We start from the raw sequence: 72,089 nt of genomic DNA on the forward strand, positions 1-72,089 counted from the left end.
CCATAGCCAGTCTTGGATTGTTTTCTCATTTGGAGGAGGACCAAACTGAGGTTCAGCAGCATGATTTCCATTCACTTTTGCAAACTGGATCATTTTGAACTTGAATTCAACACTGTACAAAATAATATTTTCTGAGCCATTTCTGGGCAGAACTTGGCAAAACAAAAAAACAGTAATAAATGCAAAACAATGAGCACAAAGACAAAAAAGTAGGAAATGCAAGTAAAAAAACTACAAAGACTGTAATAATACACTCCCAGTTTTTAGACCCAAATTTTTTGGAAAAGGTGCATCTTATACATGGGGAAAACACAGTAAACAGTGGATTTCCAATGCTTTTTGCAAGTTTAATCTGCATGATTTGCATTTTCCTAATCACTTTTTCAAAATCAAAAAATGAGCAAAGCAATAAATTGTTCTGATTTATAGTGTTCATTTCTCACGTGTAAATAAATACAATAAAAATTTTACAATTGACTCTCCCCTAACTGCTCCAACACACCTCTGAGTTCAAGCATTGTAGATTAATTACCTCATGAAGAATATCCCAAAAATAGTATAGGAAATGCTTTATTTTGCAAACATCTGGCTTACTTGCCAACAGAGAAAAATGGCTATCAAAGACAGCATCAGTTTAGAATATAAACTTGTTTATAAAATCTTACAGAGAACGATGATGAGCAATTGTGAACGGAATCATTTCATAAGCATAGAAAAGTAGTTGATGCTAAAAGAAACTTGGTGAGATAGCCAAAGAAACAAAGTTATCCATGAGGAATTTAAGGATGAAAATGGACAGAGAGCTATACTCAGAAGAAAAAGGAAAAAATTTGCAAAAAATAATTTTAATAAACTGTGTGCTCCATCAAGGTCAATAGCAACACCATATTTAAATACTAACATTGTAGTCTTAGATGTGCTTATAGAGGAATAAAAATGGCTCTACAGAAAGTAAAAATAAGAATAAGCAGCTGGACAGGACTAAATGCATATAGAAAAGCTCTTCACTAAAGGATGCATAATTCTAAAGGCATTCTAAAGAATGGATATATAAGGATCTAAAAGAGACTAAGGTACAAAATATATAGGGGGAAGATCTTGGAGCTTTAATTATACCAAAAGAAAACAAGTGAGAAACTATTAATAAATATGCCCATTCTCCTATCTATATAAGACTTTTACAAAAGTCATTTTTACATGAATTATTTTGGTGAAAAGGAGTATCGTATTGCACTAGGTGTTCACAATAATTCTAGACTCATTCTCCCAGAACAAGACCAGCTATATTGCCTCATCAGGTTACTACAGGAACCCTTGAAGGGCAATGGAATGATTCTTCTCTAATTCTAGTGAGAGAAACTCCAATTTCCATGAGTTTTCTTTTCACCAATAATTAACAACTCAGCTCCACTTAACCAATTGATATCTACTAGTGTTACAAAGGGATAATTCTTGCAAAGATAGCAAGAACAGGAATAAGTACAACTATTTCACTATCTTCAACATCTTTCTCTTTACCACCTCAGTATCTATGAGAAGGGGCTCAAACTTAAAGCATTTCTACAGAGCATTGGTCCCATCAAGTTCACTTACAAATGTGGCATGTGGAAGAGTCCTCACCTAACTTACCACTTGTTTGGATTTTCTGGGAATTCCTTACTGGTGGTCTGGTTGTCCATGAAACCTATCCTAGATCCTAGATCCGGGACCTCTTATGGATTACCATTCAGACATTGCTAATCTCTTAAGACTCACTTCTTATTACTCATGATTACTTCACTTAAATCAGGAATATGTAAAAATAAAAGCAGGATACAACAAGTAACAGTAGGGACATTCCCTCATCAACTATAGCAGAATAACCCTTGTTGGGCGAGAGGTAAATTGGAAAAATTCTTTCTCTTCTTGGAATACACTTAGGCAGGAACCAAAATCATCTCATTTTGGTTTTTTACTGATTTTTGAATGTACCCCAGTACTCATTATGTAGCCAATGAGTAGTCTATCTCTTCATTATGAGATTAGCATAACAGAACCAGTTATAGAATGTCTAAAGATGCACTCTGTTAGCCAAAGATATTCACAAATGTAATGGAGGAGACTTGAATCCAAAAGAGATTCCCTATAGATGGAAGCTCCTCCAGATATTCCTGCTTGCATGTGATATTGCACTTTTGCATCAAGTCCCACAACATTGCAGAGCCTCCTGGAAGAGACCTGTACTCACTAAAAAGAGTTCAGCCTGCCCACCCACACAGGAAAGACCAATGAATGAAGAATGTCTATTGCCCAGATTTCAACATCCTTTATTTCCATATTCTAAAAAGCTTTTCTAACAGGATATTTATTTGGGACAGACATTACAAATGGACAATTAGTTGGAACCAGAGTTGAACAAGAATAGGGAGGAAGACTTAAGTTATCTTTAAAAATTGTGGCCCTCCTTTATGGACTCCTACTTTCTTATGAAAGCAAAGACCCACCTTTTTAATATCAACTTCCTTCCAATGTTGCTGTATGAGCTTAAGACATAGAATATAACTATCTCCTAAGATTTAAAAATAAATACACAGATGGCACAGGAGGATCTTTACCTGACTCGTTTTCAATCTGGCCTAGTTTTTCCAGATTGAAACAAGAGTTTTATATAGTAACTATTAAAGAGCTACAAAATATTATCAATGATGAATTCTGAAGAACCTGAGGAAAAATGCCACCAAAGAACCTATTGCATTTCCGGCATTGTAGTAAGTTCTGATTACACAAATAAAAGTAAGAAAGAGAGCCTCTGTCCACTAGGGACTTTCATCCATTCAAATGGGGAAAGATATCATCTAAAATATAGTTGGAAGAAGGGAATGCCACACACTGGAGATGTCCATAAAATTGGGATATAGTCCTAGTACAGAGCAAGGTAAAAACAAAGTTAGACTATCAAAGGGTAACACTGGAGGACACTTTACCAAGTACTTTTTTTTACACCATTTATTATTATCAACTCTATTTTACAAATATTATTAACTCTATTTTACAAATGAGGAAATGAAAGATCAAGAATGTCGAGTGACTTTTCCATAATATTAACCCCATTTTACAAATGAGGAAAGGAAGGATCAGAAATGTCAAGTGAATTTTCCATATTCCTATGGTCAAATCACCAATGCAACTTTAGAACTGGGATTTGAACTCAAGTCTCCAGAATACAGTCCTACATTCTATCTACTACACCCCCAAAATTAATTTGATCCAAAAATTCATGGATAAATACAGGGTTTTTCTAAGCAGACATTCATATAAAGTCTATTATGTAGTCTCACACACACAAGGGCACATATCAAAGACATTACAGAGGTTATATTGAATATGTCTGGAAAAGGAGTTAGATTAAGGATGTAGCAATAATGTTCAACAACATATGGACAATCCTAGATGTGCCCTGGAATCAATCCCTAGACTACTAACAAAATATGAAGAAGGAATCCCAGACACTGAGTAAATTCTCTGTGGAGGGTTTATGGGACAAGTAATTGAAAAGAATAAGAAAGTATGGTGGAGTTATAACCTAAGTCAGTGAAAGCAGTGTTCACACTGATGAAATCACAAGACCACCCAAGATTCATAAAAGGTTAGTTTTCAATGGAATGCTCTGTATATATTTACATTTTATCAGCAGCAGTAGATGTTTGTTTATTGAACATAACTACAAGACAATTGACGGAGTGAAGATCAGAACAGAATATGAAATTCTTCCTGGGCCTTTGGGGGGTGGGGGAAGGGACAGGAGGAAGAGATAGCCAGAAAGACAGACAGAGACAGAGAGACAGAGACAGAAAGGGGGGAGGGAGAGGGAAGAGGGGGAGGGAGATGGAAGGGAGAGAAGTAGGAAGAGAAATCTCACAGTCACAGAAAAAGATAACAAAACAACATAAAGGATTTTGAATGGTTTGGACATCTTGCCCAGGGGAAGAGCATAGGCACATAGGTATAAAAAAAGATTACTTGATCTTTAGCTATTAAACAGATTGACTTACAGAGTCTGTAGAATTAATCCACAAACCACATGATAAAAACCCACATGGGTTTTTATAAAAATAAAATAAAAAAATAAGTGCAAAAAAACCCAAGTGGTTTTCAATCAAACGGTCCATTGAGAAGACATGATTACTATCCAAACACCTACTTGCACTAATGGGTGTCCCACTAATAATAGTAATAATCAATATATGCCAATGGATCTTGGGATTGTCAATAGGGAGACTCCATATTAGATCTAAACCCATTCATACTTCTCTCTAATCCTATCAATCAACCAATAATTCAATAAACAAACATTTGCTAAGCACATACAATATTCTAGAAACTATGCTGGATGCTGAGTATAGAAATGTAAAGAAAGAAATAATCCCTCCACTCAAGGAGTTTATATTCAATTGTTGTCTGTTTTTCTCATAATTCCTGAATCTGCATAGACTACTTGAGACCTTCCTCTAAATCTTCTATACTTTCACCCCTTATTCTTGCATTCTTCAAGAATTCTATTTTCTGAATGTCTCTTATTCACAATATCTCACTCATTTCAGGAAACATTCTATAGTGTTCTTATGTGTTTCATGTACCTATTGCTTTCTAGCTTACCCACAATGATTCTTTTGAGATTGTGTTGCTCCATGATTGACATCACTGGGAGAATCAGATAGAGTACTCCTTTTTCATGTCCCTTCCTGGATTATCCACCATGTCATATCCCAGTTAGGTGAAACTTCCACTAATGTCAAGGAGTCCTGAGTTCATATCTGGTGTCAGACTTTTACTAGTTGTGCAACTCTGAGCAAGTCACTTCACCCCTGTCTGCCTCAGTTTCCTTAGCTGTAAAATGGGGTTAATAACCACCTCCCAAGGTTGTTGTAAGGATCAGTTGAGCTATTTGTAAGGACTGGCACTTAATAAATATTCATTCCCTTCCTTTTAATTGTAGATCCTCTGCAAAGAAATCTTTTCTTTCTTTACATTCTCTCTTGGTAAACTCAGCCATTCCCAAGGCTTTGATTATTCTCTCTATGCCTAAAACTCCCAGATTTATATATTCAGCCCTAGCCTCTTTCCTTAACTCTTGGTCTTGATTTCTAATTATCTCTCCTAATTAAACCGGGTGTCTTATAGACTTTGGTGTGCTAAAAGTTTAACGTCTGGCTTTGAGAGGTGGAGGTTCGGAAACTATATACAGAACACTTTTAAGCTTATATTAACATTTTCTTCAATACTTTTAAAAATTTAGCCTGATGGTATCAAATTCAGATAAGCAATGAATCCCTGCAGATAGAAAACCATTTAGAAAATAACAATTAACATTATCTATGATATATTGCATTTTTTATTTATTAAATATTTTCTAATTATAGCTTAATCTGGCTTACCCATTTGCAAAATGATTTGATGGTAGTACATATCTCCAAGTGGGATTGTGAAGATCATATGTGAAAATACTAAAAAGCATTTTGTAAACCTTAAAGTTTTATATAAATGTTAATTGTTATTATTCTTATTATCAAGAACCTCTGGCCAAGGATCAAATATAAATTCTTCTGTTTGACATAGAAAATCTTTCAAAATCTGGATCCAATATACTTTTTCAGATTTAGTATATTTTATACTCCATATATTCTATAACCCAGACAAATTGGCCTCACATATGACATTTCATCTCTCATCACCTGATTTTCCAGAGGTCATTCTCCCATGTTTAGAGTATACTTCTTTTCCTTGATGTCTTTGAATCCCCAACTTCCTTCAAAGTTCTCCTTAAAGGCCATACCCTACTTAAGTCTTTCTTAGTAATAACCAGCTATTAGTGCCATCCTCTACAAATCTGTTATTTATTCATTCATTTTTCAATCATGTCTCTTTAGACCCCATTTGGGGGTTTTTTTGGCAAATATTACAATGATTTGTCATTTCATTCTCCAATTCATTTTAGAGAGAAGGAACCTGAGACAAACAGGGTTGAGTAAGTTGCCCAACATCACACAGCTAGTAAAGTATGTGAAGCTGGATTTAAACTTAAAATGAGTCAGATTGACTCCAGATCCAGAACTCTACCTGCTGCATCACACCTAGATGCTCTTCTCTATGAATTACCCATAGGGGATCTGTGTTTGTGTGTGTGTATGTGTGTGTGTGTGTGTGTGTGTGTGTGTGTGTGACCTTATAGAATGCATGTTGTACCCTCTCCCCCCACCTAAGAATGTAAGCACCCTGTGGACATAGACTATTTCCTTTTATTTTTTCTTTATATCCTTAGCAAAGTACTAAACCCATAGTAACTAATAGATATTGTTGATTGGTTGATTGATTGACACTGGTCATCCCTCATCCTCAGAACCAATCTGACATAGAGATAGTAACTTCTGGAGCAAACCATTACTATTTGTAGCAATTACTCAATTCAAATTCATCTTCAGTTGTTTTGTATCAAACAAATACTGAAGTCACTATTATCCTGGCCTATCATTAGCCCAGTGTTTCCAATATGTGACAAACCAGTCCCTAAGGCATTGTTTTGGAATGAAATTTCCCTCCAATGGTTAACCACATGACCACAGGCACATCTACTACCCAAACCATCCCTGAAAGTTTTGGAGCCCTAATAGAGCTATTTCAAGAGAAGTCACAGTGCAGAAGTTTCAGTGTTAATCAACATCCTTCCCTTTTCACTGGTAATATTTGTTTATAACTAACAATTTCTGACTGAGATTAGAGGCCTTTGTATGCATTTATGTTTATTTTTCTATCTCAGTTATACTCTCTGAAATTGTAAAATTCAATATTCAACTAGTGGAAGAATATTTATTCATTTGGCTATGTTTTGCATGGGCAAAGAAAGCAATGGAGAGGTTGCTAGTCAGACATATAGATTGTCTTCTTTTTTCTTTCCAAAGGTAAAAATGATCATCAAGGTCCCTTCCAAATATAAATTCATGATCATATGATCCTAGGAAGTACCCCTTAAGTAATCCCTTCATTAAAGCATGACTAAAGACCTATTCAATTTTTCACTGAAAATGGTCAAAGAATGCTATCCAAAGTTTTCCTTTATGTAGAAAGGAGAGGGCCAATTGCCATCACTGGTTAAATGTTCTTACCCACTTCTCCCATAGACCCAGCTATCTATAAGGCCAACCCTCCTCTCAATAAAATGAAGCAGATCAAAATAAAAAAAGGCAGTATTAACCTTATTCAAAGAACAATCAGATACATCTTCGGCAGCCTATGGTGTAATTAATGACACAGCAAAAACCTGAGTAACTTGAAACTCTTGCCTCATGGTCTTAAGTTCAGAAAAAAAATTACCTAGAATTCTCTATTGAGACTTTCCATCCAACAATGGCCCCAGAAGACCAATAATTGGAATAATATGAACTTAATATAATGGACTGATGGCAGGCATTTGCTATTCCCTATCCTCCTTTCCTCCTCCCTAAATCTTTCCAGAAAAGTATATCTTACCCTATTAGACAATGAGTAAATGCCCATTGCTCTCTTGAGACAATCCACTCAGGTAATAAGTTAGAATCAGAGCTAAGGAAATACCTTAAGCACTTAAGACCAAGAACTTTGGTCTGAGAAACTGTTGAAACAGTCCTAATACTCTCTCAAGACACATTTGGATACCACCCCCAAGAAGAAGAAGAATCAATTTTTGAAAATATGGTAAAATGAGGGTTCATCATGATACTCAAAGGAATTATTTCATAATAAATAGAGCTTTGACCAAAATATTGCTCCTTAGAGTTTGATTCAAACTGCCCAAATGGGGAGAGGGTTGGGGTATCAAAATACTATCAAGGGAACTGGATAGCAGAGATAAACAAAGAGGCAAAATGGAAGGAGATTGGAGAGATAGATTAAATAGTAAAATGAAGGTTGGAAGGTAGAGGCAATGAAGAGATTTTTGTTTTCTAGAATGTAAACCAAGGGAAATAGTTGAGAATTATTAACATTCATCCATCTATTCAGTCATTCACTGAACATTTATTACATGTTCAGAACACTAGGTGCTTATAGAGGGAAGGGGAAGGAAGAGGAGGCAAGGGAGGGGAGGGAAGGGAATCCACCCAGTATACCATCTAACTTTGCAATAGTATGTGAAAGTCAAGAAGTAGCCCTTTCCCACATGGAACCTGGCATCGCTTACAGGAAGGACTCTTGTGTGTTTCTTGGGGGCCTGAGAGGGAGAAAGAAAGGAAGAAGACAAGGAGAACCAAGATTTTCAAAGAAAGGAGGCAGCCTGCAACCTGAATGGCTTTGGTTTTCCACCATTGTTTAATATAATAAAATGAACTATATATATCATAAATTTTCAGCTGACCTCATAGCCCTCCCCCACTCCACTCCCTCCTCTACCTGCATTGCCTCTGCAAAGGTCACTGGCACAGGGCAGTCCATGACATCATGTCTCACGGTTCCCTCCTCCCTTCCCTCTCCTCACTACTGAGGAGAGCAAGACTCTTTCTTACTTCTCAAAGGCTCCCTGGGGTTGGAAACCAAATGAATTCACAGCAGGACATCAGTCCATTTCAGGTTGGCTCCAAAGGGAAATGTTGCATAGCACTCGATTTGAATACAAACAATCAAGAAACATTTCCACTCTGAAGCAGTTCTTACTTTGCAGGAGACACAATGCATCCTAGAATGTGAGAGACCACTGAGCAGAGTCACCAGGGGAGCTGGACACTGCCCTGCTGGAATCATCTCCTCCGACTTCCAAGGGTTGTCACCATCAAAGACTTCTAAGCTAATCTATAGATCCTGAGTGACTCAACCCCAGGTCCAGGCATGACTTAGAATCATAAAATATCCCCAGAGCTCATCTTGCACAACATCCTCACTTTATAGAAGACAAGACTGAGGCCCAGTGACTTTATTTCTATCACTTTTCATTTTCACCCTGTAAAATGTTAACATCTGTGAACAAAGTCAGATCTTGATTCTCAAACTAATATTCTTTCCATTATACTACTATATAATAATAAAACAACTTTATGGTTAAATTAGTTTTTACAGTTTTCAAAGGACTTTATATAGGCTGAATCATTTCATCTTTACACTGTAACATGGCTAAGGCAGGTAGTAATTTTCCCATTTTTCAGATAAGGAAACTGAGTATAAGAGAGGTTAAGTGCTAAATAGAGAGCTTGGCATGGACTTAGAAGATCTGAATTCAAATCCAGCCTTGACCCTGGACAAGTCATTGAATCCTTAGCTGACTCAGTTTTCCTATCTGTAAAACAAAGATGATAATAATAGCAAACATCTCCTAAAGTTGTTATGAAGATCAATGAGATCATATATTTAAAGTGTGTTGTAACCTTAATATGCTATTTTAATATTAGCTATTATAATACAATAAACAGTCATAAGCATTAGAACACAGATCTTCTGACTTCTAGGCTTGTGTTCCTTACACTGTAACATCTAAGGGAACTCAATAGACATGTGTTAGTGCTTTATGTAAGAGGCAGCTTGTTACTTTATTACTCACTCATTTTCCATAAAAATGATATATGTCCTTGACTTGACTTCTTTATATTTTTATCATTTGAAAATTTTCCTGATGAACCTTGTGGTACATATGCCTTTATTAAGATGACATCATCGCAATGGGAGCCACAGCTCTCAATATTTCTACTCCAAGAAAGAAAAATTGGATTCACCATGAGGTTTTGCCATGATGCTGGTAGGGCAGAGGCTGCCAGGCTCAGGAGTATATTCCTTTTTTTGATTCCAAGGACAAGTGTTAGTCAGAATATGACATCCTGAGTGAATTAGAGATTCCCAGGAGTTTTCATTTCTTTCCAGCCTGCAGTCGTGCTCGTCCTGGACTTTATCTCCAATGCCCAAGAAACTTATTCACCTAGAAATTCAATCTAATCCTAGACTTCACACATGAAAAATAATCCCTCCACCCTCCTCTACCCTTCAGCCCCTGATTCTGATTGGTTAATTCCTTCCAGACCATCCATTTTAAAGAAGATACTCAAGCCAACTCTTTCTTGGTTCTTCTTTGGGCTGCATTCTTGACTCTTCATCAAGTCTTCCTCTACAATACCCCACAGCAGAGTATCTTTATCTAATTAATGCCACCACCACTATTGCCATCACTACCCCAGTATTTTCCAGCTTTTTTATATAGATTTTTCTCCCATTAGAATACAAAACTCTTGTGGGAAGGGACTGCTTTTCTTCCTCTGTTAGACTATCTAATGCCATCTCCAGTCATCCCATTCTATGTCTGACCACTGGCTCCAGTGGTCGCACAAGAGAAGTACACAACCTTCCCTCACTTAAATCCAATTCACTTATAAGTCATGACATCAACCTCCCTGATGTATGGTCCTCTTTGAGAATGAAGGACAAACTATTTGACTTCCCAATGCTCAGTACATTAATAAAGGCTTCTTGACTTGATTTGACCTAAAGACATCAAGAGACATGCCAAGATATCCCCATTAGTTTCAATTTATCTTCCTTCCATAGTTTTCTGGGATTCTTAATTCTTTGAGAAAGAGGCTTTTTATCCATTTCAGCTAGTCAATGGAAGATCTAGGGTGAGAAATCCCTTCTCCTAAGTACCAGTTAAGGGGTCTTGCCAGCACAAGGTGAAAAATACCCATATCAACTCTAGAAGGGATAACCTGAAAGGGTATAGTTACTTTCAGTCAGTTGGCCAAATGCAATAGGGAATGTGCCTCATCTAATCTGTCCACCTCTCCATCCACCCTGTCCCACTTCCACTCTCTAAAACACTGGAATTTCAAGTGACCTCAGTTTTTGACTTTCTGTGCTTTTTGGATTTAAAGTATTAGAATATTCCAGAAAAAATATTTTCCCCTAATTCTTCTTTCAAAAAAATTCTGTTATCCCTTGGCTTAAGGAAAAGATAAAGCAATGCCAAAATTTGGAGGAGCTTCAGTTGACATATATACTTTAGATATATAATGAATCTTTTTGGAAGTCAGAATATAGATCTTGATCATCATCTTCCCAACACCTATGTTTGGAGGAAACAAAAGAAAAGACTAATGAAAGAAAAGTGGTTTTGCTCACTTACAAAACAATAGAGATTTTAGAATCCCAGAACCAACCTATTATATTGTCCTTCCGCAGATACATTCAAGTCAAGTAGTCTGAGAATATATTCTATGTCAGAAGCCTCTTAGGCTCTGATTTCAAAAGTGGAGAACTCAATTTTCAGCAATTCAAAAGAGGAGATCAGACTCTGGGAGAACGACTTCTGGTAAAAGTCACAATGAGTACTAAACACGAAATTAGAAGACCTGACTCTGCCACTTTATTAGTTGTGTCACTGAGCAAGTTCTTTCACCTCCTTGAACTTCAGTCAACTCAATTTTGAAATGAAAAAGTTGAACTAAGTGATCTCAAAGATTTGTTCTGACAATCTATGAATCAGTCTAAAGAGTGACTGATCACCCCTAGTCCCAATTTGTTAATTTATAAAGAGAATTACAACTGCCATCATGAATGTACTTGAACAGGATGAGTGGTGCATTTTCTTCTAGAAGGGAGATCTACTTGGAAATCCAAATACATCCTAGTAGGCTGCTTGGGAAGCAACCAATGTAAAGAGGAATGGGATGATCTTAAGGGATACTGTCGTCACTTCTTTGTTTTTGGAAGCAACCTTATTCATTCCACACCTGTCAGGCAGAATGGAGACAAGGAATTTGATCAATCTAGGTAAGAGTTAAAAATCATGTCCTCTGAGCTTCCTCTTTAACCCTTGAAACGTGTCCTGGTGAGCAGAGTTTTCTGGCATTAAAAATGAGTGCATTTCTTTAAATCTCATATTTTAAAGTTCCCCATTTTGTTGCAGCTGTGATTTGCACTCTAAATAAGTAGCTGCCTACCTTCCCCAGCCCTGGTCCCAATTTCACTGCCCAAGCAATTGGAATACTTGTGTTGGTTGATTGGGAACACTGATGAAATTGTTGGTTGGGAACACTGATGAAATTCTCTCTCATGACATATCTTTTTTCAACATATTTTCAGGTATGCCAACCTGCTGTCATGACAGTACTTCTCCACTATAGCTATTAAAATTTCTAGGCATTCATTTTATCTTCACATTTGGACTATAAGATGTAGTTCTAAAAAGGGTTTAAGGATCATTAACTCACATTCTTCATTTTACAAGAAACTGAGACCCAGAGAGTCAAAAAGTGTTTGGTTAAGGCTACACAGTGGTGACACAGTTATGATTCAGACCTAGGTCTTCTGACTTCAAATTAAATGTTTTCCAATCCAAGTCTTCTAATTTCAAGTCAAGTTCTCTCCTTCTTGTTTTATCTTGATAAGGAATTACCTTCTTCTATACCATAATATAACTTTGATTCATTCTTTATATTAATGGGGACTAACATACAACCTGAAATGTTTATATGAGCACGTTTCTTCTACCTTATTACCTGGCCTCTAAACCTAGGTCTCATCCACATAATAGAAAAATGTTTACTAGTAATCCAATCCAATTCAAGGTTGCCTGGGGACTTTCTTTCACAGGTGAAAAATTCCGGTTATAAAGACCTTTTAAAGAACAATAGAATGGCTGATCTGGAAACTGTGGTCATCTCTTACAGAATTCATGAAGATGATTATTAGCACATGACCAATGCCTCGGTATTCCTGCATAATTTGGAATTGTTGTGAAGAGGAAAAGAATGAAACCTCACTGAGATATATTCAACCTTACCATAAACAAAGCTTTGAAGAGCAAATTGAGGCAGCTTTCATCAATCATACACAGACCACATCAAAAGCTGCCTGAGGAGGAATCACTCACCAGATGTCAGGAGGGTCGGGCAAATGTTATCAAGCAACCTTTCAAGATGTTATGAATCAAAATCAGAAGGAGAAAAAGAAGCAGAGAGGGAAGTGCAGGGTGAGGAAAAGGAAAGGGGCAACAAAAAAGGAACAAAGAGAGGAAGGGAGGAACTGAGGGAAGAGGAAAGGGAGAAGGCTAGGAGGGAAGAGAAAGAAAAATATAGACAGAGATACAGAAAGAATAAAAGAATCACAGAAAAAGAGACATAGAAAATAGTGAAAAAATAGACCCAGGAAAGAAAGAAAAAAAACAGGGGGGGAGGGAGGGAGGGAGGGAGAGAGTGATAGTGAGAGAGAGAGAGAGAGAGAGAGAGAGAGAGAGAGAGAGAGAGAAAGAATCAGGAAAATAAGATATAGAAAAACAGAAAAAACAAGCATAGGAAGAAAAAGCAAGAAAAAGAAACAGGGAATTCAGGAAAAAGAAGGTAGAGATATGAGACAGAGACAGAGAGGGGGAATTAGAGGGTGGTCAGAAAGTAAAAGAAATTATAGAAAGAGAAATAGAAGGTAAAAAAGAGAAAACAAAGAATCAAAAGAGAGCCAGAGATGGAAGGGGGACATGAAAAAGTCAGGAAAAAGGGAGACAGAGGCAAAAAGAAAGACTGAGAAAAAGAAAGGTGGACAGAGGGGAAAAGAGAGAAGCAATCCCCATACACTGGATGGAGACTATGTGGTCAGATATGAGACCCCAGGACATTTATTTTCTTCATATTTTCATTGAAAATCAGCCAGAATAAATTCCATTTTATGTGGAAAGTCTAAACAAAGAGAGGGATCACTATTTCTCAGTCAGACCAAGAGCACAAAGGAAAATGAAATCTCTGCCTTTCCTCATCTCTAGTTTCCCCCCTCCCTTTAAAAAACAATGTCTTTCATCTCTATTGAAGGAGAGTTTGATAATTGTCTTGCTTCACCCAGAGCACTGCAGATCAGAGAGTGCACAGTCATAAACCCCAGGCAATATCCTCCCAACCCCCCAACCCCTAGAGTGATTACACCTTTTATTACAAGAATTCTCCAACAGTAATGTATCAACCCAAGCTATAAATCTCCCTTTATCATGGACCAAGTTTGATTTCTCAACTAATTGAAAGAAAACACATCTACTTGTGGTGTCACAAATAGAGTACATTTTCTCATCTTGTCAGTAGGACTATTGACCTGGTTAAGAGGAGGGCAGGTGGGCTGGGTGCTAAAACAGAGGTTTATGGAGAGTCAGGGATCAGCAGGAGACAGGGAGCAACTCAGAAGGAGGGAGAGGAGGAATTCCTAAAGAAGGTAAAGAGTAACTAACTCTTTACTGTTTTTCTTATTTATTTCCTCCTCTCCTTTCTCTGGGCTAACACCCTAGTTCATCATCTTTCACCTGGATTCCAATATTAACAAACATTGTCAGTTTGCCTCACTTCTTCTAGTCTCCCTTATATTAACTGACAAAATAATCTTGGTACATAAGACTAGTTGCATCACTTGTTCAAAAGTCTCCAAAATCTCCCTATTGTTTCCATAAAAAATATAATCACTTTAGATTGGCATTTAAGGACACAAACTTATCTTTCCTGCTTATTTCTATTGTTGTGCATACCCCGCCCCCACAATCTAGCCAATTAGACTACTTGCTATTCCCTGAAATTGGTTAGTATTCTCACGCGTCCTTACACTTGCATGGGTCTTCCCCCATCCCTAGGCAGCATTCTCATTGCCTGGTGAATCCTCTCTCTTCTTTCAAGGACCTGCTCAGAGATGGAGAGATGAGGGAGGAAAAGCTTTCCAGGCAGAGAGGACAGCCAAGTAATGCCTCAGAAATGGAAGAAGGAGCACCATTGGTCAGAATCAGCAAGTTAAGCAGCATAACTTGGCTATAGTTTTGAAAGGTGATGAAAGTAGGAGAATAGTGGAACAACAGGATGGGACAATACTCTTAGTGGTAGTAGTGGTTCTTCAGGCTGCTGCTGCTATTATTGTCGTTGACTCTTCAGGGTGTGGGTGGTAGTGGTAGTGGTGATGGTGATGGTGATGGTGGTGGTGGTGGTGGTGGTGGTGGTGGTGGTGGTGGTGGTGGTGGTGGTAGTTCTTTAGGCTAGTGGGATGGGGGGGTCATTCTCAGCAGTACCATTGATATCAAATAAACACCAAACAGAAGTATTTATATTTTATTCAAATTCTATTTTTAAAAACATTTATTAAATACCTCTGTGTGCTGCCTCTCAAGTCTCCCTCCAATAGTCTGATCATAGTATGGGGAGGGCAACTTTGAATTTCCACAGTTATATCAGCAAGGTGTACATACTTTGAAATGTGCCGTCAGGTCACAAAGGTTCCATGTATGGGCCCATCCATCAATTGTTTGAGAACCTGCCTGGCTCAGCTAAGAGAGATTCATCTCCACAATGGTCACAGGATGATACATTTGGGGGTCATAGTATCTTCTAAAAGATAACTCAATGTATATAATATTTGGCATGGAGTCAGGAAGTCCTGAATTCAAATCCAGGTTCAGATATTTAGTAGCTGCTTTAATCCACTAGAGAATGAAATAGCAAACCAGTTGCCAAGAAAAACCTACAGACAGTATTGCCATGAATAGTCCACAGGTGACTGAACGCCTGAACAAAAACAATAACATATTTCTAAAAGCATTTACTTTATCATGTAAGAGATGTCATTTGAGTTGAGGGACAGATATCTACCCTTGCAAAAATTACAATGATTTCTCAGAGCACTGAAGTGGCACAGAGTTCTACTCGTTGCTACTTCTGTGTCTTAAATTGTTATTTAACTTCTCTAGACTTCAGTTCCTTCAGCTGTAAAATAAGGGAGTTGGGTTAAATTACTTCTAATGTCCTTTCGTGCTCGAAATTCATTATACTCTCATCCTCCCATACATTGAGTTGCTACTGTTCTAAACAATGCAAGAGATACAACATCCAATAAGACTTTCCTTCTTAAGGCTTGTCATAGCAATAGTAGATTATAGTAGTAAGAAGTAGTATAATAAGTAGTAGTTATAAATAGTATAATAATTTCTCTCATAGTAAAGATATGCATGCCAATAACTAAAACAAAGTGGAACAAGATAATTGCATATGAATAACTAATTTAAAAATGGAATAATATAATTACATATGAAGTATGATCTGAGGTCTGATAAAGCTGATAGACAATTTTGTCTGCCAGGTCACAAAGTCTTTATATGAGCTGACAGTCATTAGGGAATCACTCAAATTTCTTGATTGGCATGATGATTAAAAGACATCAATATGACAGCAATGTGCAGCTGCTGTGGTGGTGGTAGTTTTTCATTCTCAAAAGTACCAATGATATCAGGAGGGTAATATCTTGACTTGTCCATGAATAGGATTTAAGTGTAGCAGAGCTGTGCTAATTTGTCACCTCACTCTGTCCTCCAGAGTCATCAAAGTCCACTGGTAGGACAAGAATCAAAATGATGGGCAATGGCCCAAAATGCAGCGGATGATCTTGGCATCTTCTAAGTCTGCCCAAGTGCCAGGAGGGGAACAATTCAGGGATGTTGTACTAATGAGATCCCAGAAACAGTTATGACTCATAACAATATCAGTAATTTGGCGAGGACAGAATGAATTTCTAGCTAGGGCCTGGTTATCCCCCAATGTAGCAATGCTCCAGTGGAATGAGGAAACCCTTGAGGCAGGAAGATCACCTAAGAAGCTCTGGATTAATCAAATCATGTGGTGTCCAGGATCTTAACTAGGGTGGTGTCTATAAGACTAAAAATGAAGGGGAAATCCAAGACATCAAAGTCCTTTGAGTTCTTGAGTAAAAAGATGTTCTGATATGCCAAAAGAATAAATAATGTGATTACTGGGATACAGTATATTTAAGTAGAAATATTCTTGAATTGGGAACAAGAGGACCTGGGATCGTCTCACTTGTGACACTACCCCAGTCACCACACTTCTCTATATCTATACCTTGGTTTCCTAAATTGAAAAATGAAGAATTTGGACCAGAAGGCCTTTGAGATACTTTCTGAAACTAAATCTATCATACCAAATAACAGGTAAGGTCAGACCACCTAGAACATCCCTACATCTCATCTATTGTGTAAGTATCAAGAGAATTAATCACGATTACTATGCCTGAGGGCACTTAGTAAATTCCTCTTACATATATGCCCCAGAGTTAGGAAGGTGGAAAACTTTCTTTATAGACTCCCTCTCTCCAAAACCTTTTTAGATCACCCTCTGCCCACACCCATCTACTCTTTCAAAAACTCAAATCCAAGCATTTTCACCCATTCTCATAACCACTACTTAGTCCATGGCAAAAACTGTTTCCACTGAAAGGATTCAAAATTTACTAGAAAAAAAAAAGTATTAATCTAAAACCCAGATTCAGTCAGGACAACTCTTCTAGAGACTATAATTATAAAGTTGTTTTGGAAAAGAGAGTTCTGAGGATAGTATACACATTTGTAACAAGTTCATTAGAAAATGCTTACTCATTAAAACTGCCATTGTTATCTTCTGACAAATGGAAGAGCCAACACTAATAAATAAGGAAGTTGACTATAAACACACAGATTATATCATGAAGTCACTTGATTTCTTTCATGTATTCCTCAACTATATTTTATGAGCTCTTAAATGACAAGTTAAGCTAAGTTGAAAGTCCCTATGTACCCTGATTCTTCCCCGCATTGTCCTTAGAATAAAAGAAAAAGAGGAGATAATGGCCTTCATTTGTTTGTGACTTTACTGTTAAATTGTTTCATCATGACCCTTTTGGGTATTTCTTGGCAAAGATACTAGAATGGTTTATTTCCTTCTCCAGATCATTTTACAAATGAGGAAACTGAGACAAAGTTAAGTGACTTGCCAAGGCTGACCCAGCTAGTAAATGACTGAGGCCACATTCTCCTGGCAGGCCAGGTTCCCCTGATTGCAAGACCAGTTTTCTATCTACTACACCACCTATTTTTCCTATCAGCACCATAGATAGCAGGAAATTCTGAGAGGGTCCTGAAAAACAGCTGCCACATTCATTAAGTCTGGATTTGCTTCTGGATATCAAGTTCAGCTAACTTGACCTTTATAATGCTGGCCATCCTAATTTTAACTGGTCAAAATTTGTTTATATCTTAGAGATTCTGAGTATTTGGAATGTTGCCCCATCTACCATCTACTAGTAAGACACAACAGTTTTCAATCTGTGTCAATTAGGGAATTACCCAGTCTGATGAGATCATAGATGCTTATAATATTTGGGTTTATTTATTGCTGTTTTGCTGTTGTTGCAGTTGTTGTCAATCTCACATTTATATAACACATTAACATTTATAAATAAGACTGTATCCATTAAGAATTAGGTACTCTAAAAAAAGAGAATCTGGAATAATCAGTTATATTTCATACCAACTCCTCCCCAGATCACCATTCTTTTCCACCCCAGTTTGTGCATACTTTGAGTTATATTTTTGGAATTTTGTACCTCCTGTACATAAACTAACTGAAGACCTTGGCCCTGAGAGTGAGGAGATTCTGAACTGGTAATGACTGCTGTGGTTGGAATAAGTTATACCATCATTTCCTATCAACCATGACAAATCTTATAAATTCTTATATAATGAATGTGTAAACCTAAGTCTTCTCTTACAAACCCCACCTACACTTATTTGACTACTGATTTTCTGGAAGGTGGAATAAATGATCCATCACTTAGGAATTGTAGCCAAGAGCAAGTTTATGCCTCTCAGTTAAAAGTGAAAATGTATAGGAGAGATATATATTTGAAGCCAAATGCAATGATGGCATAGATTCTCAAAGGATTAACTTCTCTTTTGTGTGAGCCCTGCCCTTCTCCAGGATGGAATGTACCATATTTGAATTAGAAAGAACAAAAGTTAAAATCATAAGAGAGTGTAGAAAAAGAGCTGTAGTCTAGGAGCCCAGAGACCTGGGTTCTAAATACTCACATACCCAGATGACTCCATCACTCATTGACTAAATAACCTTGGAAAAGTTATTTTGCCAATTAGTGACCTTGGGCAAGTCATTCTATGACTAGTCTGAAGTTTCTTCATCTGTAAATGATGAATATCAATGAAAGGGGTTGGACCAGATCAACTCTGAGTTCTAACTCTCTGGTCATACTCTCCTTCAATTCACTGGGATAATAGTATTCTCACAGGGTTGGTTAGCACTAAGATAAGAAAATGTAGAAGTGTTCTACAGAAAGTTAAAAGCCTTTCTGAAATAGATTTGTTTTTCTGAGTTTGGACAAAGAAGAACCTTGAGGCCCTGAAAGTTGTTAGACACTGAAACGGGGGAGTGTGAGCTCTCCTCTGAAAATTGTCAAATATGGCTTACTGTCTCATCAGTTGGAAATGGTTTAGGTTGAGGTTATTTGAAACAAAGGACACATAAAATGCCTTCAAGTTGGGGAACCTCATTTGTGGTGAGAGTAAGTCATCATATCTCCCTGAACCTCAGTTTCCATATGTGTTAAAGAACAGAAATCAAAATTCCAAGGATTCTTTCAGTTCTAATGTACCATAAGTACATTATGAAATAAAAAAAAATTGTTCTTTACTCAATTATTGGTGTATCCATTTCTCTTTCTTTTTTTTAGGTTTTTTCAAGGCAAACAGAGTTAAGTGGTTTGCCCAAGGTCACACAGCTAGGTAATTATTAAGTGTCTGAGGCCGGATTTGAACTCAGGTACTCCTGACTCCAGGGCCAGTGCTCTATCCTTCATTTCTCTTTCTTAGTGGACATATATTTGGTTGAAGAGTTTGGCCACAGACTGGCTCCCTGAAGCATCTTCCAAATCTAGGCAAACAGAAATAAAGGGTAACTTTCAAGTTCTATCCAGTACAAGAGAAGAATCAAAGCAGGGTCTTAGGAGAGGGGTATGAGATGGGATCAGATTTTACTGCTAAAAAAAATAGAAGAGGGGAGGGGTGGTAAGGAGATCCTTAATGGTCTTTCTCATCATCTTATCAAAATAATATACTCCAAGTCTAAGACCTTTTCCCTCTTGTCTGCTGCCCAAATACTCATTTCTCCAACAAAGATCTAAACCACAGTAATTCCTAACAGAAGTCAGAAAGGCAGACACAATTTCAACTACTCAAGAGTACAGCATAAATGGCATCATTATTGTTCCCATAGATTACCATCTAACATTCTAAGGGACTCTTTTTTTTTAAATTGCAGATAAAAAAAAGCAAGATTTTAGAAACATAGAGCCAGAATAGCAGTGGAAAAAGAATAGGATTGAGTTCTAAGATACATTCTATTTCCTGTATTTTTTTTTTGATTCCCTCTCCCTACTTACTAATACATGAATAACAAAGGAAGTTTTCCTCTATCATTCTGGCTCATGAAAATAGCTCTGCATCATAAGCCCCATGGGCAGAGCTGCTGACCTCAAATGTCAAATCTATTTAACAAATATTGGATATTATGCTTGACTCTGGGGGAGATGAAGCTCATACACTTACCATGGGAGCAGATTTGGAGAAAAGGAGTAGGCAAAAGTAAAGGATGAGAAACAGAAAAGAAAAGAGGAAGAAGAAAGGGGGAGGAGAAGAAAAAGGTAGGACAGAGGGGAGAAGAGGAGAACTTGATCCTGATTTAGGTGAAAAATGAATGCCCTGAAGTGGTTTCCCATATTTGAATTTTCACTATTCAAAGTTAAAATTATTTAAAATTTGGTCATTGGTTCCAGTCCAATGGAAATGTACAGTATGAATTTGAATAATGTTATGAGTAAAGGGATTCATTGTCCACTAAATGGGACCTAGCTATAGTTATTAAGCACTAACTTTCCCTCTCTTCCAAACCTGGCTCATACTCTCTCACAGTCTCTGGGAGAAGGGACAACACAAACCAATAGAAAGAGGACACTGAGGCATCTATGTAGGGAGTTGCTGTTGTTTGTTCTTTGTTCTCAAAGAGGACCATGGCATCAAGGAAGTGATACCATGACATGCAAGTGACTTGGATTTGAGTGACTCCATCAGAGTCATCTGGGTCCAGTGACCATATATGTATCAACACACCTAGAGATGGGCCTGGATACATTTGGAGACCTTGGCTTGGGAGTACATATGACCAAAAACAACTCACAGTTCCAGAACTCTAAGACCTTAACAACCTTTCTTTCTCCAGAGGCTGCTCTTGAAGTTTACTATAGTCCTAGACAAATCACTCCACTGTCCATTTGAGCTGGCTCATCCCAGGGCATGGTATTTCAATTGGTTGGGTCAATCCCCTGCTAGACTGATTCAAGCAAGTGACTCATCTGAGGAGCTGGCTTAATGACCTGTCTCTCTGGACAGGTCAATCTCCTAGACCAGTTGATATCAAACAGCCCCAGTCAGCTTTCTGTTTGACCACTCTGTCCTAGATTCTAAGGACTCATTCTATAGGTCAGCTTTTCACTCAGCTGGGTGACTGTGAATGTCCTTTTGATGGAGTGTTAGCATACTCCTTTCAACTGTGTGATCTTTCCACAAAGGCAATGACCTAGTGAGAGCTTCTTCTCTTTGACTCCTTCTGACAATCAATTCTAAGGCTTATTACCCAGAGGGAGGAAGTAACAGAGTTCTAGTACCTCCTGTTCAACAATCCTTCCTTGTTTTAGGGGGGAACCCTACTTTTATTTATGGTGATCATAGAAAGGGTCTCATTCAATGATGTAGATGACTGGAGACATTGTTTTTCCTGCCTTTCCATAACCATTTGAGCATTTTAAGCCTCAAACTTTTGTTATGGTATGGAATTCTTTCCTTATATCTTAAAAGGGTTTTGCTTTACATTTTGGTCTCATTTTTTCACCTTATGACAGTCAGTTTTGCTGAAGTCTAGAGGTACCATCCTCTTTACCTCTCATCATCATCATCCAATGAATCTTTTTAAACAATAAACAATAATCAAATAAGTCAGATTTACAGCATTCCTGTAGTACCTCATCCTTCTATGTTAAGGAGAAAGATGATTTTTCAACTTTTCTTCAAGAACAAGACTACCATTTCTAATTCCTTTCTTAACATGCCAGAGATACCTATGTTCTTGTTGAGATTTTTCCTCTCATATTTTCATTTGGTGGTTTCTTTTACCTTCCCCCTTTGTGTTTTCTCCTTATCAAAACAGAAATAACCAGAGGAAAAGAAATACTTCCAATATTCTATACCTTGTCTCTTTTCAGTCCTAAACAAGGAAATGTCTTATTAAAAAAAAATGAGGAAGGAGAAGAAAGAATGAAAAAGGAAAGGTGATTTTTAATTTTATTGGGGAGACAGAATCATTGCCAGAGACTGCCTGTGGCTAAATGAGACCATCAAATCAAAAGAAGAGAAGTGAAAAACATGTACAAATATGAAGCTAATATCTTTCTACTCTGAGGGAAGTTGACACTCAATTTCAGAGGTGGGGGAGCTCAAGCAGGAATATTCTGAGTAGAATCTGAAGAAATAACACCCATCTGCTTCAAGCCATTTGTAACCTCTCTTGCTCTCTGAAGTGAGAGCTTAAAAATGCAAATGAAATGGAGCCATTTAAAGAAAAATATACCCACTAACCTTGTTCTGGAAGGGGGGTGAGATAGCCCATAGCTCAGAGGCCAATCTTATAGTCAATGTAAGTCTTTATAGTGGATTATTTTTCACTCTGATGGATAATGATTCTGTACTTTTCCCCATGTGTTTAGCAGTATTTAAATGAAAGAAAGATAAAGTTACCCTATTTAGAAGATTAATATTTTTTCCCTTAAAAAAAGTCTTTTTCTGGCTGCCACTCCTGGATAGATGAAAAGATGCAGTTGGTGCTCATTTAAGGGATTTGCTGCTGAATTAAATTGAATGAAACAATTCTTAAAATGTGCCACCAAGCCTCAATGCAGAGAAAGGAACCCTGAACTGGTAGGTAAATAAGAAACCCGGGCTCTAGCTCTGACCTTGTCACTGGAGAGTTGTGTAACTTGGTGGGAATCAGTTTTATCTTCCTAGGTCTCCCTAGTCAAATGAGGGCATTGAGCCAAATCATCTCCAAGGCCCCTCCCAGTTCTAAAATTCTCTGATTCTTAATTCAGCTTCTAGGCTTTTGGCCTGGTCCATGTTTAAATTATCCTCAACAAGACAATACTATTGTGAAAGGCCCTTGGGAGAAAGAGGCCACAAGCTTTTCTCAGATACAATTCTATTCGTTCCTGATGCAACTTAACAATTATGTATTTAATTCATCAAATACTTTTTAAGTGCCTTAAAAGGATAGAATACTATGCCAGGCACTGAAGGACACACAAAGATAAGGGTGGACAGGGTTAAGATTTCATGGAGCTAAATTATACATACTTCCTGGAAAAAATACCTGTCAGGTTCTTGGATAAGGGAGGAATTGATGACCAAACAAGAGACAGAAAAGATCACAGGAAGCAAAACAGATAATATTTGTTATGTGAAATTAAAAGGGGTTGTAAAAACAAAACTAATGCAGCCAAAATTAAAAAGAACGTAAGAAACCAGAAGAAAAATATACAGCAAGATTTTTCCGAAAAGGGGCTCATTTAATGAAAAGTTTGGGAAATTAGTCAAATTTATAAAAATATAAGCCATTCTTCAGTTGATAAGTGATCAAAAGATATAAATAAGAAGTTTTCAGAAGGAAAAATCAAATTATTAATAGTCACATGAAAACTGATCAGAGAAATGCTAATTAAAACAACTCTGAAATATTTCTTTTAGCTAATATGACAGAAAATAAAAATGATAAATACTGGAGGGGATGTGGGAAAATGGAACACTATTTACTGATAGAGTTGCCAAGTGGTCCAACCATTCTGGAAAACAATTTGGAACTATGTCCAAAGGCTTTAAAATTTCGCATACCCTCTGACCCAGCAACACTACTACTACTGGGTCTGGATCCCAAAGAAAAGGGAAAAGAACCTATCTGTACAAAAATATTTATAGCAGCTCTTTTGTATTGGCAAAGAATTGAGGAGATAGCCTTCAAGTAATGATATTTGATTGTATAGGAATGCTATTGTACCATAAGAAATGATGAAGAGAATGCTTTCAGAAAAAGCTGGGAAGACTTATATGAACTGATGTAAAATGAAGGAAGCAAAACCAGAATATTGTGCATATTAACATTAATATTGCATGAAATCCTTTATTATTCTGACCAAGACAATAAGCCAAAAGAATTCCTAAAGACCCATGATAAAAAAATGAAATGAACTCTGAGTGCAGATTGAACCATACTTTTGGGGGCAGCTAGGGTGGCATAGTGGATAGAGCACCAGCCCTGGAGTCAGGAGTACCTGAGTTCGAATCAGACCTCAGACACTTAATAATTGCCTAGCTGTGTGACCTTGGGGTTACTTCATCCCATTGCCTTAAATAAATAATTTTTTTAAAAAAAAGCATACTTTTTAAAACTTTATTTTTCTTGGGATTTGTGTGTTTTTCTTTTGCAATATAACTAATATGGAAATGTTTTTCATGCTTTCACATCTATAATCACTATCTTATTGCTTGCCTTCACAAGGGGCAGGGAGGAGAGGAAAGAAAAGAGAATTTGGACCACAAATTTGAAAAAAATGGTAAAGAAAATTACAGGTAATTGGTAAATATTTAGTGAAATAAATTAAAATATATTTTTTAACATTACATCTGCTTCCTATATGCTATGTACTTAGAACCATGCTCAGCATCTTAGGGGATTAGTAAAGCATGTGACACACTTGCTACATTCAAATTCAATTCAATAAATTATTGATAAGCTGATGATGATTCATTAAGCATTTATTTTGTGCCCATCATGGTAGTAGGTATTTGAGGTATAAAGAAAACTCACAATCTTTTCCTTCAAGAAGCTTAGATGTTAATGAGGGAAACACCATATTGACAAATTGATACCCATAAAAATGGGTGAATGAAGAGTAGACAACAATTTTTTTTGTTGTTTTTTTTGCAAGGCAAATGGGGTTAAGTGGCTTGCCCAAGGCCACACAGCTAGGTAATTATTAAGTGTCTGAGACCGGATTTGAACCCAGGTACTCCTGACTCCAAGGCTGGTGCTTTATCCACTACACCACCTAGCTGCCCCAACAACAATTATTAAGCACCAATTGTATCCAATCACTTTGCTACTTGCAGTAGTTGCAAACAATTAAATAGTTTCCTTTAATGAGATTAATACCTTGGGAAGTTACTTTCTTTTCTGAGCCTAATTTCCTCATTTATAAAACAGGGGAAAAGAAGAATGACACACAATCTCAAAGGTTCAGATAACTCTAAATCTTATGATTCTAAGATTAGTTAGAAACCTGTTTCTTACACTGCAATATTTCAAATGTAGAAGTACTTTCTTATGTAGAATTTAATCTTATGTCCAGAATTTTGCAACCACTTTCTCATGTAAACAAAAGAGGGGGTTTGCCAAACTCTTTTCCTTATCTGATTGTTTTTTTTGGGTGGGGGTTAGGATTTTTGCAAGGCAAATGGGATTAAGTGTCTTGCCCAAGGTCCCATAGCTAGGTAATTATTAAGTGTCTGAGTTCAGATTTGAACTCGGGTACTCCTGACTCGAAAGCCAGTGCACCACCTAGCCATCCCTCTGATTGAGTTTTGAAGGGATGAAGCAAAACTTCCATTTCATTTTAAGTTTCTTTAGGTATCTTCTGTCTTTTAAACTCATCATAGTTTTCTCCAGTATCCCTTCCCCTTCCCCTATCAAAAAACATATAGTAGTCTTATTTTATGATAGCTCCTGTATGTTCTTCCAAACCATTCCCTGCTTAAAGGCTTCAGCTAGAATAGACCTTAGATGCTACTTAAGCTATACAGGAAACCCTTCCCTCTTCTACCCTCTAGCCTCTGCATGAAAACTTCCCATGGTAGGGATCTATAGATATTTTATGAAGTTGAATGTTTCAGACTCTCTGACTGGCATATAAGGTCTTCTTTATATTGAGCAAAAATTTAACTTCTTGAAAATTGTCTCAAAATCAGACAAGTATAGATTTAAAATTAGAAGGGATTTCAGAGATCATCTAGTTCAAACACTCATTTCACAGAGGAGAAAATGGAGGCTCAGAAAGTTTGCGACTAGTAAGGAATAGAACCTTAATTCCAATCTGGTTTTCAAACTATGGTCACTGCATCATATTGTCTCTCTCTGTTGTTCTGACTCTGTTGTCTGCTTTGATACTGAACAATTAATTATATTCTCTCTTCTCCCTAACAATCTTTCAAATATTTTAAAAAACACTATCATGTCTATCTTTTCTTCACATTAAATACCTTAATGTTTTTCATTATTTTTTTTAAAAAATGATTGATATCTTTTAGTTTTATCTCACTATTATTTCCCAAGATCCCCATCCTCCTTCCAACATCCAGAGATTCATCCCCCATAGACAGTAGCAAACTGAGTCAGCAGGGCCAGATCATGACCTCTACCTGAATCATTACTGTCCACACTCTAAGAATAACTTTTTACATTGAAAATAAAGTTTTATTATATTTTAAAACATTCTTACCTTAAGGGCCCTCATAAGAGAAAGGGAGAACAGGGTTTAACAAAAAAGAAAACAGGGGGAAAGTTTGGCAAAGGTAACAAAGGAGCCAAGTACATTATAGATCATAGATTTGGAGGTATAGGGGTGCTGTGAGGTCATTGAGTCCAAGCCCTTCTTTTTGTGATTAAGGAAACTGAAGAGCAGGCAGATTAAGTGACTAGTCCAAGATTGTACAGGTCATTTACTAGAAGAAACCAGATCTGAACCCAAGTCCTCTGACTCTAAACTCAAAAACCTTTATACTGTGCCACATTCAGGATTCCATATCCTTAGTCCCCCACAACTACAAAAAAGAGAAGGAAATGAATTTTCATACAATATATTTTCTTTGACACAAAACTTGTTCATTTTAGTTAAAATTCAATGTTTTTATCCCTTATTTATCAGTCCATTCAATGACTCTCACAGCACATCTTGAGGAGCCACAGGACTAAGTGATCTCAGCTATCCATTTCAGATCTAAAATTCTCAAATATAATTCCCAATTTTGTTTCATCTAGACCTGATAAGTTTCCTTTCTCACTGATATGAAGTCATCCCAGTCATCCAGTAAAAACAAAAACTGCCGAGTTGCTTGGGCTAATGACAGAACAATATCAGAGAATTTCAGAGTTGGAAAGGATCACTTCTAGTATAACAGTTACTATTAAAAAAAAAAAAGATTCCTCCTAATATATATCCAACAGTGATTTCTAGCCTTTGTTGTAGACCTCTATTGAAGGAGATCCACTTCTTCCCAAAATAGCCCATAACACTTGTAAGCACTTCTAACTGTACTATAAAGGATTGATTAGGAGAAATCCCCAATGGACTTGATCATTACAGTTGGAATCTTTTCTAAGCTCATGATTTGGAGCTACTCTTTCAATCCTCACTCTCAATAGCAGTATGGGCCACCAAATGGTAACTGATATGTTCTTCTCTTAAAGTTCTAAGGGGACCCGATGGTATTGGAGAAGAGAAGGTGTCTCTCATTAGTATGCTTCTCTTGTCAACGATGAGTTAATATGTATATTATGTATAGGTTATATATATAAAAGCAACTTGTACAAAACATCCCCCCAAACTGAGGCCACATTACCCCATAAGCATATTCAAATTCCAAGGAAAAGTGTGCTCAAGCTTAATGCACGTGTAACAAAAAACTCAAAGTTCCTAGAAACCTTTTTTACTAGAAGACATTTTCTTCCCCTGTTGAGATAGTCATGAAGTTATCCTTAGATATGATGTAATTTTCTGCTTTGTTCTTTGTAGAATCCTGAAGCTGCTTTTCCTCAGTTTGTTCTTGACTCTTAATGGAGATACTGCCTCCAGCCCCAACTTTACCATAGACATGATAAGGGCAGCAGTGAGAAATCTGAATCCTCCCATCCATCAGAATTCACAAGGTCATCATCTGCTCAAAGGGGATAAGAAGAAATAGAGAGTCTCCTCCCCAGAGGTTCTCTCTCAAGGGCTTGGCTAGCTTGCCCCTGGAATTCCAGAATATAAAATGGCTTGCTAGTTTGTGAAAAACTTATAGCCAGGGCACTATGTAGAACCAAGAAACACACTATTGATTTGTAGCAGAGATTATCATACTCTTGTCCACTTAGCCTGAATGGGCAATGTCATTCCTGAATCTTGTCTCCTATTTAAGGGAGAGTAAAATTCTAAGCTTTCTACTACTAAAATCCAGTCTTCTAGAAAGGAGTGGAAGATTTCTTAGGCATTATTACCCTTATGTATTGTCTCATGAGTAAGTCCAAGTTGAGTCTGGGGACTTGAACTTTTAAAAAAAGAAGGTAAATTAAGTTATGAAGTTAAGTTAGGAGGGCAATGGGAAAGGGAAGAGTAACATTTATATGACCCATGAAGCAGAAGGAATAATGAACTACAGTCATAATATGGGAAAGTTGAAAGGCTGTATAAAAGATTGATCCCCATAATTACTATGCTATGAGTTATTAGGTACAATAAAATATAAATATGGACAACTAAGTGGCACAGTGGATAAAGTACCCTATCTGAAGTCAGGAAGATCTGAGTTTAAATAATACTAGCTGTGTGACCTTGGACAAAACCTGTTTGCCTCAGTTTCCTCATTGCTAAAGTGAGCTGAAGAAAGAAATGACAAAGTACTCAGTATCTTTGCCAAGAAAACCCAAATGGTGTAACCAAATGAGTCAGACACAATGGAATGACTGAACAACAAAAGTATAAATAGTGAATTTTTCTATTTTTAGAGATAAATCAAACTATAGGATGGGATGAATCCTGAAGAGGATAAGATTACATGGGAAAATCAAGAACTCATCAAAATGTCAGAAACATTATCCTGAAAGGAAACCACAAATTCAGCTCTCTTCTAAGGAGAATCCAAACCATAGAATGTAGATGAGTTAGAAGGATTCTGGGATCTTAGTGGAAAAGTAGAACATATCTGAGAGGGAGGAGAGTAGTCATGATTACTTATAGACTACTGGGAGTGCTTTGCTTGTCTTTGTTATATATTTATAATAGAATAGTTAGACTACTATCTGTCCTTTGCAATTTATGCATTTCTGGAGGATGAAATAAAAGTTGCCCTTAACTCAAAATGCCCTTGCATGAGGGAATGACCTCTTGTTGCTCAAAATTGTGGAAACCTCTCCATGAGCAAAAAAGAAGCTGACATTTTGGAATTATTTCCCAAGATTAGATTAAATCTGCTTGTGTACAGCATTTTCTTGGGCATATTTTACATTAAGAAGTTTGGGGGATTCTTTTTTGTTGTTTTCTTTTGATAGATAAATAAAAGCTTCCTTCTAGACCAGGAGCTCTCAACTTTTCAAAGTCATGGATGCCTTTGGAAATCTGGTGAAGCCTATGAACCTTTTTTTTTTCAAGATTATGTTTTAAATACAAAATAGAAAGGAAACCAATTATATTGAAATAAATTATCAATTTAAAAAAATACAGGTTTATAGGCCCTGGGTTAAATACCTTTGAGATATATTAACATGATTTGTTCATCATTTTTAAGAACAATGAACTGCAAATCCACCAATTTAGGCTATTATCCAATCCACATTTCTCTATCAAATCAATGAGGATATAATGTGGCACCTGGTTAAATGCCTTGCTCAAATTAAGATATGACTATGCATACCTCAACTCTATCAATATAATAAATCTCTGGGAAACATTGTATAGTGAGTATAGTTTAGGACGTGTTCTTAGGGAAACTCATACTGACTTCTAAGAAGCACTGAATTCTTTTCTAAATGCTCACAAGCCATCTGTTTAATAATCTGTTAGAAAATTTTGCCAGGGATTGACATCAGGCTCACCAGTCTGTATTTTCTGTTTCTAAAATTCATCCTCTTTCCCCATTTAAAAATGAAGGCAACAGTTACATGTGTTCAGTCTTCTGACCTCACTTTTGTTCTTCATGATTTCTCAAAGATTACCAAGGATTATTTCCCCTTTCCTTCAGTTCTTAGGCTTGTACTTATCTGGATCTGGACAATTCAGATGACCAGATCTTTTCTTATGGTCAAAATTAGTTCTTAATTAGTAGCAGTATCAGAAAAATTAGTTATGACTAAAACCAATGAGTTAGGGTAGATCTGATGAAGTTGATCAGAAAAAAGTGATCAGAAAAAGTCTCAGCAATCATAAGAAATGGACAGAAGGCTAGGCAGGGAGACACCAGGAGAAAACAATCAGTTGGTTTTCATTAATGTTGTTTTGTTTTATTTGGGGGGGAAGGGAAGGATGTCCAGAAAGCTCCAGATAGGCAAGCATTCTAAAACAAATCTATCTGGCTATAGATTGTAACCATGTGGACAGAGAGACTGGGATTGAGGCAGAACTGCATTTCCTAGAAGCATAGGGGGAAAAAACAGTGCAAGGCTTCAGTTTTTTGAACAACTGGAGCCCCAGGCAGAGAACCAAGAAAGCAATTTAGGCATGGGAGAACAAGACTAGGGCCTTGGTTCCTGGAACTGAGCTACAAAGTGGGTGAATACTCATAAGAAATGAGACAAGAACCCAAATTCATCAGATTGCCTGAGGTGAGATTGACTATACAGGTGGGGATTAAACCCTAGCTGTTAGGATACCAGATCTGCAGGCAGAGGAGTTGAGCCTTTGTCCCCTCTCCTTCCTTCACATTCCCCTCCCCCAAGAAAAGCCATGAGACCTAATACCATGTGAATCATGGTAGATATTTAGTGTTGAATTGGATGGAATTGAATTGAACAAAAGGCCAAACACCTAATAGCTGTTAAAAATCCCTGTCAGGGAGCAAATATAGAACAGGTCAAAAGAAAGGTAAGTGTGTCCAAACATCATTTCATCTCTCTAGGCCTCTGTGTCCTCATCTGTAAAATAAAGGAAATAGACTGGACAATTCCACTTAACCATCTGATTCTTTTGAGTTTCACACCAGTCATTCTGTTATCCAATCTCCACATGACATATCCTTCCTCCCTATTCCCCTCCCCCCACACACCCCTTCTGTAAGAAACCCCAAGTCTCCAATAATTCTTATCTAATTATTGAATCTTCTTTTCTGGATGAAATCAAGTTAGTCTGTTAAATACCAGCAGACAGGCAACAGACACACTAATATTGTATGAGTAACTAATTACAAATCCAGGCTTTTCAGAAAAAATAGCACATAATGAATCATTTAATTGACTCCACTCAGGATGAATAAAAAATGTTGGCTATTCCTTAACACAATGAAGAAAACCAAGCTCAAGTCCTCACCCTTCAGAAAAAATGGATACCATTTTTTTCAAATAAAGTTTCATTTCTAGAAGTTTTATTTTTTCTCTTTCTTTTTAGGGATGATATCAGGACATAGAGGAAAGTCAAAACATAACTAAAGCAGTACACTTAAGGTATTTGACCCTTTGCCAAAGTCCAGGGGTCATATTCCCTACTGGTCACATTCCCTTCCCCAGGATAATGAGTTTATGTTTCCTTCCCACAGTGATTCAGAAACTTTTCTGTGCCTCATTCCTTGTGGTCCTTCACTGGCCAGTATCTTTGCTGGAGTAAGGAGGAAGACAATCTCTTGAAAGAAAGAAGCAATGGAGTTACAGCCCATTTAAGAATGAGGGAAGAGGCTGACTGGCCCCACCATGGTCAAATTGATGTTTAATGCTATGACTCCTATTCCTCCCTCCAACTGCTTTTGCTAGGGCAAAATAGATAGATGATAGATGGAAAGAGAGAGAAAGAGAGAGAGAGAGAGAGAGAGAGAGAGAGAGAGAGAGAGAGAGAGAGAGAGAGAGAGATCTAGCTAGGGGAAGAAACAAGACTCTAGACAGACAACCTCAAGAGAATAGACAGCACCTCTACTCTTTGATTTGATTTACTAATGACTTTCATGTACCCCGTATCATGCCCTCTATCCTAACAAGATTACCACTCTGTCTTGATCATTTATAAGTGATCCTCCTTAATCAATCAGTCCACAAGCATTAAGCATGTGCTTTTTTTGGGTCAGGCACCGTGCTGTGAGCCAGAAATGCAAATATAAATATAAAGTAGTCCAAAACTTTGAATCTCTCCCAGGAGTTTCTGTTCTTTCTTCTTGGTGCTTTTCTCTCACCTCATCCTAAGGAGATTGAGGGAAGTCTCATTTCTCACTTGCCCCCATTATCTGGACTCCCCCCAAGCAACTCTTTGGATTTCAGACAAAGCCAGAGCTTGGGAAAACAGTTTCTCTTGGGAGCAGAAGACCACTCTTTCCAAAGGCCTCTGACCCTTCCAGGCCTTTTGAGCAAGTCTAGGCAGTACAAGGATTTGCCAGAGATTGTGAAATTAAGGACTCCATTCTCTCTGTGCCTATTTTTTTCTTTCTCTTTTGGGCGAGGGGAGTGGAAAAGGCGGACTTTTCAGACAATGAATGTTGTCAGGCTTCCCCCAGGTTTGTGCCTGCTCCTTTCCCAACGTTTCCAGGATCTAGCATCATCAAAGCATGTTATTTCATGCCTCACTGAAGAGACAAAGAAGAGGATCTATTCCAACAACCTTTCTAAGGGATGATGCCTTATAGTGTTCTGTGCTTTTCCCTCTTCTGGGTTTTCTCCTTTCTCTTTGTCTTGAGGAAAAGGCAGCAGTCAAAGAACTAAAAGTGAAATCCAGAGTAATCCTCAATGTGTCTCAGGTTCCTCCTCTGTGAAATGGAGCACATTTACTTAATGGTCCCTAAAGTTCCTTCTATCTCTAAATCTATGAGGAGACAATGCAGAAGGAATACCAATAGGGACCCACAGGAGTTGGGTTCAAACACCTGCCCTGCTATTTACTAATTATCTCCATTTTCCTATCTGTAAAGTGAAAAAGATTTCAGGATGACTTCTAAAAATTCCTTCAAGCTGGGCAACTGGGTGGCTCAGTAGATGGAGTACTGTGTCTAGAGTCAGGAAGACCTGAGTTCAAATCCACTTCAGAAACTAGTAATGCAACTCTGAACAAGTCAACTAAATTGCTATATGACTCAGTTTACTCAACTGCAAAAAGGGGGCTAATACCAGCATCTATCTCATAGGATTGGGAGCAGAAGGCCACTCTTTCCAAAGTTCTCTGACCCTTCCAGGTCTGTCTGAGCAGTACAAGGATTTGTAAATTTGTAAATCACTCAGCACAGTATCTAGAACATAGGTGATGTTTATTCTCTATTCTTCATCTTCTTTCAGGTTTCTATGATTTGACTCCCTCAGACTTTGGTTACAAAGAAAGGATAAACACAAGATGGAACAGAAATAATAGGACATTATATTTAGAAATGAAAGAGAGTTGAACACCTTCATTGTACCAGTGAAGAAATTGAGTCTCCAAGAGATTAGTGATTTGTTCAGAATCACACAGGAGGTAAATGAAGTGTTCGAATTCAGATCCTGGGGCTCTGAATCCAACATTCTTTCAGTTCTTGCCTTTTTTGGAGGCCAGAAAGTCTATGGAGCCAAAAAATAGAAGGAATTTGACTTTAAGTTCTAACTTCAAATTCATCTCACTTTCTTTCTAATTGTCTGGCAAAAAAAGCCAGCCCTGGCACAGCTGATCTTTTCAGCACATAGATCATGGACTCCAACCTGGAGTGTATCCTAGGATCTGACAGAATTTATGTGGTTCACATATTAAAGACAAGTCTCACTGCCAGGGGTAGATAAAGCTAGACCACTATTTCCCCTTTCTCCCCCATGCCCCTAGGAAACACAGCTGTTAGGAATACCTAGAGACAGATATCCTCTGTGCATGTCTGATATCCTGCTCTTCTCAAGGTGACAGGCATTTAAACCAGGGCCAATATCAGATATCACAGAGGCACATCCTAGATCTGAATATGATACCAATTCATTTCAACTAAGAGAAGACCCATGCAAGAAAGAAAGGTAAAGGTCTAAGCTTCACTGCTTATCCTGCAATGGTAGGGAATTGGGTTGACTTATAGAAATTATAGAGTAAAAGCAAGCTATGAAAACTCTTTTTTAAAAAGGAGGAAAGATTCTCATCTACCAAGTCATGTTGATAATACCATCTTGCCTAAAAGAGGTAATGTATTTGACCCTTCCTATTAATTCTGGTAATGTTTGTCTTTCTTTTTTGAAGACCACCAGGATATCAGGGAGGTGATGCCATGACAAGCACCTGAATGAGAATTGAGTGAGGGGGAATGCTATGCTAAGTCACCAGTCTCACTTTCTCCTCCAGATTCATCTGGGTCTAGTGGCCAGATATGAATCAGGATGACTGGAGATGGTCCTAGATTTGAGGCAATCAGGGTTAAGTGATTTTCCTAAGGTCATACAGCTAGTAAGTGACAAGTGTCTAAAACTGGATTAGAACACCCCACCTCCTGAATCCAAGGCCAGTGCTTTATCCACTTCCCCACCTATCTGCCCTGGTTCTGGTATTTGTTTGCAAGGTGAGGAAAGCATAAATAATATAGCATTTTAAGAATCTACCACCACCATTTTAATCCGATAAATTGTTAATAGAAGTCCTAACTGGCCAAGCCATGAAAAACAGAGACAGAATGGCCAGAGGGTTAGCATCTCTCAGCTACCATGTAACTTCTAAGCCAACCCTTCTCATCCTTTCAACTTGACCAGTCCTGGTATGTCCTTTCATGCTAAATCAGGGCATTGTAAACCCAGACTGGCAAATGAAGCCCTCTGGGCTCAGATGAATGGCTCTGCCAAATTCATCTTCCAAAGTGATTTCACAGGGCGGGAATTTGGCTGCAGATTCAATATCTTCTCTCTTTCTCCCCACCCCCCCACCTCTTTTTTATTCTAAGAAAAGAGAATGATGCCCTGGATTTTTTCCCAAAGACCCTAACATCTTCCCACCCCCTCTGTAATTATTATCATCCAAATGGAACACTCGTTCCAATGTCAGGCAAAGCAGCCTAAGAAAACATGTGCCATATTCTCATTAGACTCATAATGGAGACTGCAGCTCTGAACACTTCATCAGGATAAAGCTTCCCTGCATCTTCCAGGGCTAAGCATAGAAGCTCCAAAGCAATATCCACCTTCCAAGCACAGCATCTGCTGGGGCCATTTGCAGGAAGATTGGGACTGGGCAGTAGTCCAAGGAGATGGTGGGAGCTGGGTTGGAGGACAAGCAATAGAAAGAAGAGGGAGAGGCTGAACTCTGCTAATTCATGACCAGAAGCAGGGAGGGGCAGGAGATATTGGCCAAGTTTTAAACCTACCTCAGCTTTGAATACTTGGATACCTAACCAAGCCTACCCCTCTGGGGATGAAGTCTGTTTACTTTTGGCAGAGTTAGTTTAGGTTTTGAAAAAAAAAAAGAAGCCAGTGGAGAGTATGAAGGAGCAGAGACAAAAAAAGGACAAAAGAGACAGATTTCCAAAAAATCTCTTAAATATTGTGCTATCAAGTAGTTCTTACAGCATAATGGGAACAACAGTAACAGGACTGTGCAATTATGTTTTCCTCAAGATATACACACACTTGCACTTGCATAAGCATACACTCATATGCATACACAAACAGCAATGTGAACATACATGCACAAATTTAAGGAGGAAAGTAATTGATTTCATCAGAGACTGGCCATTAGAAGTTAAGACTGTTTGATCATCAGACTTTTGGCTCCCAGAAAATGAGGTATAAAGGAAAGAGTCCTGCCTCTGGAATCAGAGAGTTTGGGTTCCAATCTGATCTAATATTTACCATAAGTATGACATTAGACAAGTCAGTTAACTTCCTGCAGTTGCATTTTTTTTTTTTAGTCTATAAAATGAGGGGGGTTATGCTAATGACACTAAAGTCCTGTACAGTGCCAGGATACTATGGAGGGGTAAAAAAAAAACTGGTTACCACTCATCCACTAGACAAATACTCCAGGAATTCTAAGCACTTAAACAAGAAGCTTCTCAGCTTACAAGGAAACACCATATGACTAGAAATGAAAATGATAAACTTGTCATTAAGAAAGCAAAGATTTTAGAGCTGAAAGAAACCTTAGAAGTTAACTAGTGCAATTTCCTTTTATAAATAAGGAAAACTGACCAAGAGCATTTAAGTGACTTATATAAGGTCACATTGGTAGGATAGTACCAGTACCAGGATTCAAACTCAAGTTTTCTGTTCTAAGTGCTTTGCCCATGATACCAAATAATGAATCTCAATTTTATGGAAGAAAAAAGAGAGAGTAAAAGAGAGAAAGAAAAAATAGAAAGAGAGGGGAAAGAAGGAAAGAAAAAGAAGGAAAGAGCAAGAAAGGAAGGAATACAGAGGGAAAGGAAAGAAGAAATAGTGAAACTGAAAAAAGGGAAGGAGAGAGTGAGGGAGGAAAATGTCAATAAAGCATGTTCTAAAGGCAAGGAACATAATATGAATAAATTTCAAACTTCCTATGAAAGGTGGGGGGAGGGAGTAGAAGTAGACAAGAAAGCATGAAGATTTGGCAGAACCAGAACATGGATAAGTGTTGAACATCTTCATTTTTCAAACCTATCTCTCCTTCCACATGCAATTCTTGTGTCCTTCAGAATTCCGCACTCTGCATGCTGACATGGCTGCAATTCCCACTCTCCTTCACTGGCTAAGCCCAGGAACAATGTCAGTCATATGTCCCCTTTGAGCACAGTCTTAAAAAGAACTAGAGATCTTAAGAAAGGGCCTTGCCCACAATTCCAAACCTCCCAAATTTGTTCATCCCAAAAAAATGAGGCACAAGATACCAGACTACCTTGGTCTCTGCTTCATTTGGCTTCCTAAATAAATCACAATGTGAAGGAATTTGAGCTGTAAAAAGGACCTTAGAAATCTTTCAGTCTAATGCCCTCATTTTTAACAGAAAAATACAAAGTAAAAAAGAGGAAGTGCCTTGTCCAACATTACATTCATCCAACATCCCTTGGCTACCCCTCTTTTCATTAACAAATACTCCAAGGTTTCTAATTAGATGAAACCCAGAGAAAAGAAGTCCCCTGATTAATCCACATCTTGTTAAATACACATCTTGCAAGGACACACTAAAGGACTAGAAAAGAAAATAGACAGCTATTACTATAGCTAGGACTAGAAAGGGGTCTGTTGGTCTTCATTTCAGGGTACTTTCCACTGAACCTGTTTCCCTTGATAGAACTCTGGTCTAGGTGACTTTGGAAATTCTCTTTCAACTCTCCAGGCATATAATGCTGGGATTCTCCCACTTTTCCTGAATTTGACAAAACTACACTAGCCAAGGTCCCATAACTCCTCTCCATAAGCCAGGTACCCTATTCTTCCCTCCAAAACTGCTTCACATTTGTATGTTATTCTTGCCCATAACATGGGAGCCAAACAAGTCAGGACAACAGCAAAAGCTGAATAAAGAGGAAGGAGCAAGGAGTGTTCCCAAAGGCGGGACCAGGGTTGGTAGAATGGCTGCCCAGATAAGCCAGCATGTGCCTGCATGTCCACAGAATTCCTTGTCTCTAGGGAGAGGCTCAGGTTTATTCATAAGTGCAATTGGACTCATAGACAGCTTAGTCCAAGCTGATTTACAGGCTGGCATGTTAGGGCAGATGTGAGGCCCCATTTATACAGTAGTGTTTGTAACTGGTAAAAGGAGAGATGGGGGAAGGGAGAATCTTAGAAAAGATAATTGTCAGCACAAAACTAAGAGAACAAAAGCACCGTCTAAGAATCCCTTGTGTGACCAGCACTGCACTAGACTAGGGAAGGTCAAAGGGGAGGAAGGGATCTCTGACATCCTTTAATCCAAAATTGAAGCTGAAGAAGTTGAGAGCCAAGAATGTTGACTCATTAGCCCCAGGTCACTCAGTGACACAGCCAAGGCTTGAACTGAGGTCCTCTAAGCCCAAAGTCAGTTGTTTTTTTCCACTAGGTTGGGCAAAAGTAATATTAGACACATACCAGCTTCCAAAACCATTATAATCTTACTAAAGAAATGAGACTCATATCCACAAAACAGAATCATAGGCTTAAAGCTGGAAAGTGTCTTAGAGATCATCTAATCCAATCCCCTCAATTTACATTTAATGAACCTAAAAAACCAGAAAGGTCATGATTTATCCAAAGTCAAACGGATAATAATCATCAGAGTCAAGATTTTAATGTAAGTCCTCTAATTTCAAATTCAACATTATCTTCACTTTATCATTTTGCACTTCATATCAATTATCATATAATACATGTTAGTTATCAATATGCATATCATATCATATCAATTAGAAAACATTTAAAAGTAGCATGTATTTAATAAGGGCATTCATTTTGTAGTATAGACTTTGAGAACTGGAAAAGACTGGAGATCACTTAATGCCTAATGTACCTGGAGGTTTCATGAAAGAGATGGTCCTTGATGGATGGGTAGAATTAGGGCAAGGAGACAGGGACCAGATGGCCGGAAATAACCTAGGCAGAAAGGGGAAACCTATAACCTCTCTTATAGGATCTACAAAAGAGGGCACAGGCAATTAAGTTTGAAAAAAAGAAAAAATTGTGTCAGGACACCATTTGGAATTATACTCTTCGTATTGAAAGGGGCACCCTAAGCAACTAAACATTCTCACTCTCTCCAACCAGAAGATTAAGATAACTTCTTACCAGCAGCTTCTCCTGCCTCCATGACCTGAGGTAATGAAAAAAAAGAAAGAAAGGAAGGAAAGAAGGAAGGAAGGAAGGAAGGAAGGAAGGAAGGAAGGAAGGAAGGAAGGAAGGAAGGAAGGAAGGAAGGAAGGAAGGAAGGAAAGAAGAGAGACATTCAAGTGTAGGGGAACCCTGAAATCTGAAAACATAAGTTTGAAACTTGCTGCTAACACTGTGTGACCATGGGTAAGTCACTTGACATCTCTAAGTCTCCATTTTCTCATCTGTAAAATGGGGATAGAATAGCATCATGGATGGAGGGCTAGTTTTAAAGCAGCTGAATGCCCCTCAGAAAGTCATTAGACCTGTCTGTATCCCATGAATCTCCCTCTAAAACTACACATTTAAACCCAGATATTAGTTTGCAATAATAAAGGGAGTTTTTTCACCAGGAATTTCTTAAGACATTAAAATCAGATGTCCCTCTTCTTCCCTTTCCCCCATGAAGAAGGAAGAAGATAATGGAGAAGATGAAGAAGGAGAAAGAAGGGGAGGAGAGGAAGAGGAAAAGAAAAAAGAGTTGGAGGAAAAGAAAAGGGAGGAGGAGGAGGAGGAAGAGGAGGAGGAGGAGAAGGAGAAGGAGAAGGAGGAGGAGGAGGAGAAGAAGGAGGAGAAGAAGGAGGAGGAGAAGGAGGAGAAGGAGGGGAAGGGCAAGGGGAAGGGCAAGGGCAAGGGGAAGGGCAAGGGGATGAAGAAGTAGAAGGAGAAGGAGAAGGAGAAGGAGATGGAGGAAGAAGAAAGAAGAAAGAAGGAGGAGAAGGGGAAGGAGGAGGACAAGAAGGAGAAGAAGGAGGAGGAGGAGGAGACAGATTGGTTAACAATATTTGTACTACCTACCTCAAGGATTATAATAAAGAAAATACTTTATAAACCTGAAAGTGTTAAGTAATTCTGAATTACTATCATTAGTAGGTACAAAATCCTAGAGTAGATATAGCACTAGGGAATTCTGAAAGCAATTGGTTATATATTCTAAGGCAATTTCTGATGCAAAAATAAAACCAATTGGCAAAATACACATTCCCATTCTATCAGTTTATATCCTAGTTGAACTCACATCAAAGACTCCATGTAAAGACCTGGATGCTTTCAGATAGACCCTCTATACCCAGCATCCCTGGGGGACCTGGAACTCAAAGTAGTACCCCTACCTTAACTATACCATATTGTTAGATGTCTATCTTCAACTCCAAGATTGTCAGTTAATCAACTAATAATTTTCTGTTATTGCCAGCAATGTTAGTACTGATGATACAAAAATTAAAAACAAATTTACATTTACATTTATCAAAAAAGACAACAAAAACAAATACGAGTTCATGCCAAAGAAACATAAGGTCATTTGGGCTATGATGGGGCAGCAGGGAAGAGCAGGCACCAGTAGCTAGGTAGATCAGGAAGGTACAGGAGCTGATATTTGAGTTTAGTTTTGTATTCTGATTAGAAAGATAAATTGGAGCATGAGTTGCTAAAGAGAATTTATATTTGATCTGAGAGGTTATGGAGGACTGGAGTATGCTGAGTAGAAAGGAGAAATATTTTAGAAAAATCATTTTAGCAACTATTGGAAGCTGAGAGACTTGAGGAAAGAAAACCAGATAATAGATTATTGAAATAGTTCAACAGAAATAAAGTAGTGAACAAGGGTATGCAGAGTATGAATGGACAGAAAGGAATAGATGCAAGAGATGTGGTGGTGGGATGAGAGACTTAGGAATCTACAGTTACTCTAAAGTTGAAACCCTAAGTACTATAAATATGATAGTACCTGAACCCTAATTTGGAGGAAGAGAATACAGATAGTGAATTTTTATGGAATGTTGAGTTTAAGATGCTAAGAGGAGTGGGGTGGCTAGGTGGCACAGTGGATAGAGCACCAGCCCTGGAGTCAGGAGTACCTGAGTTCAAATCTGGCCTCAAACACTTAATAATTACCTAGCTGTGTGGTTTTGGGCAAGCCATTTAATCCCACTGCCTTGCAAAAACAAAACAAAACAAAAAACAAAAAAACAGATGCTAAGAGGACATTCAAGGAATAAAATTTCCTGTTTTCCTTTAGCAAATGGATTCAAGATGCACCTGAATCTGTCTGCACTTCTAACTCAAGCCTCTTCTGTAGTACAGACCCTCCCACTTCAGCAGGGTTACTGTCCCTGTTCAGAAAAAAAAAGGAAAACTAACATTAAGGAATTAAGTAATTTGTTCAAGGTTCAATGCTATTAAAAAAGGAAGCATCCTTTTGCATTTCCTCTTCTTTTTCTTTCTGTCCCAACCCAGTTAACCAGTAATAGCGAAACCCATGAAAGTTTTGAATTAGTTCACGAAATTTCCTCCCACATCTGTCAGTGAGGTAGGTAAATGTGATTTTCCTATTGTTTAGCTGGGGAATAGCTACCTCTCTTAGATGTGTTACTCAAGCCTGCTCATCCAAGGTTAGAATTTCAAAGCCCTGGCTTCTGCCCACATCCCCTTTCCCTGCTACATCAGCCTTATTCTCCACCCCAAGGCTTCTGGCATTGTTTTCTAATTACTGTGCTCTGCTCTCTTCTGGCAAAAAAAGTTTAATGTCTTGGTATTCCCCAGGATCCTTAGGGTTAAAAAGAATGCCTATAAGCCACCTCATCTAGGCCCTTGCCTTTAAGTACTCTCTTATCTCACCAATTCTAGATAAGTAATATTTAAATGTCCAAGAATACCAAGGGGAATATTTCCTACCTTCTTTCTTCAACCTGATCCAAATTTGCATAAGTCCTTTCCTGTGTATGACCAAGGGTCCTTTAGTGGCAAAGGAGTCTCAACTTCTCAGGTCAACTTGCCCAAACCGGGGAAGGGTACCCTGAGTGTGGGAGGTTATTTATTCAAAGTCATCCAAAGAATAGAAATCAACATTGAGGCTTATTATCCATTACTCCTTCTCACATACTCTGTGGTCCTGATAAATGTCCCTAATTGCTGCTCTTCTTACCCATTCTATATCCTGCCTCCATATTTGAATGGACTGTCCCTGGGTCTGAAGTCTTGTCCTCCTCATCATCTCTAGCTTTTTCAAAACTTGTTTTCTTCAAAGCTCACCTCAAGCCTCTTATTCTGCATGAGGCCTTTTCTTATCTTTCTGGTTGCTAGTACTCCCCCCAAGTTATTATACATAGCTATTCACACACACACATATATATGCTTCTCCTTCTCTTTCTCTCTACCTTTCCCTCTGTCTTTATTTCCCCCAAATCTTTGGGAGTAGAAGCTATTCCACTTTTGTCTTTATACTCACTTAGCTTCTAGCACATAGTGGATGCTTAAGTTCTTGTTGGGTGATTAACTGAACAATACTTAATGAAACATTGCATCAAACTCAAGCCTCTCCTGTAGAGAGGGCCTCCATGAATCTAGAATATCCATGATCTATACCATGAACCCTAAAATTATAAGTACCTCAAAAACATAGGGTCGAAATGAATAAAAGAAAAACAACATAACATAACAGACTAGACACGAAGTTTTATTCTCTGGGATTTATGGAACAAATCCCATAGGTAATGGAGGTCATCCCATGATGGTCATAAAGAAACTGGGGAACAAGTGAAGTCCTATACCATTTGGGAAATGGGAAAAATCATTCACCTCCACAGTAGCCTGTACATAGGAATTTGCACAAGATCTCTAGCTGAAACTGATCCACAAAGATTATCATCTTTGTATCTGTTCCTGAATTCTTCTCTTGACTCAATAGTCTTCTTACATCCTGAGCATTGTTCTCCTAGATTTGGAATTAACATTGGGAGCTTAATTTTCAACTAAAGAGACAAGGTGACCTGATAGACATCTAGTATTCTCTAAAGGGAATTAATCTTTTATCAAATATAGTTATGAGAAATTATTATTGCCTCTACAAAATCCAGGGTTCTTAGCCCTTGGTGATAGATAACCATTTTTGTGTCATCAGTCTTTTTGACGGTATTGGTTGCCTATAGACTCCTCATCATAATGATTTTAAATAACTGAAGAAAATGAGAATCACTTAGAAATCAGTGTAAATAAAAATTTATTCTTTTCTCATTCAAGTCTACATACACAATCCACCTTGAAATCTATCAGATTTAAATCTATTAGAGATTTAAAACCCTTCATACACTCAATTCACTAATAGAGGTCTTGAAAGAATCTTAAGGATCATAGATCAATTGACCCTCATTTGATAGAGTATACTGAGGTCCAGAGTCAAAAGGATCTATTCGAGTTTACACATTTCATTCAATGTGTGAAATTTTAGGGTAACTTCTAAAAATGAAGTTCATTGACTGACTATAATGTTATCATATTAATCATTTCTTTATATATTAGGTTTGTGGCAAAATGAAGAAAGCACACAGCCTGGAGTCAGTTCACATCAGACTTCAGACACCTACTGCTTGACTATGGGCAAGTCAGTTAAACACTGCCTACCTCAGTTTCCTCATCTGTAAAAGGGAGCTAATAAGAGTATCTGCCTTCCAGTACTGTTTTGAGCTTTGTAAACTGCATATAGATTTACAAAGTATAAAGTACTATACAAATACCTACTATTATATTCATTGATCATTGTTCTTAACCTTTAGAGCTCAAGAATCTTAGCAATTACCTAGTCAGTCTGATCTCTGTGTTTTACAGATAAAGAAACTGAGGTCTCAAGAAATGAATTGGCTTGCTCAAGGTCAAAAGTAATTGAAAGAACCGAGATCTGAAACTATAGAGATCTGATTCAAAATTCTGTGTTTTGTCTGCTCCACTATGCTGCTCTTCCTCTAATTACTCTAAGACCCATAGCTAGTTTCAACAATAGTCTTAGAGCTAAGAAGGGAATTTATCTTGATCAGCTCTTTTTAGCCATGGGTCAGCACCCACAGAGATGATTAAGACACTGACAAGGATAATACACCTTTATTGCATAGTTACTGCTAAAAGGAAGGCTGGGCAAATTGTAAGGAACTCTAAGGAAACTAATGTCAAAGACGAAAATGCGTAGAGCAGAGCCTATTAACTTCATTGCTATACCTAGCAACAATTGTGTAACTAATTCAGGTCACTCCCTGGTGCATCTTCCCAGACAATCAAGGTCTGCAATCTCGTAGTCAAGCCCTTAAGTAATAGGAATCTCACTCTCTTCTAGACAATATCTAAGACTGGTTGAGTGGAATGAAGTTGAAAACTGAGTGGGGAGTCTTGGATCCTGGCTTTGTATGGTTCATTGTGTGGACTTTGATCAGCTAATTCCATTTTTTCTGGATCTTACCTATCCGAGAAGGTTTTGCAACAGACAACCAAAACAAAAAATATTAATTCATAAGCACAATGAATTTTTTAAGTCCCTTCAAATTCAAAGCATCTATGACTTTATCAACTTGACTTGCCTTTGTTTCTACTAAATCTACATCCACAATTCTTAGTCTTTTTGCAGGGTGTGATGAAATTAGCTCTACCCAATTTAAGAAAGCCTATTGTTAAATTTTCAGTGTTTTTACACCCAAGAAAAATCAATAAATCAGGCTTGATTTATTGTTTTGTTTCCTGTCCATGCTTTAAAAAGTGATGAAACAAATCTTAATAATTGAGATTAAGACTATACATACATAGATCTTCTTTAGAAACATTTACCAGGTCATTTAGTGAACACATTGTGTGTAATGTATCCATTTGACTATAGACTATGGACCTTTCTCAAAATAATTTTTTTAAAACACATAAAACAAAATATAATGATTTCAAAGGGAACCAATTTTACTTAAATAAAACTAAGTCCAAATCAGTACAAATAATGAATACATTTTAAGTCATACTACTTGAAGTTACAGTTACATAATATCTGGTCTTTGGTTCTAGCCCAATGGAAACAAGCAGTGCAAATAAAAACAATTCAGCCTCTTCAAATAGTTCATTATTTGTGTTCAACAAGAATTTCTTGTATAGTTGTTACAATATTTGTAAAAAGAAAATCATGGATCCCAGGTTAAAGCAGGGTGGGGAACCTTTGTTCTGCCAAGGGCCATTTAGATAGTTATGATATCATTCACAGGTCATACAAAATAATCAATTTAAAGATTAGCCTCCTAGATTTGGACAACCATTTAATTAATTCACACTTTAAAAGCTTCTAGATTTATTGAATTTCAATTTCTGCCTGTAGTTATTGTTTCCCTGTATTAATGGCAGGACACAAGAAAATTAGACTAAATTACACCAAGAACAGTTAAGAATAGATATTGGAAACTACTTCTTGATCCTGCAAAATGAGATAGGCTGGAACCTTTTACTTAAAGAATCCATGGAGTCCACTATACAGAAGCATAATATTGCTGCTATAGATTGATTGCTTTTGAGCTTGAAAGAATCTTCAAGGTCATAAAGCAAAAGTATCATATTATCACAGATTTAGAGCTGGAAGGGCCTTTAGTGCTTATTTAATTCAAGCCCTTATTTTATCTATATGGAAACTAAGTCCCAGAGACATTAAGTGACTTGCCCTGAATCACACAGAAAGTGGCAGAAGGTCTTAGAACCCTAATTCCATTTATCTTTTCATAGCACTAGTGTCATCTTTTTCTTCAAGAAAATAAAGCGAACAAAAAAAATTCTGAGAAAGTTCAAACAACTTTTTTTCTGAAGTATGGATCAAAATGGAATTGGACCAAAAAAAGTTGAAGGTCCCTTTTTACCTTATGACTCACTCAATTACTAAGTCTTCTTTTCTTCTGGAAGAAGAAAAAAAAAGCAAATGTTGCAACTAACATCACTGCCCTTTTTTCTAATGGGTGACAAATTATTTGAGGGGCTTTGGTTAAAAACTAACTCTACCCCTATAGTTAAATCCAATTATACCATAATTACAGGGAAGTCTGCACACATCAGAGCTCTAGTTGGAAGAAAATAGGAATACTGCTGTTCTTCAAAACACTGGCCAGAGGTAAACCTATAATTTCACCTACTGTCTTACTGGAAACTTCATGGGAAAGAAGACAGATAGCCCTTGATTTTCCAACTAAGGAAAAAATATGTGAGCATGTCTTATTGAAAAGTATTTACTCTAGTAGACAGGGATGCTCTCTTCCTTCTCCTTTAAGTCAGCCACAAAAATAAACATAGACTCATTTAAAAGACTCAAATAGGATAAGGTATTGACTGAGAAATCTGATATCCACCATCCTTTTTCTTTTCTTTTTTTTGTTTTTTTGAAAATTTTTTTTCAAATCTCTTTTGTTTGGTAAAAATAAAATAAAATAAATAAATAATAAATAACAAACAATAATTAAGTAAATGAATGAATGAATGAATGAATGAATGAATAAATGAATAAAATAAAAACATCAATTTCATCTTTGACCTCCCAGGAAAAAAATTTTAGAAAGTCATCCTCTACTCCTTCTACTTTTGCAAAACTCCTTGTCTCCTTTTATATTTTCTATTCCCGGTTCCCTGAGCAAGAAATTTCAAAGGAGGGAAATGGTGAGAGGTTTTTTTTTTTAAGAGGACGAAGAAGATACCCTGATAACTCATTAACAAACATTTTTTAAAATGCATGAAAAAATGATGGAAACTCAGTCAGGTAACAAAAGATAAATACAAAAAGCATATCACAGTCCAGAAAGTGTTAAAGTTTGGGATTAGTTATATCTGAAAGAAATTTTAGAGATAAAAATGTCCCAATCCCTTGATTTTTATAAATGAAGATGAGATGCACGAAGTTGACTTAACCCAGAGTCACACAACAAGTTAGTTTTTGAGACAGAATTTAAACTCATATCTTTCTGACTCCAAACTCTCTTTGCATTATTCTCGTTGCTGCTCTGAGAAGGAAATTTGGGACAGCAAAAGAGGGTTTTTTAAAAGCTTTATTAGGGAAAAGGAGAATCTAAGAAGATATAAGGTTGCCATTTCACATGGATGGGATATTAATAATGGGAAACACAGAAAAAGCATTCCCTCTTAATTCTTGAAATCAGAGTTAAAAATATGAGCTCCTTTTTTTTCTCTGTGAAGAGAATGACCTTTAGATTTGAAAGAACAGAACAAAAAAAATTCATAGGGAATTAATATCCAAGATAAGTAGAGAATTAGTGGCAATGAACCTGGTTATCCTTGATCCATTTAAGTCACCAGGCCCAGATAAATTATTTCCCAGGATCCTGAAAGTACTGGCAGGTGTGATTGTTTCAGCAATGATCTTTCAAAGACTAAGGAGAATGGGAAAGCAGCCACACAAATGGAAAAGAGCCAATGTTATTTTGGGTTTTTTTTAAATGGTGAAGAGAGCAGAGCTTTCAAACTTTCAGAACTTTTCAAACAAGACAAATGAACTTGACTCTGATTCTTGGAGAAAATTATAAAATAAATTCTTAATAGAATGGCTAGAAAATATCTCAAAAAGGAGCTAGTGATCAATGAATAAATGAAGAGCTTTGATTAAGAATTTACTATATGCCAAGAACTATGATAAATGCTAGGAGTACAAATTCAAGAGTCTAAGTCAGTATACTGACCTCAAGGAGCTTATATTCTGGTAGAGGAAGACAACACTCATAGGATAATTAGGTAGCCTAAAAGAGTTCACTTTGGTCTAAGAAATTACAGGGAAGATAGGTGGGACTATAGAGTAGGAGAATGATACAACCTCACCCCAACTCCTAAAAGCAATGGCAGAGTTGATTTCATCATGTTTTCAGAACTGGAGATAGGAAAAGAAGAGTAAATATCCGTTCTTCATGGCAAGGAGGTTAGTTAGAAAATGGATGAGAAGTGAAAAGTGAAATAAATTACAGTAGGAACTTGACCAGATAGTGGGGAAAAAATCACTCATCTGTACAGCCAACCCCAGGGAAGATGTTCTGGAGAGGAAAGAATAAAAATATATCATCTGGGTGATAGATAGATGGAAGATGACCAGGCTGGAAATCATGAAGAGTTAGCCAGGCTTTATCAGGAACAGACCATGTCTATCTAATATCATTTCTTTTCTTTTTGCATAGGATTTTGAATTTAGTATCCCTTATGGCTCTGCATGTATAATTGTTTTGCCTTCCCTCAACTATCCCACTTCCATTTCAGAGCACTAGAACATAGCGTCAGACTACTTCTCATCACCATTATGCCTTAAAGGTTATGACTATGTGTAGATGAAAACCTTTTAATTGGATACTAGGCAAGAACTTCATCCTTATGCTAAAATGACCATCCCACACCTATCTCTTCTCTGATAGTTTTGAGGGGTGATTGGAGGAAGAAAAGGAATCGCCCTATCTCCCAATAATCACACACACACCCCCCCCGGCTGTCATGTGTCATTCTTTTCCATTTGTAGGTGAATGAGTATCCCGAGATAGGAGCTCTCAGTTGATCAGTAAGGTCTGGGAGATCCACCAAAATCATCAGAGGTTCCTGGCTAATAGAGACAGAAATAATGACAACTAAGTTCAGTGCAGAGTGACCTGCTTGAACCAATATTGCAGTATGTTGCACCATCAATGGAGACACTATTCCCTGCACAAAAGTTAGCCCCACTGAGAAAAGGAGTCATTCATTCATTGAGGATACCCTTCACCAAAAATGAACTTGGTGGGGACTTACTAGGGAAGAAAAGGACTCTTGGAACCAGGGGTATGAACTTGACTGTTATACTGGACTTTTCTTAAGGAAAACATGTAGAGTAATCTAAACAATGGTTTAACATAAAACTAGGAAGAAAGGTACCACAGGAATGTCCCTAGGGGGTATGCTTTTTACCCTTTACTGTTTAATATTTTTGTAGATGATTCAGATAAAGTCAGAGTCCGTTAGATGGTACAGTAGATAGAATGTCATTCATGGAGTCAGGAAGGTTCCTCTTCCTGAGTTCAAATCTGGCCTCAGACTTGTATTAGCTATCATTTCATCCTATTTGTCTCAATTTTCTCATCTGTAAAATGAGTTGGAGAACAAAATGGCAAACCACTCCTGCAACTTTGCCAAGAACCCCTCCTACCCCAATGTGATCACAAAGATTTGGACAGGATTGCAAGAGACTAAACAACAACAATTTGGATAGAAACAAAGTTTGCAATGCTTCTCAAATTTCCAGATGACAGAAAATTCAAATCTTTGAAGAATACCTAACAAAGTCAGGATTCAGAACTATTCTAAAAGGCTAAAATACTGGACAACATCTAATAAATTGAAATGTGAATGTATCCAATCCATATTTTTTTTTAAAAAATCAGATTCATAAATAAAAACTGAGGTCATAACTAGATAACACCTCACTTGAAAAAGATCTAAAGGTTTTAATGAGATAATATTTTTAAACCACTTAGCAGAGGTTCCTGACTCATACCTGGTATTTAATAAATGCTTGCCCTTTAATGGACTGGCAAGCTCAATACAAATCAAGAATGCAGCATGGAAGACAAACCAAGGCTGAACTCAAAGTGACATAGTGTCTAAGATTAGGAAATGAAGAAGCCTTATTGTATTCTGCCTGATCAGACCACATGTAAATTGATGAATACCACTACTGAGGTGGTGGCCACATGAATAAAGAGGAGCTATATGTGTATTCACACATTGTTAAAGTAGAAGTAGTAAGACTTGGTAATGAATTGGATATATGGGAGTGAATGAGAGTGAGGAGTGAAGAAAGAATGAGAAGTTATACCAAATATGTGAACCTGTAAGATTGGGAGAATGATAGTGCCCCTGACTGAAATAAAGAAATTGAAAAAAGGGGAGGTTTGGAAGAAAAGAAAATGAATTTCAGCCATGATGATTTTGAGATGCCTATGGATTATTAGAGCTGGAAGGAGACTGAGGCTCTCCATATAAGTCTGGGAATGATCTGCATAGTGATGATTGACAATTTAACTCAATGGAGCTGATGAAATCACTACATGAGATATTATAGAATGACAAATAGAAAAGAGAGGCCAGAACAGAGCCTTGGGCAACACCTATGGTTCATGGTCATGATTTGGATCAAGATCCAGAAAAGGAAATAGAGTAATAGTCAAAACAGGTAGGAGGAAGACTAGGACAGAACAATGTCATAAAAACCAGAGAGGAGAAAATATTCACCAGGTGAAGAGGATTTAGAAAAGCCCATTAGAATAGTGACTAAGATTTTGTTGGTAACTTTGGGAAGAGCAGATTTAGTTGAATGATATAGTTATAAGTAAGATTGAAGAGTGTCAAGAAAGTGAGAAGACAAAAGTGGAAGCGCTTAGTATATATTGCTTTCCTAAAAAGTTTAGCCATAAAAGACAGTCATATAAAGGTAAGACTAGGCTAGATTTCCTGAAGGGAACTACTGGTTAATTTTTTCTTTACTTGTTACTTTTAAGTCACAGTAATATGTCATAAACTTTCATGTCCCTATACCTCCAGGAATAAAACAAATATAGCTAGTGGGTATGGTTAGATCAATTAAAAATATTCAGCAAATAATAATGGATTATAGATTTAGAACTGGAAGAAACTGTAAAGGTTATCCAGTCTATTATTTTCATTAGGCTGGATTATTCTCATTATCTACCTCCTCTTCCAAATTATTTTATTTTATCCTCACAACATCTCTATGTGCTATATTTCCCATTTTACAATTGAAGAAACTGAGGCAAACACTTTTCCAAGATCATACAAGTAGGAAGCATTTGAAGTAAAAGATGAACTCAGGTCTTCTAGTAGGGATTTGCTCTTCAGGGAAATTTTGGAGTAAAAGACCACTATAGTCCCTTCCAGTTCAACTGTGTGGCTATGACTCAAAATAAATATAATCAATAGGTCCCTAGAAGAAAGGGCTCTCTGAAATTCAGAGGCTGTATGAGTGATATGTGACTGTGATTGATATGCCCTAGATTTTCTTGGAGCAACTCCAATTTTAGGAAGATGTGTACATCTGAGGAGGTTTTGAGAAAAAATTTTGACCACGTATGCTGATTTGGGGCTGGGAAAATTTGGTCACTGTATGTATAATCAACAGTGGGTGTGCTTTGCTAGTGTTTTCTTGTCTCCTTGCTATGGAGAGCCAGAGGAGGACTAAAAAATAGGGGACAAGAATTGAGAAACATGGGTGGGGCCAGCACTGAGTCAACAAGCCCAGTGGTGTTTTGAAGGGGATGACTTTAGAAAGTTATTTGCCAATGCATATTAAACCTAATCCCTGCCTTCTTCTTTGCATCCTCTAAGGGCAGTGGTATGAGCATCAGCCTTAGGGAAATGGAGGATGCTTAATTGGGATTAAACAGAGGGTTGTGTCACACTGAACCAAGTAGTAGATAAGATACAAAAGTGATTTTATTAAAATAATAATAATAATAAGCCAAGAGTGATTAAGAAACCTGGCCAGTTCTACTTTCAGTTCTATAGGACACATATTTGAACATAAAATACAAAAGTATAATTTTTTCTGTTCCTTCCACTCCCTAATACAAGATACTGCTAAGCAGGAAGGTATTGTTCAACAAACTTTATATTTAAGCATTTAAAAGTCTTGACCTTCTTCCTTCTCCCCAACTGACATACTACCAGACTAAACAGATTATTCAACAAATCAGTACAAAATCATTTATTAAACCCTTTCTATTTGCCAGGCAAACAAAAACAGAGACAGTCCCTGCCCTCAAAGTGGTTATATTCTAATAGTCAACATATATACAAAGATAAGTAATTACAGAATATTTATGTAGCAAGGTCAGTTAAGGAAGCTCACCCCAGATATCTTGCCACTAGATTGAGTAAGCACTGTTGTTTTCAGGTGAATTACTCACTCTGGTCTCTTGCTAAAGGACATTTATGACCAGCAATTTGATACTTGTATTTCCCATTGACTGAGATTTGTGTCAAAGATGATTGGAAACTGAGTTAGGAAAAGCTGTCTGATCAGCAAGTAGTTAGAGTTTTAGAAAAGCTCCACACCCTTGACTTTGGGACTCTGACTTGTTTGGGATGCATCTCTCCCTTGGACTTCCTGGAAGAGGGGAGGGGCAAATGATCTCTTTCTCCTCATTTAACTCCATCAATAACTTGCAGAGATAAGCTTGATGAACTTTCATTCCCAGGCTACCTTTCTGTTTTGTGTTTCTTTTCCTAATCTCAGGTGAATGAATAGCAGTCCTGAGAGATATACATTTTCAGTTGATGGAACTCACCAAAAAAAAAAAAAAAACCAAACTAAAGAAAGAAGAAAGAAAAAGTCCAGCTTTCCTACAAGTCTTATAGCATGCTACAGAGACAGCTCTTCCTAGCTCAGTCCCCAATCATTTTTAACAAAACTCTCAGCCACAGGGACAGAGTATCACCAACTAGGACACACTGGTCAAGTATGTCCTTAAGGAAGGGGTATTAGAACCTGAAATTCACTTAAATGTGTCAGTACATTCTCAACTTCATGAGTAGTGACTCAGTTCATCAAATGGGTTTTCACTCTCTTCATTATCCCTATTACATAAATCAATAGAGTCAAACTAAGATAGAAATGGATCCCTGCAGACTGCATATTTTCTTAAAGAATCACAAATTAACATTATTTTTGTCATAGTATTTTTATTTACTTTGCTTAACATTTCCCAATTATATCTTAATCTAGCTATGCTATACTCTGAAAAAGATGTCTGCTAGTGGAAGAATAGAATTAATAATGGGAGGAAATGGGAAAAGCTGAGGCAGGGTTTTAAGAAGCAAAGATTAGGGGCGGCTGGGTGGCACAGTAGATAGAGCACCGGCCCTGGAGTCAGGAGTACCTGAGTTCAAATCCAGCCTCAGACACTTAATAATTACCTAGCTATGTGCCTTGGGCAAGTCGCTTAACGCCCATTGCCTAAAAAAGAAAAAAAGCTAAGATTAGAAGGTAGAATACTACTCATATGAGGACAAACTCCTCTGTGATAGCAGGTGGCAAAATATTAAACAACAAGGAATAGCAAGTTGTAATTCTGTAGAATGTGTGAGTTTGGAAAGATTGGTTAGAACCCCATGTTTTAGATTTCTAACAAAAGAGATTTGTATTTTAACCTAGAGAAAGCCATGGAAGCTACTTAAGGAAAGTTGTGACATATTCAGAAGTGCACTTTAAGACTATCAATTTGGTTACTTCATGGAAAATAAGAGAGGAGAGATTCTGCTCAATAGAGACCATTTATACTATTCTTGCAATCATCTAAACAAGAGGCAATGATATCTTGAACTAGAATGGATGTGGCAGAAATAAAGGGAGACAAATAAAAAGAATGTTGAAGTGGTGGTTTCAATAAGACTTGGAAATTGATTGGAGATAGGGAAAGAGGGGAGAAGGTCATTGACAACATGATGTTGAAGTCCTATTTTAAGGACTGGGATAACAGTCCTTTACCTGTGATGACAACTAGAAGAAGAATGGGAAGAAAGAAGAAAAGGCAAAGAAAGAAGAGGTAAAGTTAAGGATAGTGTTGCCACTGACAAAAATTATGAGTTCTCTTTCAGATATAACGAGTTTGAGATCTCAATTGGATATCCTAGTGGAGATGTCCAACAGAGAGTTGGAAATAAGATATTAGAGCTCAGGAAAGATGAGGACTGGATATGCATCCTCTCTTAGACTCAGAGTCTGAGGTTGTCATTTCGTTTCTATTTTCCTCATCAGTCATCATCTCAGAACTGCTGACTTTAGTATGCAATTGCTTTCTTGATAGAATCAACCAGAAAGGATAAGATGACACTATTAGTGGGTTTAGGGTGGGGAGGCCTGAGGGAGAATGGGTCTCCCAGTACAATAAGTTCTAAATTCTGAGCACTGGTGCTTTTTCCTAATTAAAAGAATTTTTAGTCATTTTGCTTTAGGAAAAGAGGCCTCAATTTGATTCCTACCCACATGGACTCTCCCCATTTTAATGATCTAAACAGGATTATTATACATGCTTTAGAAAGGGATGCTTCACAAACTACCCCCCCCTTCCTTTTTCTCTTTCCCCCTTCCTTATCCCTCTTTGCCATCTTTTCCCTTCATTTCATCCTTATTCCTCTCCCTTTTCTCCCTTTCTCTAAATCCTTCTTTGCCTTCTCCCCATTCTTCCCAATCCTTCCTTCTTCTAAAATTTGACATCACAGGTAAAATCACCCAACTCAAACCCAATCTCCCTTGATTTTTTTTAATTTTTTTAATTTAATTTTTTTAATTCTCATTTTGTACAAATTTTTTTTTCATTAATAAAATATTCTTGTTTAAGAGTAAACAAAATAACCCCCCCCATGAATATAGACTTGCTTGGGCAATAAAGTAAAGGGGAGAGAAAAAATTAAAATTAAAAAAATAATAGTAATAATTGTAGGTATGGCCAGGTGGTACAATGGACAAAGCACCAGCCCTGGAGCCACGAGCACCCAAGCCCACATCCAGCCACATAGACCCAACAATCACCCAGCTGTGTGACATACAAGCCACCCGATCCCCACTGCCCTGCAAAACCAAAAAGAAGAAATAAAATAAAATAGTAATAATAGTAGGGGTGGCTGGGTGGCAGACCTAGCACTGGACCTTGAGCCAGGAGCACAAGGGTCCAAATCCAGCCTCAGACACCCAAAGATCACCCTGCTATGTAGCCCCAGGCAGGCCACCCAGCCCCATTTGCCCTGCACCCTCCCCCAAATAATAATAATAAAAAATGTCCTTCAGTCTTTGTTCCAACACCAACAACTCTGTCATGGGTGGATCGCATTCTTTATGGTAAGTCCATCACAAAAGTTGCTTCCATATTTTTCCAGCAATGCCATTGCTGATCACAACTCCCTCCTTTCTTATTTCTCCACTACCATGTACCACATTTTCTCTCTCCTTTCACTCTGACTCTGCTGTAGGGTCACTGAGTGGCGGAGCAGACAGATCCCTGGTTCTGGGGCCAAGAAGCCCTGAGCCCCCATACCACCCCTCAGGCCCAGAATCCACCCGGCCCTATGGTCCTGGACAGGCCACCCAATCCCAGCCCCTTGCAAGAAGTAAAAAAGAAAATGTGTTATATCTGACCACTTGCCCCCCATGGTCCATCCTCTCCTCCTTTATTCACCTCCCCACCCCTTCCCCCTGCTCCCCCCCCCCTCCTTCTTACTCCAGATATCTATACCCCATTGAGCATATATGCTGTTTCCTCTCCTAGTTACCTCTGATGAGATCAAAGGTTCCCTCATTCCCCCCTGCCTCCCCCTTTGCATATCATTGCAATAGCTCATTGTAATAAAGAAAAAAACTTATTATATGAAATATCTTGGCCTATTCCCCCTCTCCTTTTTCTTTCTCCCATTACATTTCCCTTTTTTTCTATTGACTCCATTTTTACACCATATTTTATCTTTGAATTCAGCTTTCTCCTGTGCTTCAACTATAAAAGCTCCCTCTACCTGCTCTATTAACTGAGAAGGTTCATATGAGTATTATCAGTGTCATTTTTCTATGCAGAAATACATGCGGTTCATCATCATTAAGTCCCTCATATTCTCCCCTTCTCCTCCAATCTCCATGCTTCACCCAAATCCTGTATCTGAAGATCAAACTTTTTGTTCAACTCTGGCCATTCCAAAAGGAACATTTGAAATTCCCCTGGTTCATTGAAAGTCCATCTTTTTCCCTGGAAGAGGACATTCAGCCTTGCTGGGTAGTTCATTCTTGACTGCATTCTAAGCTCTTTTGCCTTCCGGTATATTATATTCCAAGCCCTACGAGCTTCCAATGTAGTTGCTGCTAAGTCCTGTGTGATCCTGACTGCAGCCTCATGATATTTGAACTGTGTCCTTCTGGCTGCTTGTAATATTTTCTCTTTGACTTGGGAGTTCTGGAACTTGGCTATAATATTCCTAGGGGTTGGTTTTTTGGGATCTCTTTCTCTGGGGGATCGGTGGATTCTCTCCATTTCTATTTTGCCCTCTGCTTCTAGAATATCAGGGCAATTTTCCTGTAGTAATTCTTTGAAAATGATGTCAAGGCTCTTTTCCTGATCATGACTTTCAGGTATTCCAATAATTTTTAAATTATCTTTCCTAAGTCTGTTTTCCATATCAGTTGTTTTTTCAATGAGATATTTCACATTTTCTTCTAATTTTTTCATTTTTTTTGGTTTTGAAGTATTGATTCCTGATTTCTGCTAAATTCATCAATCTCCCTGAATTCTATTCCTTGTCTGAAGGATTTGTACTCCTCAGAGAGTTTTCTTATCTCTTTTTCCATCTGGCCAATTTTCTTTTTTTAAGGCATTCTTCTCCTCAATAACTTTTTGAACTGTTTTATCCATTTGACCTAAGATGGTTTTTAGCATGCTCTTTTCTTCAGCATTTTTTTTGGATTTCCTTGACTAAGCTGCTGACTTCATTTTCATGTTTTTCCTGCATCTCTCTCCTTTCTTTTCCCAGTTTTTCTTCCAACTCCCTCATTTGATTTTCAAAGTCTTTTTTGAGCTGTCATAACCTGAGCCCAATTTTTGTTTTTCTTGGAGTCTTTAGATGCAGGAGCTTGTGCTTCCTCATCTTCAGACCGAATGTTTTGATCCTTCTTGGGCTCATATGCAAAATATTTCTCAATGGTCTTCCTCTTGTTTCTCTGCTTCCTCATTTTCCCAGCCTGGGCCTGGTTTTGGGGTGCTTCCTGAGCTTTTGGGACACTCCTACAAGGGTCTAAGTGTGTAAGGCTCTGTCCTCCCTCCTGGTCTGTGAATGACCATAAGCGCCCCCCCTCTGCCACAGGGCTGAGGTGGGGGGGGCCTGCTGTTCTATGGGGGGCCTAGACTGCTATCAGGATCTGAATGTGGTCAGAGCCCCAGAGTCCTGTTCCAGAGGCAGAGGACAGAGCTCTGCAGTCTCTCTTTACTCCCCTCTCTCAGCTCAATGGGCTCATGCCCTGGGGGCTCCTGCTTACCAGATCCACCTGCTTCTGTTTCCTGGTCTGGGCTGCTGAAACACCAAGCTGCTCACTGTGTGCCCTGAGGGCTGGGCTCCACATGCTTGCTCTGGCAGAGGTCCCCTGCTGTTCCCCCACTTTGTGCCTGGTGCTCCCTGGGGTGCAGCTCAGGAGACTCCCCCACTACTGTGAGCCGTGGCTCCCAGCGCCCTGGGGCTACCTCCGGGAGGCTGAAGTTCTTTCGCTCTGGCGGGCCACCCCTCCGGCAGGCCGCCCCTCCAACCCGGGGAGCAGAGCCTTTCTGCTCTTTTCCAGGTTACCTTGAGTAGGAGAACTGCCTCACTGGGTCCCTTTGTGGGTTCTGTCTCTCGAAAGTTTAGTTAGAGTCCTTAGTTTCAAGTTTTATCAGAGAGCGCCTAAGACTCGATCCCTTCTTGTCACCATCTTGGCTATGCCCCCCCCCCTCCCCTGATGTTTTTAACCAGCTCCAATTCAATGTTCCCAGGACCCCAATACTTCATGTGGTCTGTTCAAATGCCCTCTCCCCACCCCGGCCTTCCTATTTCAGCTTAAAAGTCATTCTGGTTCTGCTGAGAATAACCTATGTCTTTACCTTCTCATATTTACCAAATCCTAGCATCACCTGATATCCAGAAAAATTCATCTAAGCTGCCCAGAGTGATTGTCCATCTTGTTATCCTCAGGTATCTATCTTGCTAAAAGCTTGACTAGGGATACTCTAGTCATAGCTCAGTTAGCTAGATCACCTAACTGGGAAGTACATGATTAGCAGTGAACAGGATTGAATGAAAAGGTGTGAGCCTTAGAGTCAGAAACCAGATTCAAATATTCCACTGACTGCCTGTGTGACCCTGGCAAATAATTTCGGAGCTTTGGTAATCCATTTCTGTATATATAAAATGAGGGAGCTGAGTTCCCCTAAGACCCTTTTCAGTTCTAAATTCACAGCTGTGGAGTTCAGCCCTTTCATTTTATAGAGAAAGAAATTGAAGACATTATGTCCCAGAGAGGAATGGTGACTTGCTCAAAATAACAGAGCTAAGTGATATGACTAAGATTATATCCCAAGTCTCCCAACTCAAAACTCAATGTTCTTTCCCCGTTCTATCTTCCTTCCTCCAGTTCCTAGGTCACACTTCTCTTCCTTAAAGTCCACTATCCTTGCCCCACTATCACCACACATACACAGAGTATCACAAAACATAAAATTTCAGAATTTCATAATTGGTCTGGTCCATCTAGTCCAAGCCATATCTTTTTTGTTTTTTTGTTTTTCTCAAGGCAATGGAGTTAAGTGACTTGCCCAAGATCACATAACTAGGTAATTTTTAAGTGTCTGAGGCCACATTTGAACTCAGGTCCTCCAGGGCTGGTGTTCTATCCACTGCACACCACCTAACTGCCCCCAAGCCATATGTTAATAAGACTTCTCTACCCTCTACCTTCCCTCTTTTTTCTTTTTTTTCTACCTTCTTTCCCATTCTTCTCCCCTAAGTGGTCATTGAAGACCTCCAATGAAAGGAAACACATTACATATTAACTATACATCTGGAGATATGATAAGCTCATTATCGATGCTTTTATTCAAGTTATTGAAAAAAATATTAAGTACCACAGGATAAAAACACAGATTGAGGAATTCCATTAGAGGTTGTCCTTCCAAGTTAATAGGATAGAGATGGGACTTGTGATTTGACTGGTATTGGAAACTCTCATTTGAAGAAAATCTTTCTACCAATGCAGGTCAGTCCTTCTCTAAAGTTGCCTAGAGAGTTGCCTAGAGCACTAGAAGGTAAATAATTTTCTAGGATTACATAGCCAGTATATGTCAGAAGAAGACTAAAACCTAATTCTTTAAGGATTTGAGACAAGCACTTTTTCCAGATTGACCAGTCAATCAGTTCAAGTTGAAGTCAATCCATCCCTAGCTTAAGCTCCAATTGAACAGGAGAATTTAAATGCCATTAAACTCATTTCACGTGTGAAAGTTCTGATTTGAAATTTACAAGGTGGGAGGTCCAATGTGCATTCAAAAGCTGACTGAAATTTTCCAGGTTATATGGCATGAAGAAATTATGCCCCAGGAGGTCAAAGATGCCTCCATCATCCATCTCTATAAAGGTAAAAGAAATCAATTGTTCTGTGACAATCACAGGGGTGTTTCTCTCATAGTCATTGCCTGTAAGATTCTTGTCAGAATCCTACTCAATAGGCTGATCCTTCACCTGGAAGATGGTCACCTCCCTGAGAGCCAGTGTGATTTCAGAAAGGGTGAAGGAATAATCGATATGGCATTTGCTGCCCATCAATTCTAGGAAAAATGCTAGGAGCAGAACAGAGGTTGATATACAATATTTGTACATCTGACCAAGGACTTTGATGCTGTCAGTCATGAGGGATTTGGATAATTGTCAAAATTTGGATACTTGAGGGGAAACTAGGTTGGTGCAGTGGATAAAGCACCAGCCCTGGAGTCAGGAGGACCTTAGTTCAAATCCAGCCTCAGAAACTTACCTAGTTGTGGGACCTTGGGCAAGTCACTTAACCCCATTGCTTTAAATAAAAATAGAATTAATAAAAAATTTTGGTTGCTCAAGTCCAAAAGGCTAATAAGGAGAAGATTACTTTAAAAAGTAGAATTGACCAGATGGAAAAAGGAGAAAAGAAAGCTCTCTGAAGAAAATAACTCCTTCAAATGTAGAATGAAACTAATGGAAGCTGATGACTTTATAAGAAATCAAGAAACAAGAAAACAAAACCAAAAGAATGAAAAACTAGAAGAAAATGTGAAATATCTCACTGGAAAAACAACTGAACTGGAAAGCAGATCCAGGAGAGATAATTTAAAAATTATTGGACCACCTGAAAGTCATGGTCAAAATAAACTTCATTTTTCAAGAAATAATCCAAGAAAACTGCCCTGATATCCTAGAGGGAGAGGGTAAATAGAAATTGAAAGAATTCATCAATCACCTCCTGAAAAAAGATCCCAAAATGAAAACTACCAAGAATAGTATAGTCAAATTTCAGAATTCCCAAGTCAAGAAGTAAATATTACAACTAACCAGAAGGAAAAAATTCAAATATCATGGAACTACAATAAGGATAACACAAGATTTAGCAGCATCTACTTTAACAGCTTCTAGGAGTTGGAATATGATATTCCAGAAGGCAAAAGAGCTTGAATTACAAGCAAGAATCAACTATCCAGAAAAGCTGAACATACTATTTCAAGGGAAAAGATAGACATTCAGGGGACTTTCAACTTTTCCTAATGAAATGACCAGAGCTGAACAAAAAGTTTGACCTTCAAGTTTAGGCCTCAAGTACAGGGGAATCATAGAGAGAATGGATGGGAAGAGCAAATTATGAGGGACCGAGGGACTTAATGATAATGAACTGTTTGTATTCCTACATGGGAAGATGATACAGATAGCTCATATGAACCTTCTCATTTATTGGGGCAGTATATAGATATGGCACATATATAGATATGGCACAGGAAGGAGTTGAATTTGAAGGTATAATTATTAAAAAGATGGAGTCAGTGGGGGAGAAAGGAATGCACTGGGATAAAGAGAGGTAGAATAGGGCAAGTTATTTCACCATAAAAGAATCAAGAAAAAGCTTTTGCAGTGGAGTGGAAGAGGAGGAAGGTAAGAGGGAGTGAATGAGCCTTATTCTCATCAGGAGTAGCTCAGAAAGGAAATAACACACACACTCAATTGGGTAGGGAAATCCATCTTATCCTAGAGGAATACAGGAGAGGAAAGGGATGGGAGAAAGGGGACAAAGGAGGGAAGTGAGTATAAGTGATAGAAGAGAGGGAAGATCCTGGGAGAGGGTAATCAAATGCAACCCACTTTTGAAGAGGGACAAGGTGAAGGAGAGAGAATAGAATAAAAGGGGATGGGGGAATAGGGTGGAGGTAAATATCGCTAGCAATAACAACTGTAGGAAAAAAATTGAAGCAATTTCTCTGATCAGCTTATGATAGAGAATACTATCCATCCCAAAGAAAGAGGTAATGGTGTCTGAATACTGACTGAAACAAACTTTTATTCCTCACTTTGTCTTGAAGTTTCTCTTTCTTTGTGGGGGAGGAGGGTATGTTTACTTTTACAATTATTGTAGTAATATTTTTCATGACTACGCATTTTTAACCTATACCAAGTAACTTGCTTTCTTGATGGGGAAAGAGTGGTGGGAGGAAAAGAGAGAGAGAATTTGGAATTCATGGTTTTGGAAGTAAATGTTGAAACTTGCTTTTCCATGTAGCTGGAAGAAAAAATTAAAAAGAAAATAAATAAAAAGAAAAACAAATTTGGTTGCTCAGAGAAGTTCATCAATATTGTATGTCAGTTTCATGACATCATGCTTGCCTGGTTTCTAGACAAGATGCTTGACGCTGTCAAGATTTCACAGTCACCAGTGGAATGAAACAAAGCTGTGTCCTTGCACCCATGCTTTTTATTTTTTATGATTTAATGTATTTTCATCTTACTACAATAATCTTATTGTGAAAGTAAGCATAAACCCTCTTCCCAAAAAAGATAGAGAAATCTCAAGAGAAATGAAGTGAGAGAAAAAAAGTATACTTCAGTCTGTTTTCAGATTCCATCGACTGTCTCTCAAATGATTTGCCTTCCTTATCATAAGTCCATCAGAGAAGTTATTTCAATATCTTTTCCCACAGTTGCTATTACTAACTGTATTTCCTTCCATTCTCTTCCCCTCCACTCCCATTTATTCTATTCTCTCTCCTTTACCCTGTTCCCTCCTCAGAAGTGTGTTATATCTGACTACCTTCTCCCACAATTTTTCCTTTCTTCTATCACCTACTACCCCCTTCCCTCCCCCGTTCGCTTTATCCCTTCCCTTTGCTCTTATTTTTCTGTAGGGTAAAATTGATTTCTATACCCTATTGAGTGTGTATGTTATTTCATCACTGAGTCATTTCTGATGAGAATGAAGTTTCACTCATTTCCCTTGCCTCCCCCACTTCCACTCCATTGCAAAAGCTTTTTCTTGACTCTTTTATGTGAAATATCTTAGCTCATTCTACCTCTCCTTTCCCTTTCTCCTAGTACTTTCCTTTATCACCCTTTTGACTCTATCTTTGTACTATATTATACCATTATATTCAATTCCCTCTTATACCTTGTCTCTATATGCTCCTTCTAACAGCTCTTATAAATGACAAGGCTCATATGAGTTATCACTATCTTCTTCCCATGCAGGAATACACACACACAGTTCAACATTATCAAATTACTCATAATTAATCCTTCCCATCCACCCTCTCTATGCTTCTCATGAGTCCTGTACTTGGAGATCAAACAGTCTGTTAGTCTGTTCAGCTCTGGTCATTTCAACAGGAATGTTCGAAAGTTCCCTGTTTCATTGAAAGTCCATCTTTTCCCCCTGAAAGAGGATGTTCAGTTTTGCTGGGTAGTGGAATCTCGTTTGTAAACCAAATTCTTTTGCCTTCTGCATTATCATATTACAAGCCCAACAATCCCTTAATGTAGATGTTGCTATATTCTGTGCAGTCCTGATTGTAGCACCACGATAGCTGACTTGTTTCTTTCTTTCTGGCAGCTTGGAGCATTTTATCTTTGACTTGGTAGTCTGGAATTTAGCTATAATATTCCTGGGAGTTCTGGGGTTTGATCTCTTTCAGGAGGTGATAAGTGATTTCCTCAGTTTCTAGTTTACCCACTGCTTCTAGGATCTCAGAGCAATTTTGCTGGATTATTTCTTGAAAAATGAAGTCCATGCTCTTTTTCCGGGTCATGACTTTCAGGTAGTCCAATAATTTTTTAATGATCTCTGCTGGATCTGTTTTCCAGGTCAGTTGTTTTTTTTTTCCAATGAGATATTTAATATTTTCTTCTAATTTTTCATTCTTTTGGGTTTATTTTATTGTTTCTTGATTTCTTCATCAGCTTCCTTTAGCTCCAGGCTGCATATGAAGGAATTATTTTCTTCAAAGAACATCTCCTTTTCCAACTGGCCAATTCTGCTTTTTAAGGCATTCTTCTCCTCATTTGCCTTTTGGGTTGCTTTTTTCCATTTGGCCTAAACTGATTTTTAGCATGATGTTTTCTTCAGTTTTTTTGTGTCTCTTGACCAAGCTGCTGACTTGGTTTTCATGATTTACCTGCATTGCTCTCATTTCTCTTCCCAAATTTTCCTCTACCTCTCTTACTTGATGTTTTTTTAGGTTTTTGCAAGGCAAATGGTGTTAAGTGGCTTGCCCAAGGCTACACAGCTAGGTAATTATTAAGTGTCTGAGACTGGATTTGAACCCAGGTACTCTTGACTCCAAGGCCGGTGCTTTATCCACTGCGCCACCTAGCCGCCCTCTCTTACTTGATTTTTCAAAGTCTTTTTGGGGCTCTTCCATAGCCTGAACCTATTTCCTATTTCTCTTAGAAGCTTTGGATATAGACGTTTATATTATGTCATCTTGTGAGTGTATATTTTGATCTTCCATGGGTTCAAAGTAATTTTCTATGGTCTATTTTTTATTTTTCTGTTGTTTGCCCATTTCCTTAGCCTAAGACTGATTAACTGCACTTCCATAGCTCTGGATAGTTTTTGAGACACCCCCACTAGGGACCTTAATTCCTCCAAGATCTTATGAGATGCTCTGACTACCCTCCTGGTCTGTGCTCATATCTGTGGATGACCACATGCACTCCCCTCTGCCCTGGAGCTGTGAGGAGGATCACTGCTCCTATATAGTAGTATCGGGGCTTAGACTGCAACTTGGATCTAATTATAGGCAAAGCAACAGAGTCCTTCCCCAGGGAGAGCAGAAAGACCTCTGCAGTCTCTTCCCTGCCCTTTACCATCTCTGGGCTGAGAACTCTGGAAGTGTTGAGTGGCTCAGCCAGTTTCCACTGCAGGGTTGCTCTGAGACCAGTGTTGGCCTGGGCTCAACCTCACTGGTGTGGCCGATTCTCTCACTGCCCCTGCAAGCTGTCCCCTGGGCCAAGAGGTCTGAAAACTTCCCCACTGCTATAGATACAGGCACCCCCAGAGCCCAGGCATCCTGAGAGCTGTTCTTGAAAGGTTGAAGCTGGTGGCATGGTGTGGCTACAGCCCAGTTGCACTATGACTCTTTGCAACCCCTGTTCCCAGTGGAACAGGTCTTTCCCATGGATCTTCCAAGTTGTCTGGGGCTGAGAAATTGTATTACTCAGTCTTTCTGTGGTTCTGCCCCTGTAAATTTGACTAGAGGCATACTTTTATGACTTTTAAAGCTTTGGGGAGGGGGATGAGTTTCTGGGAATTCCTGCCTTCCTGCAGCCATCTTGGTTCACCCCCCCCCCCCCCATGCTTTTTAGCATGGTGTTTTCAGGCATGTTATCAAATGTTTTCACTGAGGATGAATACTGCATCAAGGTCAGCTATCACACTGATGGAAAATTCTTCAACTTGAATAGGCTATAAGCCAAGATCAAAGTGGAGGAAGTATTGGAGCATGATCTTCTGTTTATAGATGATTATATACTCAATGAAGCCTCTGAAGTTGAGATTCAAGAATGGATCAATTCTTAGTTGCTTATGCTAATTTTGATGTAACAATTAACACCAAGATGTGCTCCATCAGCTAGTACCACATCTTCCATAAGTGGAACCATTGTAATAGCAAATGGATTAGTTTTGAGTACTGTGGACAAATTCACTTCCCTTGGTAGTGTCTTTCCCTAGGAAGTACATGTTGATATTAAGGTTGTCACACACATTGCCAGAGCTAGCTCAGTATTTGGGAGGGTCCAAAAATAAGTATGGGAGAGAAGTATTAGACTGACCTCCAAAATGAAATTCTAGGGCACCATTGCTCTGACCTCATTGCTGTATGCCTCTGAAACCTGGACAATTTATCAGAGCCATGACAGGAAACTGAATTATTTCCATTTAAATTGTCTTAGAAAGATTCTGAAGATCACCTGGTAGGAGAAGATACCAGACACTGAGGTCCTTTCTCAAATTAAATTGCCAAATATTCAGATGTTTCTACAAAGAGTCCAACTATAATGGACTGGTCATAGGGTTCAAATACCAAATGTACACTTGCCAAAATAGACAATTTTATGGAATATTCACACAGAGCAAGAACTCACAATGTGGTCAGAAGAAGAAATAACAGGACACTCTGAAGGTCTCTCTTAAGAACTTTAGAACTGATTGTGAAGCATGGGAGACACTGGCACAGGATCACCCAGCAGGGCATTTCCTTATCAGGAAGGATGCTACATTCTATGAGGAAGACAGAATTGAAATAACTCAAAGGAAACATGACATACGTTAAGTTTAGTGTAAGTACCTCAGGAGCTCACATGGACTAATTAATTGTGCCTGACTTGTGGCAGAGCATTCTAAGCATGTATTGGTCTGATCAATCACAGATAGATACATGGTAACTTACCTTTAACATAATAGTGTCATTTTGGTTTTCTTCATAAACGAAGAAGAAGAACCAACCAGTATACATAAATGCATACATCTCATGTATATGTATAAAATTTCCTGAAATAGAGAGGGAACTTCTTGAGACCAGGGACTATTTCATTTTTGTCTTTTTAACCCCAGAAAAATGTAACAATTATTATATTATGAAACAATAATAAGTATTATAGACTGATTGGTTGATCAAAAGTATAGTTTATACCATATCGGGCTTGAGATATTTCCCAAATTCCTCTTCTATTCCATTTATTTCAAGGTGATTTATAACATTTATTTGCTAGGTAAGACAGTGGGTAGTTCAAATTCTAGTTTAAACTGTGTCTCAGAAGCTTACTAGCTATGTTAGTGAGAAAATAATTTAACTTCTTTTGGTTGAATTTATTTGTAAAATGTGTTTATGTGAATAATGAAGGCACTGGATTTGGTGATCTCTAAGGTTCAGCTTAAAGTCAATGATCATAAGAACCTATTTCTTCCTTCTCTTATTTTAACTCAACTGTTTTCTCCCTATATTTCCTTAATCTTATTCTTAGATTTCCTGATTTAAGGATATATAGACAATACAACATTATGCCTTCAATATCTCTTCCATATTCTGTTCTTTTCCATGAAGGTATGACATTAAAGAATCATATTCTAGTTCTCATATATTTTAGTTCCCCTCCCCTTACAAGATCTGCAATATCTTCCTAGTAGCCTAAGGAGGAATTTTTCTTTTTTTTTTCCTAATTAGAAAGAGAACCCTGATGTTTTCCCCTCAACTCCTCCCCATATAAATTCCTCTCTCTTCCAGCTTTCAAAAAGTCAAGATCCCTGAAGAATTATTATAGATGCCTTAAGGTGGAATGTTTTTTCAACTTCTTTGAATGATATCTAATAACATAAATTGCTTTAGCTTGTCCATGCCTCTCTGATGGAATCTCCACCTCCCCCCAACCCTTCTCAAGAAACAACAACCACACACACACACACACACACACACACACACACACACACACCCCTCTTAGTTTCAAAATAACAGCAAAAAATATCTGAAAACACAATCTGCCAAGGAGTCCAGAGCCTTATATTCCTCAAAACTACAGACCAGTTTGAGAGGTTCAATTTCTGGTGCTTTATAGACACCTATAAAACCATGAAATGGCTCAAGTTGCCCAGCTAAAGACAAAATAACCAAACAGCCTGGCTTTCAAGTACATAAAGTGTCCCCCAAGGCACACTATTCCATTCACTCAACTTACTCTGCTCTCCTCATGGGGAGGGCAGAAGAGGCAGGAAGCTATTAGATCTTCTAAACTGAATGGTTAGGCTAGGAACAGGGAGGGGAAGTCCAGAGAGCAAAGCAAATGCAGCAGGTTCCAGCCTGTCTTCTTCTCCTTCATTAGCTCCCCCCCCCCAAAAAAAATTAAAAAACCGATTTTTTTCAAGGAATGTCATGAGATAGTCATCTATAAAATGTACAGTTTTATCCAGACAGTTGAACATAACCTTTTGTGCATTCTGAGAAAAGACTCCACCAAAAACAGGTCATCCTGCCTGTCTGTCATTTGCCAATGGAGGCTTGAGATAAGACATCAATGGTCTACTTAGTATCCAATGGGGTGATGGATTCAAGCCTGCTTTGTCTGGTACACATCATTCCTAGTTTCATAGTCAAGAAAATGGACTTGTTACCCAGATACTTTTCTTAAATGAGAATCCATTACCTTAGCTCTTGAAGGTGAGCTTAATAGAGTGGAAAAGTAAAGAAGACAATGTCTTCCTAATCCTATCACCACACTTGTCAGACACATACATTATTCAACAATACATAGAACAGACAATAGAATCCCATTATTTTTCAGGAATATAACCCCTCTCTTAAAACTAACAGTTTTTTTTTTTTGTTTTGGGGGTTTTTTTAAGTTTGTGTGCTCTTATTATCTCTTCTGCTATCCTAGAACTTCTCAGTCAATATTTTCTTGCTTCTACCTTGTTTGACCATGGGCAACTAAGTCATTTTTTTGGTAGAATTTAAACTCTCCCAGTGCAAGGCTTATCTCATAGTTTTGTCTTTGAATTCCCCAGCCTAACAAAATACTGACCCAAAGAACCATAAAATCATATATTTAGACCCAGATAGGATCTTAGAAGGTTGTCAAGTCTAACACATTCATTTTACTTGTGAGGAAATGATATACAGCAAGCTGAAGAAATGAATCCCAAGTTTCATAGCTACTAAGTCTTTGAAGCAGAATTTGAACTAAGATTGTATTAACCTCAAGTCTAGTGCTCTCTCTACTATATCATGTTGCCTATGATTATTGAATTAAATTTCCCTGGAGAGTATCAGTTTATTAAATAGCTTCCAATATCCTTTATACCATTCATTTCTATGAACTCTTATGATCCTTCACATGAACATTACTTTAGCCTCCTACAAATTTCCACTAATATCCTGGCCTGGCAGTGCATAAAAGGAAGAGTAAGAATATCACAGAATCATGGGATTCAGAATTTTAGAGACATTTTGCTCCAATCCCTTCTTTTTTTTTAAGATTTTTCAGGGCAATGGGGTTAAATGGCTTGCCCAAGGCCACATGGCTAGATAATTATTAAGTGTCTGAGGCCAGATTTGAACTCAGGTACTCCTGACTCCAAGGCCAGTGCTCTATCCACTGCACCACCTAGCCACCCCTCCAGTCCCCTCTTTTCACAGATGAGGAAAATGAGTTCTGGACAGATAAGGGACTTGTCCAACATTACATAGGTAATAAATAATAATAATTATAATTTACATAATTCTTCAGTTCTGTAAAGCATTTTATTTATACTATCTTAACTGATTCTCACCAAAAATCCATGAGGTAGGAGCTATTAGAATCCCCATTTACAGATAAAGAATCTGAGACTGAAAGGTTAAATAATTTACCATGATTCACATAGCTAGTTAATTCAGAAGCAAGATTTGAACTCAGATCTAACTTTCTTTCAATTCTAACATGCTATCCATTATACCACCAACCAATCTAATTAAGAGATTTGAGTCAGGTTCTCTGACTTCAAATTCAATGTTTTTCCTGTTACACTGCATTTCCTCTCCCTCTGTTTATTCATATACAGCATCAAAAAGAGTCTGGAGTAATTTTATCTAATCTAAAAGTCCTAAATTTCATTGAGAGTCTCTAATTCTTCCACCCAGGCTACAAACTATTCATAACTTAGTCCATGAAGGATTCAAGTAAATCTCTGTCATCTATAAGTATGAAAGTTAAATAAAGCTGGCCATGGCCTAATCTATCTCAAAGGTCCAAAATCTCCCTCTTATTTTCTGATAATTTCAGTTTCCATAGCTTGATTTTGTGCTGCACTAATCAAGTAAAGTCAATAAGTTAATAAGCATTTAACTTATTTGCCAATTGCTATCTAAATTCTGGAGGTATAAATACAAGCAAAGAAAAAGATAGTCTCTTCCCTCATGGAGCTTACATTCTAAAGGAGGCAGAAGATCATAAAAGGGAGTTAAAAACAAGGGGTAGAAGAATAGAGGTTCAGTGCAAGAATGGGGCTGGAAGGTTGGAGCAAGCACATTGACAAAATCCAGAGGATTACCTGCCTGACAGACCTAAAGGTCAATTAGTCAATCAGTCAGCAAGCAATTATTAAGTGCCTACTGTCTGCCAGCTCCTGTGCTAAATTCTGAGGTTACAAAAACAGATAAGAGAATGCTCCCATCTCAAGGAGATCATAATCTAACGGGAGAACCAACATTCAAATAAATATGTAAAAAATAAATTTTATACAGGATAAAGAGGAAACAATCAACTAAAAGTCACTATAATTAGAAGGGATTGGAAAAGCTTTTTGTAGTGGGAACTTGGGGAAGTTAGGTAGAAAGCATGCTCAGCCTGGAGTCAGGAAAACATATTACTGAGTTCAAATCTGACCTCAGATACCTAGTAGATACATGACCCTAGGCAAGTCCCTTCACCCTATTTGTCTCAGTTTCCTCATTTGTAAAATGAGCTGGAGAATGAAATGGCAAACTACTCCAGTATCTTTGCCAAGAAAACCCCAAATGGGATTTAAAAAAAAAAAAATTGGACACAATTGAAAAATGATTGAACAACAACAACAAAAGAATGGACTTTATCTAGGACTTGAAGGAAGCAAGATTTGAACTTTAGGAAAATCAGTAGTAGCCAAATGGAGGATGAGTGGAGTAGAAAGAAACTTGAAACGGGCAGGCCCACTGGTAGGCTATTGTAATAGTCCAGACAAAAAAATGGAGAAGGTTTGTACCATCAGTTGTGGTGGCATTTTTCAGAGGAGAGAAGGGGGCATATTCGAGAAATAATGCAAAGATGAAAATGATAATGCTCAACATGAGATTGGATCTGGGGTGGGGAAGAATGAGAGAGAATGAAAATTTGAGGATGACACTTAGGTTTGCAAGCCTGGGGGACTTGAAGGATAGTATTGCCATCAACAGTAACAGGGAAGTTTGAAAAAGGAAGAGGATTTAGGGAGAAAGATACTGAACTGTCTATTGAACATCCAGTTTAAGATATCTGAAAAGCAATGGGAACTGTGAGTTTGGAAGTCAGTAGAGAGATCAGAGAAGTATATTTCAGAATCCTCAGGTTGGAGATGATAATTAAATCCACTAAGTAATGAGATCACCAAGGGAAGTAGTGTAGAGAGAAGAAAAGAGACCCAGGACAGAGTGCTGTGAGACATTAATTTTTAGAGGACCTGACCTGGATAATGATCTAGTAAAGGAGACTGAGGTAGGTAGGAGAGAAACCAAGACAAAATGATGCCTGAAAACATAATGAAAAGTTCCAAAGAGAAGAGGACAATGAACAATGTCAAAGGTTACAGAAAGATCAAGAATAATGAGCATTGAGATAAGGTCATTGAATTAAGTAATTAAGAGTTCACTCGTTATTTTTGAGAAGATAGTTTCAGTTTAATGATGAGGTAGAAAGTCAGATTACAGAGAATTTAGAAGAGAGTGAAAGGAAAGGCAATGGAGACATCTATTTAGACAACCTTCTCAAAGAGTTTAGATACAAACAACAGGAGAGATATGGGATGACAGCAAGGATGGAAGGATCAATTGAGGATGATGAAGACATAAACATGTTTGTAGGCAGTAGAGAAGCAGCAAAGAGACAGGAAGAGATTGAAGATAATAGAAGGAGAAGATGATTAAAAGGAAATGGGATGTACAGGTAAAAGGATTTGCTTTGACCAACCCACAATGAATCTGGAGAAATGGAGTCTCAGAGGGTGATGTGCTTTGCCTAGGTAGGAATAGAAGCCAGATTTTATTGCTCTTCTTCCAAGTTCAGGAATTTCTCAATAAAAGGTCTTTTGCTATTGGGAAGTTGTATGCCTCATCATCTTAATAAAGCATACTAGATTACTAGATTTGCAGTCAGAAAAATTGAATTTATCTTTTTTTATTGTATTTATCAAAGTTTTCATTTACTACTTTTGGAGGAATGCAAACAGGGGGACAAGTACAGAATAGAGAAAAATACACTAGATTTGGAGTCAGTAGACTTGGAATTGAATCCAGATTCTACAACTTACTTGTAGATCTTAAGCAAGTCACTTAATTTTTCTGGGTCTTAATTTCCTCATCCTAAAATGAGATAGTTGGATTTTATGACTTTCCCAATGCTAACTCTGTGATTCAGTAATTCTATAACCAGTTCTCATAGGGGGGGGGAGTCTGGATTTAACAGTGAAAGGCCAGGATGAGCTGGACTATTCTTTGCTAAATCTTTTCAAATGTGGCCCTTTGGACCATATAACCCCTTCACAGATGGTGGTTTTCTCCTATTCCCTGTAGTTTTTCTAACCTAATACAATACTGGAGGGGAGCCTGAGGCTTCCGACTGGCTCTGCCTGCAGCAAAATCAAGTTCAACTAATTATTCCTAGTCACCATGGCCAACAGAGAAAGTTAAGCCAGCCCTTTAGACAGGAATTTAGAGGGAAATTTACTCTGGGTTTTTGTAGAGTAGAAGCCAAAAGGGATGATCAGAGAGATAAGATATATTTTGAATTCTTTATTTGATGGTTCTCACTGGAAAGGATTTGTTTTCCCCTTATGTAGTTTTTGGTTTTGTTTTCATTCAAATTATTCATCTCCATGCACTTTTCAAGTACAATAAAAGAGCTGTTTCTAGGGAAAAGCTAAGGGCTATCAGTCAATGCCCCCCACCCTTACCATTCCAACTCTAGAAAGGTAGCCCTGTCCTGACAGTCTTATCAATGTCCAAGTGGTATTTAACCAAAGTAAACATGACCTCCGTAGAGTGTCTCAGCACAAAGATCTTAATATAAAGTATTAATTGAAGGTTACGGTGGAGAGAGGAAGTTAGAGAATTGCTAGCAATTTTTCAAGGAAAGAAAAAAAAAAGATATTACCAAATAAAAGAAACACCAGCTGTGGGGCAAGAGGGGTGGTTACCTAAATGTGAAAATAACAAAGTAAGAATATAGACTAGAGACAGGTAACTCCTGTTTCAAGAAATAGTACTTTGGTGGAATTGTGTCTGCAAATTTATGGACTTTAAAACTAAAAGGAACCTTTCAGTACAATTTGATAGACAAAGAAACTGAGGCCCAGAGCAGGATACTCAAGAACAGAATATTAGTAATTAGTTGAACTGGTATTCCATCCCGGGTTTCTAAGACTTCACATCCAGTCTGATTTCCATTGTGCCACATTGCTCGCTACTTGTGGAGGTTGCTCAATGGTACAGTGGGTAGAGCCCTAGGTCTGGAGTCAGGAAGACCTGAGTTCAAATCTGCCTCACACACTAGCTCTGACCTTGGGCATGTCATTTAACTGCTATTTTACTCAGTTTCCTCATATTTACATTCTAACAGGAAAGGCAGCAAAAAAAAAAATCCCAATGTACTAACAACAGAGTGAATGGGGATTATGGAAGTAGTGCTAATGGTGTATGTTTGCATGTATAGGCATGTGTAATCTACCTCCCAAGGTTGTCATTAAGATCAAGAGAGAAATAATATTTGTAAAGTGCTTAACATAATCTTTACACATAGTAGGCATGATATAACTATAATAATATGGTAATTATTATTGACTATCATTATTAGTACTACTAGTGGTACTCCAGAGTCTTCCCTATATTT

This window comes from Macrotis lagotis, chromosome 2 (assembly GCF_037893015.1).
Source record: "Macrotis lagotis isolate mMagLag1 chromosome 2, bilby.v1.9.chrom.fasta, whole genome shotgun sequence".
NCBI lineage: Eukaryota > Metazoa > Chordata > Mammalia > Peramelemorphia > Peramelidae > Macrotis > Macrotis lagotis.